Below are 61718 nucleotides of genomic sequence, written 5' to 3'. Positions count from 1 at the left end.
CGAATCTGAAGATACAACATAAGTCTCTGAATGATATAAAAGACTGAAAAATAAAGATAGACTAGTGACGATCCAAATTCTGGGACCTCACCACTAATCTGAAAATACATAATCTGCTAGAATATTAACTGCCACGTGGGGTACCCCGACTAGTATCTGCATCAAAAAGGGACACAGAAGTAGGGGTGAGTACAATTCACATGTACTCAATAGGTTTTAGCTGGCTGAGTATAAGGAATTAATCAAACCTATGAAATAAACTAAGGAACGCTTCCACCTGCATACAGAAAAGTCCCACTTCGGCATCGGTGCCGCCAATTTATATATATAGTGGCACGAGTAAAGTAAACCCATAATAACAACTCATAATCACAATTAATCGAATAATTCAAGCAGCACAAATATCAATGCAATGCAATGCAATATGATGATGCAATGATGTGGTGGTACGGTGGAATCAAGACTGTCGCACAGCCTGTCGTATACACCTGCCGAGCTGTGCTACCAAGCAGGACCCATGGGGGTCTCGCAGACCATATACCTCAATCACAATATCTCATTATCCTTGTCACCTCCTCGTGGTCAAGAGATCACAATGCATCTACTACCCTGCCGGAAAACTACCTCGGTCAGGGACTCAAGATACAAAGGTTAGGATCACAATGCATCCACTACCCTGCCGGAAAACTGCCTCGGTCAGGGACTCAAGATACAAAGGTTTAAAGGTGTTTCATTTTCTTTCTCAAAAAGAATTTCCATATTTCTCAACTTCCCATGTTTCATGATATGATGAATGAGGATGAATGCATCAAAACACCTATGCATGGAAGTAATAATCAACTCACATGTGGTATAAGGTTCAAAGTTCTCAAAACTTAACCTACACATGATATTCACCCTTAATAAATAGTAACGGGAAGAACACACTTTCATTTAAATATTCACTCCTTTCTTAATAATATTTCAATACTCAAGTATGCTCAAAAACCCCAACTCAATCTCTCAGGCGGCATCACAAGTCAAATAATATACTCAAGCCTCTCTCTTAGGCAAATCATAATTCACATGCTCTCAAATCAAATAAGATAACAAATAAGGCCCCCACACGGGCTATGTAATACAAATAAACCCCGTCACGGCAACACATTAATAAATAAGCCTCCACACGGACATCACAATATATATAACATTCTCAACTCATACTACAACCCCATCCCAAAGTCTATAACATATGAATGACTAATTACCCCATCTCAATCTCAAAGAAAGATAGCCAAACCTACCTCAATTGCCGAAACCGCACTCGAATACCTCCACTGGACAAGCAACTCTCGAATTCAGTGCCCGGAATGACAAACACTATCAACAATGAAACATACATATCACAAGGAGTCCAATGACACCCATATTGATAGGTTTCAGAACCGGGGGTAAAATGGTCCAAAAATTAACTATTTTCAAAAATGGTCAAATCTGGAAATTTATTGAACAATCACATTCTATTGGTAATAAGGAACTCATGGTTGAAAAACTCATAAAAATAGAGCTCAAAATGAGTTGGAAATCACAATTTTCCTTAAATTCGGATTAGGGAAGAAATAAAGATTTTTGGGGTTTGAAACTAAAATTTAAGTGTTAAAATCGTCAAAAACTTAATGAAAAAGGAATGTTTTAGGTCAAAAATCACTTACCTAACACTTTTCCTCGAAAATCTTTTCTCAAATCACCTTAAGGAGTTCAAGAACTCAAACAAATGATGAAAATATTGAAATGGGAAGAAAGGGGCATTTTCTGCCCAAAAAGTTACTGTTCACGCATGTTACTGTTCACGCGTGTTTTGTACAAATTTTCAAAAATCACCCTCAAGATCATTACAATATCCACCACTAAAAAGGATGTTCGTCTTCGAACATAAGATAAAATAAAGTACCTGGGGTCTCAAAAAGCTGAGGGTACCGAGCCTGCATATCAGACACTAACTCCCAAGTCGCCTCCTCAACAGGCCGATGCTGCCACTACACCTTGACCGAAGTGACCTCCTTGGTCCTGAGTCTACGAAGCCGCCTATCTAGAATAACTGTCGGCTCCTCCTCATAAGTCAAATCCGGACTCAACTCTACCGCATCATAAGAAATCACATGAGACTCATCCGGTATGTACTTGCGAAGCATGGAAACATGAAACACCGGATGGACAGTTGATAATTTAGAGGGTAAGGCCAACTTATACGCCACTTCACCTACTCTCCTCAGGATTTCAAACGGGCCAACAAACCTTGGGCTAAGCTTGCCCTTCTTTCTGAACCTCATTACACCCTTCATGGCGATATTTTAAGCCACACGCAATCACCCACCATGAACTCTAAGGGATGAACCCTCCTATTAGCATAACTCTTCTGACGACTCTGAGCTGTCAATAGTCGACCCTGAATCAAATGTACCCGCTCCACAGCATCCCTAAGTAAGTCAGTATCCAATGCATCAACCGCAACAGAATCAAACCATCCAATGGGTGATCGACACCTACGACCATACAATGCCTCAAATGGTGTCATTTGAATGCTGGAGTGATAACTGTTATTATAGGCAAACTCTGCTAAGGGCAAGTGTTGGTCCCATCGGGCACCAAAATCAATCACACAGGCCCTAAGCATATCCTCCAACACCTGAATAATCCGCTCGGACTGACCATCGGTTTGGGGATGAAATGCTGAACTCATCTCTAGCCGCGTACCCAAACCACGTTGTAATGCCTTCCAAAAGTGAGAGGTGAACACTGAACCCCGATCTGATATAATAGAGATAGGCACCCCATGCAGCCTAACAATCTCACGAAGATAGATCCTAGCTAACTGATCCGCATTGTAGCTAGTCTTCACCGGAAGGAAATGGGCTAATTTGGTCAATCGATCCACAATCACCCAGACAGAGTCATACTTACCCAATGCCATGGGTAATCCAGACACGAAGTCCATAGTGATACGCTCCCATTTCCACTCAGGAATGGGCATCCTTTGCATAGGACCACCTGGTTTCTGATGCTCATACTTTACTTGTTGGCAATTTAGACACTTAGCCACAAAATCAATAATGTCTCTCTTCATGCCACACCACCAATAGTGTTGTTTCAAGTCATGAAACATCTTTGCCACTCCCGGGTGAATCGAATACTTGGAACAATGAGCCTCCTCTAATATGATACGTACCCATTCACTAACCTTGGGCACACAAATGCGACCATTAATCCTCAAAACTCCTTCCTGATCAAGAGAGGCTGATTTTGCTTCACCACTCAACACTTTGTCTCGAATGGCCCTCAACTTTTCATCTTCAAACTGGTGTGTACGAATCTAGTCCATCAAAGTAGACCTAGCCTCCACAAAGGCCAAAATACCATGATGTGTAGAAATATCAAGTCGGACCAACTGTCTAGCCAATGACTGAACCTCCAACGCCAAAGGCCTCTCCACAGCCTTAAGAAAGGCCAAACTACCCATGCTAGATGCTTTGCGACTCAGGGCATCCACTACCACATTAGCTTTGCCCGGATGATAAAGTATGGTAATGTCATAGTCTTTCAATAACTCTAACCACCTACGCTGCTGCATGTTCAGATTCGGCTGAGAAAAGATATACTTAAGGCTACGGTGGTCAGTATAGACCTCGCAATGCACTCCATAGAGATAATACCTCCACAACTTTAGAACAAACACCACCGCTGCTAACTCTAAGTCGTGGGTAGGATAGTTCTTCTCATGTACCTTCAACTGTCGAGAAGCATAAGCTATAACTCTACCTTTTTGCATCAATACACCACCCAAGCCGACTCTCGAAGCATCACAAAACACAATAAATGCCACACCCTCCTAGGGTAAGGCTAGAATAGGTGCTGAAGTGAGTAACTCCTTGAGCTTTTAAAAGATCGCCTCACACTCATCAGTCCACTGAAATGCCACGGTCTTTTGAGTTAGCCTAGTCAATGGGGCTGCAATAGAAGAGAATCCTTGAACAAACCAACGATAGTAGCCTGCCAACTCAATAAAACTCTGAATCTCGGTAACCGAAGTAGGCCTACCCCAATCATGAACCGCTGAAACTTTGGCTGGATCAACCATAATACCATCCTTGGTCACTATATGACCCAAGAATGTCACGGACTCAAGCCAAAACTCACATTTGGAGAATTTTGCATACAACTTCTCCTCTCTCAATCTCTGAAGGACTGTCCTCAGGTGCCTAACATGATCCGCCTCATTCTTGGAATAAACCAAGATGTCATCAATAAACACGATCACAAACGAGTCCAAATAAGGTCGAAATACCCGGTTCATCAAATCCATAAAAACAGCCGGGGCATTAGTCAACCCGAAGGACATAACCACAAACTCATAATGCCCATAACGAGTCCTGAATGCAGTCTTTGGGATATCAGATTCCCGAACTCTCAATAGATGGTAACCCGACCTCAAATCAATCTTTGAGAACACCGATGCACCTTGAAGCTGGTCAAATAAATCATCAATGCGAGGGAGAGGATACTTGTTCTTGATAGTGACTTTGTTCAACTGTCGATAGTCAATACACATCCTCATAGTACCATCTTTCTTCTTCATAAATAAAACCGGTGCACCCCACGGTGATACACTAAGTCTAATAAACCCTTTCTTCAATAAATCTTCCAATTGTTCTTTCAACTCTTTCAATTCTGCCGGAGCCATCCGATAAGGAGAAATAGAGATGGGTTTAGTGTCATGCTCCAAATCAATCACAAAATCGATATCACGGTCAGGAGGAACTCCCGGCAAGTCTGTAGGAAATACATCCATAAACTCTCTCACCACCCTCGTAGTTTCTATATGAGATGACTCTGTGGTGAGATCACGTACATGAGCCAAATAAGACAAACAACCCTTATCCATCAAGCGACGAGCACGAATATAAGATATCACCCCCTTAGGATACGAACTCGGATTACCCTTCCATACTAAGCTAGGTAAACCGGGATAAGCTAAGGTCACGGTCTTTGCATAACAATCTAATATAGCATGATAAGGAGATAACCAGTCCATACCCAGTATCACATCAAAATCAAGCATGTCTAGTAAAATCAAGTCTGCACGGGTCTCTCTACCCGAAAATATCACCAAACATCCCTTGTATACCCGATCCACTACTAAAGATTCACCTATTGGGGTAGAAATAGTAATAGGCACAATAAGGGACTCACTCACATAATCAATACCCACATTGAAATAAGTCGACACATAAGAATAGGTAGACCCTAGGTCAAATAATACTAAAGCAGAATGATGGCAAACTGGAATAATACCTGTAATAATTGCATCAGAGGCTTCTGCCTCATATCTACCCGGTATAGCATAGCATAACTGACGGTCACCCTTAGCCTGCGAACCACCACGAGCACCACCTCGTACTCTACCCCTAGCACCATGGGTGCCACCTCTAGTATTCTGCGAAGAACCTCGAACAGTTGGAGCATCTATAGAACGAATAACTGGTGCCCCAGGCCGTCTATTAGAAGGAGCACGTTTGGGGCAATCTTGGGCCTTATGCCCAAACTTATCACACACATAACAACCTCGAGGACCTGAACTCCGTGGGGAATAACTAGAAGTGTCAAAATGACCTCCGGAGCTTGAAGAACCCTGAATAGCTGCCTGGACTGGTTTGCCCTGATAACCATGGGTTCCTAAACCCGAATATTCTTTACCCTTGGAGGAATGATCGCTGAATTGACCCTGTCGATGGAGCCTCTTGGCCCCGCCCTGTCTAGCACGTCGGATACTCTCTATCATCCTGGCATGATCAATAATACTCTGAAACGTACCCCTAGACAATACAAGAGAGGTTGTAGCCTCCTGGAGATAACCGGCGAATCCCTTCACTAGTTTGCAAATCCGCTCGAACTCGGTTGGAATACTCGACATAGCATAACGAGATAACTCATGGAAGTGAGTCTCGTACTCAGATACAGATAGGGAGCCCTGCTCCAGTCTGTCAAACTCATCCCTACGCTGATCACGAAGGCTATAAGGCACAAATCTCTCAAGGAACACCTAAGTAAACTGTTCCCAACTCATCATAGGAGAACCAATAGGTCTACGAGCAAGAACTGACCTTCATCATTCTTTGGCCACTCCCGCAAATTGATATGAAGTGTAAGCAACTCCATGTGCCTCTAAAATGCCTAGGTTGAACAACCTGTCTTGACACTCAGTCAAAAAGTCATAGGCTTTTTCTCTGGCTTTACCATCAAACTTTGGAGGTGCCAATCGAACGAACCTCTCGAAACTCTTCTGCTCAGCTACCAACATGGCAGCATTAGCAGAAACTGGCGGAGCTGCAAATCTTGAAGGTGCAATAGAAGGCATTGAAGATGAACCAGGAGTCTGAAATCCTACACTAGGCCCCTGAACTGACGGTGTAGCACCAACAGTGATAGGAGAACCTACAGTACCTGAAACAATACCAGAGGTAGGAGCACCATCTAGTCTAGACAATAATCGAACCAGTAGCTCCTAAAGAATCGGAGCACTATCGGGAACCACAGGAGGCTGGGATGGCCTCTGCTCCTCAGTCTGCTGCTCCAAGTCATCCTCATGCTCATACATGGGCTCAGGTGATAACTCTCTAGCTCGTCCACGAGCAGACGCCGCTTCCCTGGCTCGGCCTCGTCCCCTGACTCCACCACGTCCTCTACCTCGCTCGCGTACTGGGGCTCGAGCAGCAGGTGCAGCCTCACCCTCAGTAATTGTAGCTCTAGTCCTCACCATCTGCGCAGAAGGAATAGATATGAGATATATAACACTTGATATGAATAAATCACACGAAGGGAGTAAAAAGAAAAAAATTCTCCTATTAAGTATCTTGTAGCCTCTCGAAGATAAGTACGGACGTCTACGTACCGATCCGCAAGACTCTACTAGACACCCTGCTCTTTAACTTATAAGATCGGTGAACCTAGTGCTCTGATACCAATTGTCACGAACCAAAAACTGAGGTCATGATGGCACACATCTCAAAACTCAATCTGAGGTGTAACCCTAAAAATAAAACTCATACAAGACTCCCAAAGAGGAAAGTGATGCCACGATTTAAATAAAAAGAAAAAAAACAATGAAGAAATTATCCCAAAACCTGGTGTCATAAGTATAAAGAGCATCTAATACAAGATTCGAATCTGAAGATACAACATAAGTCTCTGAATGATACAAAAGACTGAAAAATAAAGATAGACTAGTGACGATCCAAATTCTGGGACCTCACCACTAATCTGAAAATACACAATCTACTAGAATATTAACTGCCACGTGGGGTACCCCGACTAGTATCTGCATCAAAAAGGGACACAGAAGTAGGGGTGAGTACAATTCACATGTACTCAATAGGTTTTAGCTGGCTGAGTATAAGGAATTAATCAAACCTATGAAATAAACTAAGGAACGCTTCCACCTGCATACAGAAAAGTCCCACTTCGGCATCGGTGCCGCCAATTTATATATATAGTGGCACGAGTAAAGTAAACCCATAATAACAACTCATAATCACAATTAATCGAATAATTCAAGCAGCACAAATATCAATGCAATGCAATGCAATATGATGATGCAATGATGTGGTGGTACGGTGGAATCAAGACTGTCGCACAGCCTGTCGTATACACCTGCCGAGCTGTGCTACCAAGCAGGACCCATGGGGGTCTCGCAGACCATATACCTCAATCACAATATCTCATTATCCTTGCCACCTCCTCGTGGTCAAGAGATCACAATGCATCTACTACCCTACCGGAAAACTGCCTCGGTCAGGGACTCAAGATACAAAGGTTAGGATCACAATGCATCCACTACCCTGCCGGAAAACTGCCTCGGTCAGGGACTCAAGATACAAAGGTTTAAAGGTGTTTCATTTTCTTTCTCAAAAAGAATTTCCATATTTCTCAACTTCCCATGTTTCATGATATGATGAATGAGGATGAATGCATCAAAACACCTATGCATGGAAGTAATAATCAACTCACATGTGGTATAAGGTTCAAAGTTCTCAAAACTTAACCTACACATGATATTCACCCTTAATAAATACTAACGAGAAGAACACACTTTCATTTAAATATTCACTCATTTCTCAATAATATTTCAATACTCAAGTATGCTCAAAAACCCCAACTCAATCTCTCAGGCGGCATCACAAGTCAAATAATATACTCAAGCCTCTCTCTTAGGCAAATCATAATTCACATGCTCTCAAATCAAATAAGATAACAAATAAGGCCCCCACACGGGCTATGTAATACAAATAAACCCCGTCACGGCAACACATTAATAAATAAGCCTCCACACGGACATCACAATATATATAACATTCTCAACTCATACTACAACCCCATCCCAAAGTCTATAACATATGAATGACTAATTACCCCATCTCAATCTCAAAGAAAGATAGCCAAACCTACCTCAATTGCCGAAACCGCACTCGAATACCTTCACCGGACAAGCAACTCTCGAATTCAGTGCCCGGAATGACAAACACTATCAACAATGAAACATACATATCACAAGGAGTCCAATGACACCCATATTGATAGGTTTCAGAACTGGGGGTAAAATGGTCCAAAAATTAACTATTTTCAAAAATGGTCAAATCTGGAAATTTATTGAACAATCTCATTCTATTGGTAATAAGGAACTCATGGTTGAAAAACCCATAAAAATAGAGCTCAAAATGAGTTGGAAATCACAATTTTCCTTAAATTCGGATTAGGGAAGAAACAAAAAATTTTGGGGTTTGAAACTAAAATTTAAGTGTTAAAATCATCAAAAACTTAATGAAAAAGGAAGCTTTAGGTCAAAAATCACTTACCTAACACTTTTCCTCGAAAATCTTTTCTTAAATCACCTCAAGGAGTTCAAGAACTCAAACAAATGATGAAAAATATTGAAATGGGAAGAAAGGGGCATTTTCTGCCCAAAAAGTTACTGTTCACGCGTGTTACTGTTCACGCGTGTTACTGTTCACGCGTGTTTTGTACAAATTTTTGAAAATCACCCTCAAGGTCATTACACGTGTACTCATTTTTCATTTTGTAGCATCTCTGTACTTGTGACTTTCAGATTTTGGGAGGGATCTTTAGTTGTTTACATTATGTTTTTTGTTTACTTTCGCTTATTCTTTCTGCCTATATTTATAATTCGGTACTCTTATTTCGTTTCTGCTCTCAAACTCATTGCTTGAAGTTCCGGATTGATGGATTGGCTTACCTACGGAGGGTTATAGTAGGTGCCATCACGACTTAAGGAATTGGGTCGTGACAATCAAGAACTTACTCAAGATTTAAGAACCCTAGAATCATAAGATCGAACATATGCAAATTAGAGTGAAGAAAGAGAGCTACCCTCAAAAGTTTAAGTTTTTCAGCGAATTGAAAAGACAGACAAATTATAAAACACTAATAGACATAAATAAATCAAATTACAAGAAATTCTACAACGAATTAGACTTGAGAATCATGAATATTTTTAGAAAATTTAAATTACATATTACACTATGAGTATATGTATACTTAATTTAACTCTACTTTTAAATGAATGAATTTTCATTTACAACATATCATACATTATTAAGAAGAAATTATACAAAAACAAGAAACTAAAGAAAAGAAAGAAAAAAACAATTTGAACTTATCTAATGCAATTGGAGAAGCTTACGTTGGACCATAGTTCTCCTTTTCCATAAATTAATTTCCTTCCTTGGCTCCAAACATATAGTTGTTCTACTTCTACCTAATAATATTGGAGCAGAAAAAGAACTACTCGTTTCTTTTTCGTCGTCTTCATCTTCATCTTCATCGTCACTATATCCTCCATCATCGTCCATATAATACTTACGTTGATCTTGAGGTAAAATTTGTATTGACCTCCAGTCAAAATTGGTCAACGTTTCCCTACCACTAGCGAACCGTTGCATTTGACTCAAACAATGGGCTCTATCAGGAAACTTACAAATAATATTTTCAACTGCAACATCTGATTTTCGCTCCCATATCAATTTCGATTTTCCACCAAATATATTTCCAAAATTAGACATCAATTTCTTCGTAACGGTTTTTTGTTGATTTTTACTAGTGCTCATTTTTTCACTACTATTGATGCGATTCAACGTCTTCTTTACCTTTTTATTGTGCTTGATTTGCCCGATACACGAGATTTTTGGCGAACCGGGATCGGATTTTCGTCCGGAGGATTGATGGGCCGGAAATACTGGTATAATTGGGCCGGTAAATCCTTTATGGTGATGATTTTTGTGTTGATGCTCTGCTTCTACTCTTTTTTCTTCTCTTGGACTAAAAGGTGCATGTGCATTTTGTAGTATAAAAGCAACAGTCAGGGTTGTACAGGGCAAACTGATAAACCGCACCAAACCGACAAAACGAACCAAACTGGAAAAAAAACCCGACTAGTGGTTTGGTTTGACTTGATTTGGTGTTTGAAAAAAAACCCGACCATTATAGGGTTGGTTTGGTTTTAACTAAAAAAAGTCAAATCGAACCCAAACCGACCCGATTATAGATATACTATTTTTAAATTATGTTATACATAAAAATATTTATTAAAATGTAATTTATAAATATTTTTTAAAATTTTTTCATAATTTTTGTTTTCTTTCTTACATTTAGATTTGGACTTGAGAAGCTCATCTAAATAATATATAAAAAAAGCTCATCTTATAAAGTTATATTATAAAGTTAAAACTTCAAACAGTGTTCTGCCTCTATCTTATATGTTGATATTTTGTACTAGAACTCTTTTTAAGAAGCACTGTTCTGTGCTTTTTATTAGATACTATGAAAAATCTGAGAAACTCGAAAAAACCAAAAAAATCTAAGAAAAATTGATATCGAAAAACTCAACTTTTATTGATTTGGTTTGGTTTATAGATTTAACAACCCGACACAAATGGTTTGGTTTGGTTTGTAAAAAAACCGAACCAACCCGGTCCATGTACACCCCTAGCTGCAGCTGCTTTTGGTAGTAATTTCAAGATTGTAATTTTCTTCTTTGATGACTTGCATAGTTTCTCCATGAGTACTCGCTTCACGAACGAATTCAAAATATTCAACAAAAAAATTCGATTCTGACTTTGTAGATTGAGTCGATGCTGATCCAAATTCTTCTAGCTAGTTCTCTTTGATTTTCTAAATGAAAGATTCAATTCTGACTTTGTAGAGGTAATCTCTTCACGACCTCGAATTATTATTCACGAATGAATTTGGAAAAGCCGACATAAAGATTTGATTATGACTTTGTAGATCGAGTCGATGCTGATCCAAATTCTGCTAGCTAGTTCTCTTTGATTTTCTGAATGAAAGATTCAATTCTGACTTTGTAGAGCCGGTGCTAATCCAAATTCAGTTAGCTAGTTCTCTTTAATTTTCGAGAGTCGGTGTTGATCCAAATTCAACTAGCTAACTCTCTTTAAGGTTTGAAATGAATAGTTTCTAGTCAATATTGCCAGCACCCCTTTCTGATTCCAAATTATCCATTAATATTGTTACCTAATCTTATTTTGATTGGTTAATAGTATTTTTGGTTCCTCATTTATTGATAAATTTAAATTTAATTTTTTATAATATCTGATTAAGTATATTTATTATTTAAAATGTCCCTGTGTTTTTTCTTATAAATATTCATAATTTTTCAAAATTATTACCCGTGTCATCATTTAATTATCCATATTTTATATTAAACGTGTAATATATTACTCCATATTAGAGGTAATATACTTATAAAAATCGTCCAACTTTAACATGCTTTCTACATAATTAAAGTAATCAAAACACACAGTTTAATTAATTGAAAATTAAATATGTTACGTCGAGTCATATATAACAAGAACCAAAATCAAATTCATCTATACTTGAGCGATCAAAAATATTATTCTCGCTATTTTGATAGTAATAGTATCTGAACCAACCAGCACACACTTTAATTATTCCTTCGAAGACCTATTACTTCCTTCAAAATATAATTTTACTTATTTTATTGATCGTTAGGTCACAGTTACCTAACTACCTTATCAAATACCAATAAAATAATATAGCACAATAATTTGTAACATATACATGTTTAATCGTGAATTCAAAACTCAACCCTTACAACAATTCTTTCAAAAAACGAAAAGAGATGAATCTATCTAAGTAAAAAGCTCCTTTCGAGCTTAAGTCACTTCATTCGAAAAAGAACGAAAAGATAGAAATAAACTTAGCGGAATTCTTTTTTACTACATTATGCAAAAAATATGTAATCGAGAAGAGTCAAAATGAATATAGAGGACCAAGCAAAACAATTAATTAATGGGACCTTGGATTTAAACATTAATTAATGCACATTTTCGTCATGCTTTAACTAAAAGTCCAAAATTGCATACAATTCAGTACGTAAGATTAGTAGGAAATTACGTAGATATGAAGGTGAGTTGACCAACTTTTCCTTTGAATTTTACTATAGTACTCTCGATGTATGATATTTGATTAAACAAAAAATTAAATAGATTAAGAAAAAAATTTAAAATGTGTGATTTAAAATAAAATAAGAAATTTGTGAATCAAACATATATGAGATTAGTTGTTACTACTAAATATTGAAAGATGTTATTTTTCTCGGAACTAACTAAAAATGAAAGAGTGTTGTATAAATTGGGATGGAGGGAGTAATACTTTTTTCAAGTAATAAAAAATTATTCCTAAAATCAACATTACTAATTAAGTAATTATTGCTAACTGCTACTCTATTATACACAAAATATCTTTCTCCGAACCCTGTGCATAGCGGAAGTTTTAGTGCACCGGACTACCCTCTCTTTTATGCTTATTAGAAGAGTATAATTATTACTTATTACTCGATTGTTGACTTTATATTAGAAGTTACTCCTCATAAAGTTTAAATTAAAAGAGATTTCATGATTACTTCAAATTATAAATGAAGTTGAATATTAGAAGAAGAAACAATTTGTTTTATTTTATTATAACATAAATGATAGTAGAGTTATATTTTCTAAAACCCGTAATTTTACAAGTGGTAATACTTTAATTCAACCAAAAAAGTCTTCATCTCTTTTTAACCATTCGGTTTGTCGAGTTTATTAATCCGATTAATCTAAATACGCATCGGTCGGTTCAGTTTGATTTTAAAGTTTATCAATTTGACTTATTGGTTATCAATTTATAGACATGTCAAACCGTTATAAAACATTTAAGATATTGGCTTATCGATTATCGGTTTATCGGTTATTGATCATTATCGGTTCGGTTATCGGTTTAACCGTTAAGATTTGCACAAAAAAAAATTATTGATAGTCACTTAGAAACAAGGTGACAAACCACATAAACCATGCACATGAGTTGATAAATTGTGTCTTGCTCAAAAGCAAAAGTAAAACATTGTTTAATAACCAAGAGTTTGAGACAACAAGAAATAAAAGTATGAAAACTAAACCCTAAGTGAATAACTTTATATACCAAATGGTAATAAATATAAATTATTAAGTTACTATCGGGTTATCAATTAACCCGTTAAGAAAAAACTTTAAACCGTTAAGAGCCGATAACCCGATAATAAAAAAAATTAAACCATTATCGAAATCACTAAACCAATAACTTATTACCGATAAACCAATAACTTTTTCGATTTAGTTTATCAGTTTCGGTTCAATTTTGAACAATCCTCATATGCACGGTAATAAGACCTATTTAATTAGTGCTTCTAACCAGATTTTTTTTTACCCAATTACATTCCTTTATTTATCATATTTTCCATTAGTCTCATCCATTTCAAAAAAATTTTAAAATCCTTTCTTTCCATCCGGATACATTAATTTTGATTAATAAATTATCTCTATGTTCAATGTATCATACTTTAAATGTTACCTGCTGATATATAAAATCCTAATTAATGTATCCGAATTACTGAATTAATGTATTGGAATTACTATATTTTTAAGGGATTTTTGTTGATTGAAAAAGGATAGGAAAAAATGGTAATTACCCTTTACACTATGTGATTTCTGTAAGTTCCCCCCCCCCCCCCAAAAAAAAAGGTCATTCCCAAATTTTGAACATAAATTATATTAGCATGCGCTAACATAGGTAGGAATGATAAATGACCTTGAAAGATTTAGATTCATTCAATCGAGGTCTAGGTCGAATTTTTTTGGATTCTTATTTAATAGCGTCCGTAACGACCTGAGAAAGACTCCAATAGCCCCAGTGAGACATCTACGGTATTTACGAGCATTTTAGGGGTGATGCAATAGGAATTAGACGATTTTGCCAGTTTTTCGTGTGTCTTAACCCACAAATTTTTTAGGTGTCGGAGGTCTGGGTTGAATTTTCTTGGATTCTTTTTCGTAGCATCCACAACGACCTGGAAAATGACTCCAGTAGCCCCACCGGGGATTTTATGGTGTTTAGGAGCATTTTAGAGGCGACGCAACAGGAATTAGGTGATTTTGTCAGTTTTTTGTGTGTGTTATCCCATGTATTTTTTAAGTGTCGGAGCTTCGAGATGAATTTTCATGAATTCTTCTTTAGTAGCGTCTGTAAAAAACTTGAGAACGATTCCAACAGCCCCGACGGGACTTCTACGGCATTTAAGAGCATTTTAGGAGCGACGCAATAAGAATTAAGCGATTTTGCCAGTTTTTCGTGTGTATTAGTCCATTAATTTTTTAGGTGTCGGAGGTATGGTTTGAATTTTCTAGAATTCTTCTTTAGTAGCGTTCTTAACGACTTGGGGAATGACTCTAGTAGTCTCGATGGTGCTTGTACGGTGTTTAGGAGCATTTTAGGGGCGACACAACAGAATTAGAGGATTTTGCAAGATTTTCGTATGTGTTATCCCATGTATTTTTTAGGTGCCGGGGGTTAGTGTCTAATTTTCTTGGATTCTTCTTTAGTAGCATCCGTAACGACATGCGTAACAACTCTATTAGCCCCGACGGGGATTCGACGTTGTTTAGGAGTATATTAGAGGCGACGCCACAGGAATTAGACAATTTTGTTAGTTTTTTGTGTTTGTTAGCCCATGAATTTTTTAGGTGCCGGAGGTTCGGGTCTAATTTTCTTGGATTCTTCTTTAGTAGCATCCGTAAAGATCCGGAGAATGACTCAAGTAGCCCTGGTAGGGATTCTACGGTGTTTAGGAGCATTTTAATGGGAAACCACAGCAGGAATTAGGCGATTTTGTCAATTTTTCGTCTGTGGTAGCCCATGAATTTTTTAGGTGCCTGTGATTCAAGTCGGATTTTGTTGAATTCTTGTTTAATAGCGTCCAAACGACTCTAGTAGCTTCGACGAGGTTTTTACTGTATTTAGTAACCTTTTAGAGGCGACGTAACAAGAATTAGGCGATTTTATTATTTTTTTTTGTGTGTTAGCCCACTAATTTTTAGGTGCCAGAGGTTCGGGTCAAATTTTCTTGGATTGTCACGCCCCGAGAGAGTACCCTAGAAATGGCCGGCACTCGAAGACTATTGCTGGTCTCCAAGTGAACCACTTGATCCAATCACACATCCATTCATATTAATCAATCAGCGGAAAGTTTAAAATAAAGAAATACTTTAGTGGGCAACTCAAATCATCACTCTAACTCAAATAATAAAGGTCATGGGCCAACAAATTGAACTCCAATCTATGTCGTTAAATAGTTTGACAAGAATAATTCAAGAAATAAAATACTCAATTGACCCATCACTATCTAGTCTATGAAGCCTCTATCACTACTATCTAATTGGTGTCAATGACATGTTCATGGCTACCTTAAATCAGAATGAAAAGGACTAAACTCAACGCAAAAATAACATAAGAGGTGTCCTCCGAATGTAGGGGAGGACTCGCTAATAAGCTGAGTGTGAACAGATCCTCAATGGTGCCCTTATTGATGATCTCTTAAACCTGTCTCGGCATCATGAAACGATGCAGGTCCAAATGGACGTCAGTACATGAAATGTACGAGTATGTAATATGGCAGAATGAAACATACCTCAAGGTAGAATAATGTTAGTTCGGATATCTCAAATCAGAAAGATAAGGAAGACTCAATCAAGGTGTCATAATTCTAAAGTAAGAACAGAGTTTAGACAGAGAGCAATCATAAACCATCCAATCCAATCATATACAATCCGATTCAATCCAATCATATACAATCCGATCCAATCCAATCATATATAATCCGATTCAATCCAATCCTATACAATCCGATCCAATCCAATCCAATCCAATCCAATCATATACAATCAACTCAACAATCACGTCAAAGGACCCAATTCAATAGGTATGCAATTTAAAATTTAGCAATGTTATACAATCCAACTCAATCATCACAATCTTAATCAAACCAATCATATCATGCAAATCCACTCAATTTGGGAGATTCTCTAACCGACAACCATCACCATATGAGCAAGTGATAGTATAACAAGCCGACGTTGTTGCCACGTCCATTCATACTTTGCCAGGGTATGAACGAATCAACCAATAATGGTTCCATCAATCAATCAAGTCCTATTATTTTAGGACAATGAAATAGGGAAATATCCGACATAGTACAATTCCTTCCTACGCTGGTTATGTAGTTCATGGGATTCAAGTATGGACTATACTCATACTCAATTCGGTGCTCAATACTCCTCCCAAGACTCAATATGCTCATATTTATCAAGTGAGTAAATTACTCAAAATACTCATTTAGTCTCATTGGACTCTTTCAAATCAACTCATTTAGTCTCATTGAACTCTTTTCAAAACTCAATCAAATCTGGCTTCATTGGACCTTCTTTCAAATCAACTCATCTCAAACCATCAAATTCTTCTTTTAAAAATTTGATACCATCTCAACTCAATGAATGCAGAAAATATTAGATGTCTTTAAAACAAAATTTCAACTCCTCAACTCAAACTCAAAATAGGCATTTTTATGTAAAAATGCTCAACTCGTTTATATTCAAAATACTAATGTTCAAAATAATTAAAAGACTTCTCAAACTCAACTCATGCTTAAACTCTTTTAAATCAAAGATGAAAATAATCATTCCTTAAATTCAAAATAGTGTATACATAGTTTATACAAAAATGTTCACAATTCATTTATTTAAAACTCATTCTCAAATAATAATTTATACTCATATGAATCCAATCAAATCAAATTATACAAATCACATATCATGTAGTCACATTAGACTCCAATCCATTTCACCTCACACATCATCATCAACATACCCCTTCATCAATCATTCTACATATGTTAACTAACCACTATTCACATCATCATTCACACCATTATCAAACATCATCATTCACATCATTATCAATCATCTTGCTCCAAAATCCTTATTTTTACTCAATATTCAATTTCATCAAATTCATATAAAATAATACCTCATTTCACTTTGAAAGCAATAGTGTTTTTATTATACATAAAAACCATCAAACTCAAACTCAAGATAAATTATGACCAAAAAGAAAATTTCATCTTGATTTCATGTAAATGAATACATGAATTCATAATCTCAACAAACTCAACTCAAAAAAATCATTAATACATATGGATTTATATACAAAGATTCAAGAAACATTCATAGAAGGTTCAAATCTTTCACAACTTCCATCCATCACATCTATGGGCATATGAAAGAACTCAATCCATATTTTGGTTAGCCTTACATACCTGGAAATGAAGAACATCCCACCAAAAATCAAAGAAATGACTTGAAGATCTTGGATCCTTGAGCTTTTGAGAGGATTTTGTTGGAGATGATTTGGAAGAGAAGAGAGGATGAATATTAGGGTTCCTTTGGAGAGGCAAAAGTCTAAGAAAATATGGTCCAAAACGTTTCAAGTGAGGGTATATATGTTTATGGAAAATATCCAAGTTGCCCCTCTTCAAAATTTGGAAAACTGGGCAAAAATCCTGCTAGCACTATAGTGGCGCGTTGCGCCACTGCAGCGCCAAGCCAAAATGGTCTTAAAACCCTGTACATCTAATAGTGGCGTGTCGCGCCAAGGACCAAACTACTAAGGTTGTTTTCTGGCGCTATAGTGGCGTCCGGACGCCACTGGAGCGCCAAGCCTAAATTTTCTACAGTTAGAGTCCAAGCCTGAAATTTCTGCAGTACTAGTCTGTAGTAAAAGGGTCATAACTTTTGACTCCGAATTCAAAATTACAATCTTGGTGATGTTGGAAAGAAGACTCAAAGAAATTTAATTTGGTAGGTCGTGGGCCACCTAGTTCGTTATATTCAAAGAGATATGGTCATTTGAAGTTGACCCTTATACTCACTCATTCGAAAACTTAATCGATTGGAATTTTTTGGATTCGACTTGGTGTTAGAGATCCCTAAACACATCTAACACACTTAAAATACTTAGGAATCAATCCTAACTCATATATAAAATTACAATTCCTTCGATTCGATTCTACACACACATGAAGAAATATTCGAGTCTTTGCGAAAAAAATTCCGGGGTGTTATAGGATTCCTCTTTAGTAGCATCTATAATGACCTGGAAACGACTCCAATTGCCTTGGTTGGGATTTTACGGTGTTTAGAAGTATTTTAGAGGTGACACAACTGGAATTAGGCGATTTTGCAAGTTTTTCGTATGTGTTAGCCTACAGATTTTTTAGGTGCCAAGGTCCGGTCAAATTTTCTTGAATTATTCTTTAGTAACATCCGTAACGACATGGAGAATGACTCCAATAGCCTCGGTGGGGATTCTACGATGTTTAGGAGCATTTTAGGAGCGATGCAACAAAATTAAGAGATTTTTCAAGTTTTTTGTGTGTGTTAGCCCACGGATTTTTTAGGAGTCGTGGTTTCGGATCAAATTTTCTTGGATTCTTTTCTAGTAGCGTCCGAAATGACCCAGGGAACTATTCAAGTAATCCAGGTGGGGATTTTACGGCGTTTAGGAGTATTTTAGGGGCGGCGAAAGAGGAATTAAGCGATTTTATCAGTTTTTTGTGTTTGATAGCAAACGGATTTTTTAGGTGTTGGGGGTTTGGGTCGAATTTTCTTGAATTCTTCTTTAGTAGCGTTCGTAATGACCTGAAATAACTTCATTAGAACCTTCGGGGATTTTACGATATTTAGGAGCATTTTAGGGGCGACGCAATAAAAATTATACGATTTTCTCAGTTTTTCGTGTGTGTTAGCCCATAAATTTTTTAGGTAATGGTGTCCTGGGTCAATTTTTCTTTGATTCTTTCTTAATAGTGTACATAACAACCTAGAGAATGACTCTAGTAGCTTCAGTGGGCTTCCACGACATTTGGGAGCATTTTGGGGGTGAAAAAACAGGAATTAAGCGATTTTGCCATTTTTTTCGTGTTTGTTAGCCCAAGGAATTTTTAGGTGCCAGGGCTCCGGATCGAATTTTCATGAATTCTTCTTTAGTAGCGTCTGTAACAATTCGGAGAACGACTCCAGTAACCCCGGCGGTGCTTCTATGGCGTTTAGAAGCATTTTAGAGGCGACGCAACAGGATTTTTATGATTTTGCTAGTTTTTAGTATGTGTTAACCCACGAATTCTTTAGGTGTCGGGGGTCCGATTCAAATTCTCTTGGATTCTTCTTACTGTAAAGACCTGGAAAACAATTGGATTTTTTATTGCTTTTGCTGTCAAATCGCCCAAATAAAAAAAGTATAGGGAAAAGCCGGCTATCGGAATCGAACCGATGACCATCACATTACAAATGCGATGCTCTAACCTCTGAGCTAAGCGGGCCCACATCACAGAAATCTTATATGCATAGTAATTTACTAAACTACTGGAATTGGAATCTTAGTTATTAACTAGTCAATATTATATTGAATATTCTAGAGCCCCGATGAGGCTTCTACAACATTTCGGAGATTTAGGGGCGACGCAACATGAAATAGGTGATTTTGCAAGTTTTTCATGTGTGTTAGCCCATAGATTTTTAGGTGCTGGGGGTTTGAGTCAAATTTTTTTGGATTCTTCTTTAGTAGCATCCGTAACGACTTGGGGAACGACTCTACAAACCCCGATGGGGCTTCTACGACATTTTGAAGCATTTTAGGGCTGACGCAACAAGAATTAGGCAATTTTGCCAGTTTTTCGTGTGTGTTAGCCCACAGAATTTTTAGATGCCGGGGGTCCAAGTCTTTTTTTTCCTGGATTCTTCTATAATAGCATCCGTAATGACCTGAGAACGATTTCAGTAGCCCCGATGGGGCTTCTACGGTAATTTGGAGCATTTTAGGGGCGACGCAATAAGAATTAGGCGATATTTGCCAGTTTATGCTGTGTGTTAGCCCACAAAATTTTTGGTGTTAAGGTTCTTGGTCGAATTTTGTTGGATTCTTTTTTAGTAGCATCCATAACGACATGGTGAACGTATCTAGTAGACCCTATAGAGCTTCTACGGTATTTAGGAGGTCTTTTACAGTGTTTAGCAGCATTTTAGGGGTGACGCAACAAGAAGTAGACGATTTTGCAAGTTTTTCGTATGTGTTAGCCTACAGATTTTTTAAGTATCAGGGGTCCGGGTCAAATTCTCTTGGTTTCTTCTTTAGTAGAGTCTATAATGACCCGGAAAACGACTCCAATAGCCCAGACATGACTTCTACGGCATTTAAGAGCATTTTAGGGGCGACACAACATAAATTAGGCGATTTTGCCAGTTTTTTGTGTGTGTTAGCCCAAAAAATTTTTAGGTGCCAGGGGTTCGATTCAATATTCTAGAATTCTTCTGTACTAGCATCCTTAACTGTTACATTCCGTATTTTTGCATTTTGGATTATTCGTAAGTTAACGATTATAAATTCAAGGACTTTTAATTTTGAATTTTAAAAGGACATGATTTGTTGTAGATGCCAAGTTATATGAATAATTTATGTGTAGTAAAATACATCTCAAGAAGGACCCTTAAGCCAAATCAAAATAGAAGCCATCAAATATGTTTTTTTTTAAAGTCACGTTTCGGGTAAGCTAACTTCGGGAGGCCATAACCTCTTTATAATTTGAGAATTTGGGAAAACTCTCAACATGAAAGTTGTAGATAATTGAAATATGTTTTCAACCATAGGTCGTGGGACAAAATGTGATATCGTAGTAATAAGATATAGATATTTTAAGTATGACAGGCCAAACTAAATAGTGAATTCGGCCCAACCCAATTCTAATTCGGGTCAGGCCCAATACCCACGAAATTAATCTAATTTCTATGTCTTCCTTCATAGTTTAGACTAAGAAAATATCCAGAAAAATTTCCAGAGAGAGAGAGGGGAAGTTCTTGAGAGAAAAACCAAATCCGACCAAAATTCGAGTCCCGAAATCCGAAGCTCATGAAGAGAAAATTGTTGTACGTCGCGTTGGCTTCAATTTGAGCTAGAAATCAGCCAATAAGGAGAAGATTTTATGTGGTGCTGCAAATTTAAGGTAATATTAAAGTCTCATTTTCATTGTTAACAAGTTTAGTTAGTGTTTTAACGGATTAGAACGGAGAAAATAGTGTTATAAACTAGTTTGGTGATTTGTTGAGAGTTATGGGTTAAAGGATTGTTTTAGATAGATTAAATAGATGGAATTATCTTAGTGATGATGTATAATAATGGTTGATATTGTTTTGATGTTGTTGATGAGTTGTTGTTCTTGAATTTGGAGGAAAAAGGTGTATGAAGATTGTGAATGTTCAAACCCGTTTTTGGAATTGAGTAGCTGGTAGTAATTCTGGAATATCTCATTGTGTAGACCTTCGATTTTAGATATTAAACGTGTTTTGGAAATATAATACACGTACCTACAACTCTTATGTTTATGAATTGAGTAGCTGGTAGTAATTCTGGAATATCTCATTGTGTAGACCTTCGATTTTAGATATTAAACATGTTTTGGAAATATAATACACGTACCTACAACTCTTATGTTTATGTCTTAGTCTATATCTGCTGTTATTATGTCGAAAACTGAGCATGAATCATAAGACAAATTCTGTCCAGAAAAATCCTTTATGTATAGTTGTTCGTATTTTGATGATATCTCTTTGTATAAAATGATTTTTGAGTTGATTTCTTTTGCATTGGAAACTTAAGACATAGATCTAAATGTTTCATGAAGGTCATAAAGTCCAGTTTTGCCGTTTTCATTTTCAAAATTTAGATACAACGTGAGGTACTTGACTTTCCGAATTTACTGCTTTGGTAACATGAGTCGGGTGGAAATATTCTAGGCTTATTGTCAATGATAAATCTTATTTTGTGTCAATATTTTGGATTGTTGATGTTGATTGATGATTATATGGCTGGTTTGAAAGTGGGAAAAGTGAGCGGTATAGGGGAGGTGCTGTCCAATTTTTTTTAGAAATAACCTACTAACGATAGACTACGTTTTATTCTTGTCCATAGCTTAACCATAGTGCTTAACGTTTTAATATAGGTTGAGACAATATTGGACAACATATACGTATAAACGCTAAAGGTATGTAAAGTTAACATTTTCTTCTTTTGGCATGATCCATATGAAACGAACGAATGACGTATGCTTAAATTCCAAAGAAACTCTCATTCGTAGATATACTCGGATGGCTACCGTTCTTGATTTTCAAAATTTATATTGTTATGTCTTGACTCATGTGTATGATTCCAGCCATCCTAGTTGGTATAACTCATGTTGTGGTATAATTCATATTTTAGTATAATCCATAATTGGTGTGATTCATAATGACTATTGTCTTGGTTTTCAAATGATGAACTGTTTTGCTTATTCTATTAAGTCTCCGATAATGATCAAATTTCACAAGGTTGCTAATGATACCTTATTCGTGCATATTGTTATGGTATTATTCACCGAGTCCTACGATAGGCCGGGTATGTTATCATGTATAGATTCCACTACATTATTCACCGAGTCCCTTACTAGAGGGCCGGGTACGTGATATGATAATATGATATTATGATGATATGACGATATGATTATGGCACCGAGTCCCATAATGGGCCGGGTACGGTATCAGTGTACACTACTCTATTCACCGAGTTCCTTGCTAAAGGGCCGGGTATGGTATATATATACATATAACGATATATTGATATAATTATGACACCGAGTTCCCTAACGGGCCGGGTATGATATATGATGATGATATGCATGTATTCATTTCATAAGACACAGGTACAGTGATTAGCTCCTGAATCTTTATTGCAGATGTGATCTCCTTTACGGTATTTTATGCTTTATATACTCGGTACATAGTTCGTACTGACCCTCTTTCTTCGGGGGGCTGCATTTCATGCCTGCAGGTACAGATACTCATTTCGGAGAGCCGCCAGCTTAGGATTCTACTCAACGAGTTTGAAGTGCTCCATTGTCTCGGAGCCCAAACTTTGGGTACTAATCCTTATAATGTATATATTTGTGTATTTAGGGGTACGACGGGGCCCTGTCCCGTCATATGCTATTGTTAATCCTCTTAGAGGTCTGTAGACATATGAGTGGGTTGTATATAGATGTTGTCCGGTGTACTAGTATGACTTATGTTTTTAGACGTTTATATTCAGAATGGAAGCCTTGTCGGCTTACATATTATGTTATCTTATTTTTGACAATTAAGACTCCCCAAGAAATAGGTGATTTTGGTATATATATAAGTAACAGTTTGAGACGACGTGCTACCCATATAAATCTTATATCATGTTTAATTACCGATTGACTATAGATAATAGGTGTGTATATGAGGGTCCAATTCGGACACTAGTCACGGAGTTAGGTCGTGACATTAACGACCTGGGAAATGACTCATGTAGCCTTGAATAGGCTTCTACAGCATTTAGGAGCATTTTAAGGGCAACAAAACAAGAATTAGGTGATTTTGTCAGTTTTTCGTACGTGTTAGCCCACGAAATTTTTAGATGATGGGGGTCCGGATCATATTTTCTTGGATTCTTCTTTAGTAGCGTCTGTAATGACCTAGGGAATGAATCTATTAGCCCCAGTGGGGCTTCTATGGTATTTAGAAGCATTTTAGGGGTGACTTAATAGGAATTATGCGATTTTGTCAGTTTTTCGTGTGTGTTAGCCCACGAATTCTTTATGTGCGGGGGCTCATGTCGAGTTTTCTTGGATTTGTTTTTACTAGCATCCATAATAACTTAGGAAATAACTCAAGTAGCCACGGCAGAGCTTCTACTATGTTTAGGAGCATTTTAGGGGTGACACAACCTGATTTTGGTGATTTTGTCAATCTTTCGTGTGTGTTCACTCACGAATTTTTTAAGTGCTGGGGTTCAGGTCAAATTTTCTTGGATTATTCTTTAGTAGCATCTGTAACGACTAGAGGAATGACTCTAGTAACCCCGGTGGGGCTTCTACGGTGTTTAAGAGAATTTTAGGGGCAACGCAACAGGAATTAGGCGATTTTATCAGTTTTTCGTGTGTGTTATCCCACATATTTTTTAGATGTCTGGGTCAAATTTTCTTGGATTATTCTTTAGTAGCGTCCGTAACGACCTAAGGAAAGACTTCAGTAGCCTCGGTGGGGCTTCTATGATGTTTAGGGGTATTTTAGAGGCGACGCAACAGGAATTAGGCGATTTAGCTAGTTTTTCGTATGTGTTAGCTCCCAAATGTTTTTCGTGCCGGGGGTCAAGGTTAAATTTTCTTGGATTCATCTTAAGTACCATTTTTAATGACATGGGAACGACTCCAATAGCCCTGACAGGCCTTCTAAGGTGTTTAGGGGCAGCGCAACAGGAATTAGGCGATTTTGCCAATTTTTCGTGTGTGTTAGCCCACAGATTTTTTAGATACCAGGGTCTAGGTCGAGTCTTCTTGGATTCATCTTTGGTATCATCCGCAATGACCTAGGAAATAACTCCAGTAGCCCCTACAGTGCTTCTATGATGTTTAGGAGTATTTTAGAGGCGACGCAACAGGAATTAGGCGATTTTGCTAGTTTTTCATATGTGTTAGCCCCCGGATTTTTTACGTGCCGGGATCTAGGTCGAATATCTTTGGATTCTTCTTTAGTAGCGTCCGTAACAACCTGGGAAATGACTCCAGTAGCCCCATATAGGCTACTACGACATTTAGGAGCATTTGAGAGGCGACACAACAGGAATTATGTGATTTTGCCAGCTTTTTCATGTGTGTTAAGCCCACGGATTTTTTCAGTATCAGAGGTATGGGTCGAATTTTCTTGGATTCTTCTTTAGTAGCGTCCGTAATGACATGGGAACAATTCCAGTAGCCCCAACGGGGCTTCTACGGTGTTTTGTAGCATTTTAGAGCCGACGCAACAGGAATTAGGCAATTTGACAAATTTTTCGTGTGTGTTAGCCCATGGATTTTTTAGGTGCCGGGGGTTCGGGTTGAATTTTCTTTGATTCTTCTTTAGTAACATCTATAACGACCTGGGAAATGACTCCAGTAGCTCCGGCTAGGCTTCTACGTCGTTTAGGTGCATTTTAGGGGTGACGCAACAAAAATTAAGTGATTTTTCTAGTTTTTGTGTGTTAACCCACAGTGTTTTTAGGTGTCGGGGGTCGAGGTTGATTTTTCCTAGATTCTTCTCTAGTTGCATCCGTAACGACCCGGGGAATATCTCCAGCAGCCCCGACGGGGCCTCTACGGTGTTTAGGAGCATTTTAGGGGTAACGCAACAGTAATTACACGATTTTGTAAGTTTTTCGTATGTATTAGCCCACATATTTTTTTGGTGTTGGGGGTTCAGGTTGAATTTTGTTTGATTCTTCTTTAGTAGAGGGGTAGGTATATGTATCTTGGTACTATGGCATTACTGATTTTTATTGCATTATTCTCATTCATATACAGCAGCTGCAACTACGGATCGGGGGAAGGTTTCACCGCCAGCTCCCGAGGCTCCAGGCCAAGTTTGAGGGGTCGTTTATGTATTATGCCTTTTGAGAAGTATACATGTAGGTCTTGCATCAGTTTGATACTCTAAATAATTTACCACTACTACCTGTTTTAGCACTTCCTTGTACAGAGTGGACACTATGGGGGAGCAAGTCCGCGATGCAGACTTGCCGCGCACTCTCCTGTTTTGTGCAATTCTTGAAAAATTCATCTTTTGGTGCCAGGGATTCAGGTCCAATTTTCTTGGATTCTTTTTTAGTAACGTCCATAACGACCTGGAGAATGACTTATGTAGCCCCGGTAGGGCTTCTTTGGCGTTTATGACCATTTTAGGGGCAATACAATAGAAATTAGGCGATTTTATCAGTTTTACGTGTATGTTAGCCCATAGATTATTTTAGATTTCGATAATCCGGATTAAATTTTCTTGGATTCTTCCTTAATAGCATCAATAACGACTAAGGGAACGACTCTTGTAGCTAGGACTGCTTATCGGGCGGATCGGATGGATTATTGTGCTTAACAATTCGACTTGGTGGAATGAATTTAATTTACTCTCACATAGCATTATTCCAATGTATATACTCTTTTTATTCATAAAATAATTTTATTTAATCATAATTTTTTTTCCAGAAGAAAACAAAATCTATAAGTTTCATTTTAGAGTATCAAAATGTAGACAAGATCCTTAATTAATTCTACTTTTGCATGACGGACGATTCTTCCAACGTTTTTTTTTTAAAACATTTTGTCCATAAATAAAAAGACAAAATAGCATCTTTGGGAATAAGCATTGTAACTCTAATACCAACAATACTATGTATATCTAACTTAGCACTATGAGAAATAATATAATTTTAATTGCAGGCTTTTAAAATTATGTTCAGTACGATTTCATCTATCTTTAATTAAAGTTTATGAATTTGATATTCAAATTTAGACGAATATATTTAATTTTCTTCAAATTCATTGTGTTTATCTTAAAAAATCTATTGAATATGTACAAAAATTTCAAACCCACAAATTTCATATTATGACTCCACCTAAACATGAAAGCAAATTATAACACTGCAATTTGTCAGGTAATGAGTGGAATATCCCTATATGGGATACTTCACATAATGAATGACATGATTAATTAGGCTAAGAGACAAAAAGAACAATAATCATGGCCTAAAAGAGCATTTTCTTATATTAAGTCCAAGCATAAAAACGAACATTCCGATATATGAAGCATGTCGCGTTCAAGTAAAAATCGAAAAAAGTGATGCAAGCTGTTTATTATGATGCAAATATTAATAATTATTCTGAGTTTAACAAATATATATTGTCAATGCAAATAAATTTTTACGTTATTATATTATATTCTTTATATGATTAGCGTCAATATATACAAGTTAAATCAAAAATATTAAAAAGCATAGAGAAAATGACCAAATTTTAAGCACCTTTGTGTATTAAATCCAACAATAAGCTCATAAAACTTTGAGTTTTACAACTTTCTCAAATTTAGAAAACCTGTTTTTTCCGCCGCATTAAAATAAGTGTTGTTTTAGTTTTTTTTTACGTCCATTAAAGGAAATAATAAATATAAGGTATTATTTACTAAGTTTCTCCTTTTAAACAGATGTTTTTTTAGCATTAAGCACTATTAAGAAGAATTAGTTCTTTAATATAAGGGTATAGTCGAAAATAATTACTTCCTCCGTTTAAATTTGTTTGTCTAATTTTAACTTGTCACAAACCGAAGTTTAAGAACATAAAGAAGATTTGACTTGAATTCTCTTTAACCTTACGGTCTTAAATATGTCACGTGTAAACTTTGAATTGAGTTGCCAAAAAGAGAAAGAGACATTCTTTTTCAAACAAATTAAAAAGGGGAAAGTAAAGACAAACAAATTGAAACGAAGCGAGTACTAATTATTGTCTTGAATTCCTAACACGATAAAAAAAAATTGCTAAAATGACACTTATTTTGGGACAGATGGAGTATAGTTTATTATGTAAATTCTTAATAATTGAGAGAATTTTTGTTAGTTCCTTGTATATAAAGTACTATCTCCATAACATTTCTATAGGCAAAGAGACTCTTATTTTTCCACATCTTTTTTGTTGTTGTAATTTGTAAAGATGTGTCCAACAACACTTTGTTATTCATCCAATTCATGCCTTAATGCAAGAAATGAAATTTTTTCATCTAAAAAATGCAGAACAAAATTACCGATAAGAGCTGATCATCAAGTTCTTACAGTTTATCCTAAGAAGAGAGAAAAATCCATTCATGAATTATTATCAGTACAAGGAATTTCTTACACTCATCGATGCGTTCGCGAAGTTGTTTGGAAACAAACACATGTTACAAATGATTTGTGCTGTAGAAATCCAAGTTTTGATCCTATGTTTCTTGATGAAGCTTATGAATTATGCAGGAAAATTTGTTCAGAATATGCTAAAACTTTCTACTTAGGTTCATTTTCTTGATCTCTTTCTTGTACAATTTATGGCTTTTCTGATGTTTATTGTGTTTCAGTTATCAGATTGTTCTGTTGTTGTTACTATTCCTTTCCTAAATGCTCTGCATTGCTTTCCTTATTTTCTTGACTGTCCTTTTTTTCCTTTTCATAACTACTTTGATTTGTTGTACTTGAGTCTAGGGTCCTTCGGAAACAACCTCTTTACCTCGTGGAGGTAAGGGTAAGGTCTGCGTACATTGTATCCTCCTTAGACTCCACTTGTGTGATTTCACTGGGTATGTTGTCGTTGTACAATTTATAGTTTCAAATTTTTGCTATAATTTCTAAATATGCTAGTATGAAGTTTCTGTTTTCAAAGTTTTCATTTTGATGGTTATAAACCATCTTTTATTAAGCCTTTCAATCAAGAGTTATGTTGTTCGGACAATTCAAAAAAGTCGATGGGTGTCTGTGGACAGTGGCGGAGTCAGGATTTTGACTAAGGGGGTTCAAAATCTGAAGAAGTAGACACACGAACTAGTCGAAGGGGGTTCGACATCTACTATATATACATAAAAAATTATTTTAAACATGTATAAATAGTATAATTTTCTGCCGAAGGGGGTTTGGACGAACCCCCTAACCCCAAGGTGGCTCCACCACTGTTTGTGGATCCTCCATAAGCAGTGCATTTTTGGAAGAACTGACATGGGTGCGGCAATATTTTTGGAAAGTCTGAGCAACATCGATCATGAGTACTCTTTCCCCTTTCCCCTTTTAAGTTTTTTCCTACTACCTTCATTGTTTATCTCCTAGTTTAAGTATTGACTGAATGTTCAATTGGATCATGTTGCAGGGACTAAGCTAATGACTGAAGAGAGACAAAAGGCAATATGGGCTATCTATGGTAAGCTATAGTGGTATAATGATCTCAAATTTTTAAATTACTAGACCTTAACTAGTATCAGAGTCAATGGTTCCACGAGACAAGTATGGAGATGGTGAAGTGATATCATGGGGCCTGGTTTAGTGGCTTTGGATTTACTATCTTTAACATAGCTTTGGATATGCATACACACAAAAAAAAAAAAAAACGGTGGGCTTTGGTGGCCAAAAATCCTCATGGTTGACACAGAAATCCAGATAAGTCCATGAGGTGATAAGTCATGTGGAACTTAGTTCGAGGGGTAGATTGTTGCATGTGCGAACAATATCCCACCATGTTAAGAGTATCGCCTTTTGGGGAAAACCGTGCGAGTTTGGTCATAGCAGATAATATCACACCATGTTAAGAGTATCGCCTAATAGAAGCAATTGAAATTTGTTTTTTTCTTTCTTTCAGTATGGTGCAGAAGGACAGATGAACTTGTTGATGGACCTAATGCTGATTACATGAACAACTCAGTTCTTGATAAATGGGAAGAGAGATTAGAAGACATTTTCAACAACAAACCTTATGACATGCTTGATGCTGCTTTAACTGATACCATTTGCAAGTTTCCTTTAGACATCAAGGTACCAAAATTTTCGATATCCCCTGTCGAAAAAAACTAACCTTTTATAGTATGTTGATACAAAGTTTTCGCGTTTATGATTTATAGCCGTTCAAGGACATGATAGACGGAATGAGAATGGACACGAGGAAAAGCCGGTATGCAAATTTCCAGGAGCTGTATATGTACTGCTACTGTGTGGCTGGAACAGTTGGCCTAATGAGTGTACCAATAATGGGAATTGCACCAGAAAGTCCTGTTTCAGCTCAAACAGTATATAATGCAGCACTTCATTTGGGCATAGGGAATCAACTTACTAACATTCTAAGAGATGTTGGAGAAGAGTAAGTTAAACTTTTTAGTCCAATTCTTGATTACTATATTAGATTATTGTCACAATTCGAGCCCATGGCACGTATTGCCCATTTTGGTCCAACAGGCCTCATGGATTTGTCCCTAGCGTGCTTACCATGTGAACTTGTGTTATGCCTTATAAAGCTCGTCATTTTTCTCTTTCATTCTGATGTGGGATTTGTCTAAGGTGTCGTGTGCAGAACTTCTACAGAAGTTTGTCGGCTTAGAAGTCTGTCAGTCCTTTTCTTTGAGCTTCACAACTATCTAACCATTTTGCTACTGATATGTTTTTAGTGCATTGAGAGGAAGGGTTTATCTGCCACAAGATGAACTAGCACAGTTTGGAATACGCGACGAGGACGTGTTCACGAGGAAAGTGACAGATCAATGGAGAGAATTCATGAAGGAGCAGATCAGAAGGGCAAGATTTTACTTCAATCTTGCTGAGGAGGGTGCTTCACATCTCAACAAAGCTAGTCGTTGGCCAGTAAGTTCACTTTGACAAAAAAAATCACATGTCAATTCAAGATTAAACACAAGGATAATCAAGATTCATGTACAACACACACACAAAATTTTGTGAAAATAAAATGGTTCACTATGTTGCTCAGACTCTTTAAAACTGTTAATGCGGCATGTCAAATCCTTCAAAATAGTGAAATTTGTGAAGGATCTGACCCGGGAACAATAACATTTTTGAAATGTCCAACCAACATAGATGGTAGGTGTTACTGTATGATTAAGGATCGATTTTAGAAAAAATGTCGAGCCGACAAGGTCCGGTATCAGCCGTGACGGTAGCAAAAGGAGGTTGGACAATAGTTGTGCTAGTGAAACAACTCAAGTGGACATAAAAAGCCTCATCTTTTTAGGTTCATATATTATCTCACATAACCTTCCTAGACTGTGAACTCAATTATTACTATAGAAACTCGTAATCTTCAAATATTGGATCCGCCTCTTGTTTCAAGATCTTGATAAGTTGTTTGTATGTGTTGTGATTTTGTAGGTTTGGTCATCCTTAATTTTGTACAGGAAGATATTGGATGCAATAGAGGAGAATGATTATGATAACTTGACAAAGAGAGCTTATGTTGGAAGAGCTAAGAAATTTGTCACTTTACCTATTTCATATGCTAGAGCTTTATCCTTGCCAAGTTTGGCCAGTCAATAGACAAAATACAAGAAAGTTGTCTAGTGTAAAAAAGAATCATTGTATCAATATACAGCTCTACATAGCTTGGGAACCGATCGATCAACTCTACACTGAGCTTCTGATGAAAAATCCAACCTTATAGTTGAAAAATTGTAATTATATAACCAACCCTAACTTGTTTGGAACAGAGGCGTAATTGTGGGCAACAAACCCCCATGTGATGATTAAGAGAACTAGCAAGTACAAGAACAAAATGCCAATCAACTTGAATATAACCACTTAAGCAGAATAAAAAAAAGAGTGCAAACTGAGCAAGGTGAAAGATTATAAATTACTGAAGCACCCATTATACGGTAAAAATAATGTCTCGTCTTTACAGAGCTCACACGAAAGTTATTGTCCTTCTACAGGGTGACGAAATAATCGGGGAATGAAATGATGGTCCTTTCTATGAGTAACAAAAAATTACTATAAGAAGAAAGAGAGAAAAAGGTTAAGTCATTGTTTGTAGGAAATGATACATGCATAGTGACTCCACCAGTTTTCGTCGTCTCTTTGCTGCATTTTCATGAAGTTTCAGGAGAACTGTATGTAAGGAAGAATGCATCACCTGCCCGATTTACATGCTTGGTGCGATTTGCAGTATCGCAATACTATAGCTGTAATAACTATAGAATTTCCAAGAAGGTCATAGCATATAGACCAGTTTATCAAGAACTGCTGCGATAAAATCACCAAGTTTGTGCAGCTTGATCATAAGAAGTAATCTGGCGTTCTTCCCGTTACATCTGGCTCCCCTCTCTTAGGAGCTGGTTCAAACTGCAAAACAGAAAGAATAAGAAAAAAAGGGTTATTTCAAACAACATGAATAATAACAATTTCCAAACTACCAATTGTTATTAGCAAGAACTCGCAGATCAGACGAAAAATAGGGTGCAATGGAAGAAGATCTATATAGGCAATAGTAATTACTCCCTCTGTTTCATTTGTCTGGTTTTGACTTAGCACGGAATTTAAGAAAGTAAGAAGACTTTTGAATCTGGTCGTCTTAAACTAAAGATACGTAGAATGTACCAAAATGTCATCTAATATTGTGGTCTTAAGCATGTCACGTGAAAAGTTAGAATTAAAGAGTTGCCAAAAAGGGAAAAAGACATTCTTTTTTAAACGGAGAGAGTAACTAGAATTGAGTTTTAGTCGGATGTTTCTAGGAATCTTTTAGTGTTGACAGAGATATATACACCAATACTAAAAATGAAAAACTTCTAGTACTTTTTATTCTGATTTTCATCTTATATAATATTGGACCGAAATGAACTTACATAGAGCGATAGGGTTGGGCATAAAATACCGAAAACCGAATTACCAAATCGAACCGGCTATTTCGGTATTCGGTTCGGTATTCGGTACTGAAATATAAAATTCGATATTTCGGTTTTGGTATTCGGTATTTTGGTTTCGATATTCGGGAAATACCGAATACCAAATTTATTTATTTATTTATTTTTATTAATACAAAAAAATTGGAAAAAAAAAGAAGAAAAATTACCAAAAAGAGAAGAGTTTAGTAAGAGGAAACTATCCCATTTTTTCATTTCCCTTACCATTTTCATTTCAACTTTCCCACGTTTACAGCATACTATATGCACACTTTCAAACACGTACATTATGGATAACTGCTAAAATTTAAATTCATGTACATGTAAAAATTATAAATTCTAATTTCAAATTTATGCAATTGGTTAAGAATTCTAATTTCACTTTGCATGATTCACCACGTCAATTATCTACATAAATTGTTTGGTAGTTACATTGAAAACGAAAGATTCCAACTCTTTCATATCTTTGCAGGAACTAATTAATAATTAGTGCAGTGATGTAGAGTTTTTGGATAATTCAAAGAAAAACATATGTATAAAAATTATGTGTGATATATTAGAGATTTTTGTTTTCACTCTTTTTCATCATTTTTATTACATGGTAATATTTTTTTTATTCTGTATCTATTCATAAATTATTTTCTCTTTGTTTACGATGTATCATTTCTCCTCCGTAGAATGTGGCTTCAGAGCAATTTCGGTTTCGGTATTCGATAAGTTAAAATGCATATATTACTTAATTATGGTATAGTAATAAAAATGTAAGTTAAGATATGTATTCTTTAGGTTAATGTAAATATTAAATGCGGATAAATTTTTATTGTAAATTAACTATTAAAAAAATATGGTATTACCGAATATCGTACCGAACCGAAGCTTGATTTACCAATTACCGAATTACCGAACCGAAATTTGAAAGTTCGGTATTTGGTATATACTTTGAATTACCGATTACCGAATTACCGAACTCGAACTTTGAAAATACCGAACCGAATACCGAACGCCCAGCCCTATTAAGAGCGATATGGACAGTGATGATTCATGTAGTCGATCCCCCTCTTTTGAGTTATAGTAGTTGTTGGTCATCTTGGAAGATAGCAGTTTCTAACAGGAGGTTTGGGTTATCGAGGCAGACTTAGCTAAAGATAGGACCCAATGGAAGAAAAAGATTCATATAGGTACTAGTTGAGAATAAGTTTTAGACTTGCTAGAGAAGTGCTAATATTATTATTATATATATTTAACTTATTTTCCAATCTTATTGTATTTAATATGATGATGATATGAAATGAGCTTAAATGACAAAGCGGGATTCACATAGACAACGCCGAGGCAAGCATAGACGCATAGTTGTTGTCTATGTTGTTCGGACTCTCCAAGATGTTGTCCCGCCTGTGTTGGATCCTCCAAAAATGCACTACTTTTGAAGGACAACGCACATTTTTGGAGGATATGACGCATGCCTAGTAGCATTTTTGAAGAGCCCGAGCAACACAGGTGATCGTTGTTGTTGTTGTTGTGTGTGCACATGGGTTTTTTTTTTTTTTTTGGGGGGGGGAGAAGGGGGGGGGGAAGAGGGAATGAAACCTGAATAAATGTATGGCCATTGCAATCGTCAACTTCTAAGATGGACGCCATATTCCCACAGCGGTAGCAATAATTAGGGGCACTAAATATGGTAACCACTTTTTGATCCTGCAACAAGAAATTGTTTAAATCAGCCTCTCTTGGATCAAACTTGCACATAAAGTATACCGATAGATAGAACCGATTACATGGGCCCAATTGAATCCCTCCATAACTAATTGGTGCGCTCTCGCAATTAGTTTTAAGCTGTTGGTGTGGTTAAACTGCTCAGATATATCCTGTTGCAACGCAAGTAACACGATATCAAGCTCATACGAACCACTACATAACACATTGAAAAAAAATGAGGTGACAAGGAGTAGGCAAGTTACTTGGCCGAATGTATATCCAGCACCTCTGGGTGAAATACCCCACCCGCAACGATCATCAGGATCAGACCACAAAAGATCACACATGACCCCCTCATGTGGAACTTCTTGGACGCGGTCAAAATTACGAATATTATCAAGAGTTTCAATAGATGGAGACAAACCACCATGGAGGCAAAAGATTTCAGATTCAACCTAGAAAGATTCCAAGATAACCATCATACAAATTTCAAGTTTTAAGGTAGAAACAAGAAACAGACAGGAGGCATATTTTCCCTCCTGAAATTATACAGAAAGAAAATGAACTGCACTTTAAAATAACAAGCAAATATTGCAATAACGGCAACGAAAAGGTGATGTTTGGCATGTCAGTAACAGCACTAATCGGTTTTACAACCTAAAGGCAAAATGCATGGCCAAAATAATAAGTAAGCTTTGTTCTTCCTGCTCCACCATGGGCAATATTAGTATTAGCACCTTCTCTCGAGTTAAGAAATACATAAAAACAAGTTATGGGATGTGTAATGCAACTGAGAACACAATGAATTGGCATTCAAGATCAACGCCATCCCAATACAATTCCATAACAATGCTAAAAGGTCTTTGAATTTCCGTATCACAAGATTCAAGCAGCATCAGCAGCAAAATTCATTTTCTAAAAGGAGAGAACCACGAAGAGACATGAACTACTGTAAAACAAATATTAAAAAATACTCGTGCACAGCATCCACCCCATAGCTAAACTGAGGAAAGCATACTAACCAAAGCTGTGAGAGGAAAGTAGTCAAACAGATCTGTGAAAGTCTTCCACACATTGGCATTACCATATCTGCGAAGTGCAAATGCAGTCAATCAGCACACATTTGCAGGTATAATACTCAAATTGAGATGAAGCTTACAATCACGTCAGAAGAAATAAGGAATATTACAGGACGTTCGGACCTAAGTTAATGAAAAGAGACTAGACTGTTAAAAGATTCTAACAATTACTTTTAGCATTACAAAAAGTTAAGGTAGATTTAAGGAATTCAGAGAGACAGCAGATTAAATGCATCCTTTTTGAACTTACTATAAAGGAGTGCATGAAGATTCTATCAAAGTTGTTAGCATAATTCTATTAATTATTTTAAATACCTTGGTGCCCAGGACAGCCTGCACACCTCGACTAATTCTACTATTAACTTTGTCCACCAAGGAGATGGGAAGAAATTGTCTAGTTCTTTTTGCTTCCGCTGGGATTTGAACATGACCTCATGATTCTCAACCCACTTTTGTAATTTTCTCCTAGTAATGGATGTTGATCTAGCACACTAGCTACAAGCAATCCTTCCCAAATTCGCTGAACACACTTCCCTTTCATGTTGTCCCAAATTACGCACCTCTTGAACAGGAAATCTCCTCTCCAAGAATTCTAACTAGTAAAGCTGCTCCAACTTTCAAATGATTTTATTCTCATGAGACATTTGACCCATCTGTCCCACTTCCTTGAAATTTTACTAATATTTTAAGCACATCGCTAAACAGCTCCTGAATGACAACCTACATCGCTAAACCGCATGCTGAATACATCTTAAAAGTTACTACACTATAACATGCAGGCATGTTATGTCTACTATCTGTACATGTGTAAATGACTCTATCTGTAAATAATGTGTCCATAAACGTCTATAAGAAGGTAATTAAGACAGACATCAAGTCAAATGGTAAAATGAATGCTGGTGATAAAGAAAATAAGATAATTGAGCGGATGTATCATCCAAGTATCGTAACGCAGTTACACCACCCCACCCAAAAAAACAAAAGAGCTATGAGACAATGCAACCCACAAAATGTATAATATGGGAGGACTCACTTTCGTAAACATTCATCATAAAACCCATAAACCTGAGTAATCTGCAAGTTACAAACAGACAATCAGATCTCAAACTATAAACTTGAACCAAAACCAAATCCATAATAAAAGCATAATAAACAAATATTCTTAATGCAACTCACTGAGAAAAGGCATCCATTTGATGCAAGATGTAAAGAACTAAATGTTGAAATCTTAACATAATTATATATACCTGACGACTTTCATGATTTCCCCTCAAAATTGTAATCCGTTGAGGATACCGCACTTTGAGAGCCACCAAAAGCTGCAAACAAGTTAACAGTCAAATGACACTATCATTCGGATGATATTGAGCCAATTGAAGTTAGCACCTATTACAGCAGTAAAGAACTTTTCTTAATATCTCCAATTGTGTCATATTCTAAGACACCATATAAACTACTCATCCAAGAGAAATGCCAATCAAGACCTCATGACATATACCAGTTTCACTCAAAAAGTACAATAATGAAAGCTTCGCACTTTTCAGATTTTAGTGGAAAGCATAGAATGTGTTTCCAAGTCTTGAAGACCAACCCCAAAGGAATAACTCCCTCCAAAGCACCTTCCTCCAAAAACTTTCTCAAACCTTCCCCCAAAAAGGTAAATCCAATAAATAGGGAAGAGTAGTGTCAAGGGTTGCAGAAAGTGATAAGTAAGCATGACACTACTTTGCAAATAAACAACTGATATATCACCGGTCACAGTGAAATCCTCCAATGTTATCCAAAAAAATAACATAAAATAAATCCTTTTGGAGGTATAATACAAAAAAAGAACCTCACCGTTACTGTTTCCACAGAATAGTATCCACGATCTACATAATCTCCCATAAATAAATAGTTAGTGTCTGGACACTGCAAGTAAAACAAAAAAAGGACATGTTAGAAAAAGAATTTTGACTACCATCCCCTTCATTAGAGTAAAAGTTCACAATTTTATCTAAAATAAAAGAGAGAAATTATCAAAAAATTCACCACACTAATATGTAAAAACCAAATTGTTTTTTGCTCTTTGAAACTAGCACTTTGTTGTTCATTAGCCATAAGAGGATAGGTCTAGGGCTTGTTAAGAAAATGATCAACCATCTCATAAAAGTTCTCTGGTTTCATTTAGCCCTCGGCTTATGTGAAGGAGCTATATCAAAGACCTACCCTCAGAGGGAGAAAGAGTGATTGCCGCAACAAGCATATACTTCAATAGTTAGATAACAAAATATGCACCCCTGTTTGTTACTCTACAAATCATATTGAGAATAATTTCACCTTCCTTCCTCGAGAGATAGAAAGTTTTTTCCAACCGATGGACATGTTTTCATATGTTCACTGCTACCAAGAAAGGAAGTGATTTGATTACCGCAACAAGCCTATACTTCAATAGTTAGATAACGATATATGCACCTGCGTTTGTCACTCTACAAATCTATCGAGAACAACTTCACCTTCCTCCCTCAGGAGAGAGAGAAGTTTTTCCAACCAAATGACTAACATGTTTTCAAATGTTCATCGCTACCAAATGACTAACATATTTCCAAATGTTCATTGCAACCAAGCAAGGAAGTAAAAATGAGAAGACAATTCTTCTAACCCAAGCATGAACTGGCTAATCCCATACAGAGAAACAAAATCCAGAAAGAGGCAAATGTACAGGTACCTTCCCACCAATCCGAAAAAGCTCAGCAAGATCATGGAATTGGCCGTGAATATCACCACATATAGTCACAGGACTTTTCACAGGCTGCAACGGGGAAAGTTAAAACAATTCAATCCTACAAGCAAATATTCATGCACATCCAATTCCTTCTGATAAGACAAACATGTTAAACATGAAAGAGATCTCTTAAGCTGATACAAGAATAAGTTATTTATTAAGTTATGTCTCTAATACAATGATTCAATATGATCTTGTATCAGATACTTTCATGCAAACCATCAGCTACTGTATTATGTATATTAAGGTAAGCTCAAGCCTCGGCTATATGCTTGTGAACTAAAGCTTCAACAATCTAGAGGAAATAAGGGGCAGCCCGGTGCACTAAAGCTCCCGCTATGCACTAAAGCTTCAACAATCTAGAGGAAATAACAAAAATTTATAAAATATTAGACCGACTACCTTTACATCAGCCCACCCAGTTTACACCTCGTATGCAATGATGTCGATGAAAATAAGAACATTTTTCTAAAGAAAGAAAATAAACACGACTATCTAAGACAATAGGCATATGGAATTGTTTCAGTGGCATCCGTGCAGAGAGACAGATCAAGACAATAATTGTTACAGTTTGAAACTTGAATACAAAGTGTTAACAAACATAATTCAGTGAAGGAAGTCTTAAGTCAGAAACAGAAAGAAGATATTTTTAAGTCAGGGCTTACCTCCTTCCTCCCGTGCCAAAAAGGAAAAAAAACACAGCAGAAAATAAAAAGAGAAAATTCAGTCATTAAACTATCATACCTGCACGTTGCTTTCATCCATTAAGACCTCCTTCGCTTTCTCACATAATCCTTTTACCTAGTGACATTACAAAATAATAAGAAAACAAAAAAGTTGCAGGTTGATAAATGTAACACCTTTATGACAAACACAGCAAGAACCTTAAAAGAAAGGCATACTGAGAAAGGATAGATGCAAAAAGCCATTGAGAATAGCGGCCAAAGACGTACTCAAATGTTGTAAGCTTAACACGTTGGATTTTGAAGAATGTTCATTGGGCTATCCCAAATGTAAGTTTGAAAACCAAGTTTAGCAGAAGACCCAAATATTGCTACAAACTTCTATTTAGATTACTTTCTTTTGGCACAATTAACCACTGGACACATGAATCCATTAGGATCTTGAATTGTCCGAACAAAAGAGAATTAAGACAATTCAGAAGAGAAAAAGTAATCCGATGAAACGAACCATTGTATGTCAAAAACAAGTTGTAAATTTTAAGGTAAAAAAACAAGTTTTCCATTTGATGTTGTGAATACGAAAAAAAACACATTCAGGCTCTTATTACTTATAAACACAAATACACTGTCTCAAATAAAATTCACTGCTTTAGCGCTATAGTTTGTATCGGAAACCATTATCAGAAGACTGAAATTAATCAATCATTCAGAAAGTTCAATTTCTTAAGCTTAAGTACAAAGTTTTCATTTGCATTGCAGGGAGAAAAATACTTCCTTGAATCTTGATACAATTTACTGTTCATAATCTAGAATCTGCATGGAACATTATCAACAGAATTTCAAGTTTTACTTATTAAGCTAAGAAAACAGAAAATTATTCATTTTTAGATATGGAAATTACAAGAAGGAAATAGCAAAACTGAAACGATTTCAAAATTTGAAAACTACTCATATCAATTCTGAAGAACAAAATGATCTGATTCAAAAAAAAAACAAATGGACATCAACCCCACATAGGCTAAGGAACACAAAAGGCAAAAACCCAAGATTCAAAAAAATGGAAAAAGACAAAACAAATTCTCAGATCAGCTCACCATATCATGAAATGAATCAAGAAAACACACAAGAATAATCAACCCCAGATAAAAAAAAAAATCCAATATACAACAGGAAATGCAAAACCCACAAAATAAAAAACAGCAAAAAAATTGAAAATTCACCTCTTGTTCAGATAAAGGCTTGCACTGCATAAGCTGAGCAATCTGTTCATCAAGATTTCCTTGAGAAGACACCACCGGATCCAAGCTCATTTTTTTGAAGCTTTTCTTCACAAAAATCACAAAAATGCAAAAAAGTTTGAATTTTTACCACAATTACAACATAAGGATTCTTTGTTTACACGTCTACACAAAGATGAAAAGGAGACATGGGGGAGTGGGTTTGATTTGGTTTTGGTGTTCTACGACATCGTTTTGTCAGCTCCACTGAGTGAGAGGAGAGTGAGTGGTGGTGATGGAAACAAAGAAATGGAAAAAGGAGAGGGGGGAAATGAGATAGACAATTTTAACTTTATTTTTGTTCTTTTTCTTTTTTTCTTTCTTTTCCTTTTTTTTTTAATGTCTAGATCAGCTTAAGTGCGCTCGATTTGATTAATTTCAAAAGATACATGTCACCTTCCAGAATAACATGTATCAGATAATTTTGTTCACCAAGGTTAGAACATATTGAAAAAAATCAATAGTATTTTGGGATTGATTCTATGAAATGTATATCACTTTCCACTAACAACAGGTATCGAGCAATAAATTATCTTGTGTTTTTAGATTAATTTCACGGAATACATGTCGCATCCCACCAACGACAATTATCAGGTAACTATGTCCCCCAGGCTAGAAATAATAAAAAAAAATCATCTCGTGTTTTCGTAATTATCTCACGAGATAGTTTTATGATAGTTTAAGTGTCCGTATAGATTATAGATGTCAGCTAAGACAAGTTAAATGACATATTTATGTATTATATCATTTTTTTTGTCTTCACTTATCTCATACTTTAAAATCACAACTCATCATATATTACCAAAGTAATAAGAAACACACATAAAATATCATATTTCAGTTTTATATGTGAACTATCACGTATTTGTATTTTGTATCTAATCTTTCATCAACTAAAACACACCTCAAAATTGTCTACACCTAGTGTTTGAATACAATCGTCAGAAGGAGCATCACAACTTATATTTGCCCATAAAAATGTTGTTCTCACGACTACTAACTCATTAAATTCAAGACATATTTTTAATAAATATTTGATGATAATTCAGACAGAAAATAAAAACACTTGAAATATAAGGTAAAAAAAACTCGTAAAAAAATGATACTTCATATGTGATTTTAACCATTATCTTGAGAAATAACCATATATTGCAATCGATTTTTCTTTCGGAGGAAGTCTTCTGGTTATGCTCCATCATTCTAGTACACAGACACTGAACAACCTAAACGACCAAAAATATCAGATAACCAAAACTTCAGAGCTCAAGGCTCTCAGTCTCATGGTAGTGTGGCTCAAGGTTCTTCATGCAAACCGCCCTTTGTGATAAGAGTGGTAGATTACATTTGGAAGAGTGTCGTAATGGCACTAGTGGCTGCTACAAGTGTGGTCACATAGGTTACTTTGAGATTATCCGTCAGACATGCAAGGTAATGAGGGCAACAAGACCCAATATTCTTCTATAGCACCATCAAGTAGAGGTAACCAGAGAGGCACTAATTCGGAAGTAGGCAGAGGTTCAAACCGTTTGTATGCTATGGTGTAACATTCCCTAAAAACGTTGTATACGATGTTTCAATTTTTGCCTAAACATGATACAGCCTCTGTATTTTGGTCATCACTTTTCATAGGAATATCCAAATTGAGTGATTCAAAATTTTTAGTAACCACAAGATCATTACCTACAACTTTTATGAAGACCATATTTTAATATTCGGAGGTTAAGTAGGTCAAATAAATTAATCTTTGTAAGGTAGGATGCTGTAACGGAAATGAGTGTTTATAGAAGAAAAATCATATCTCACTGTAGGTTTATCCAAATTGGTTTATTCTTGAACTATATGAAACTAGACTTCCATATCTACAATTCTTATGAAGACACCAAATCCTAATAAGGAATTTATCTTATTCAAACGTAGATCCCAAAAAGAGTATTCTGTCAAAGATAACTCATTTCACCTACCATAGAAAGATCTAGATACATTTGACATCACTCATGACATAAATTGTCCTCCATTTAACATCATCCATGACATCAATATATTCCACTAAATTTTCAGATTTTTATTTATAATTATTTTATTTATTGTTAGGTCCTCTTTCCCACCTATAAATACCCACCTTATTTCCTCATTTTATTCATCAAGCTTTCTCAAGCAAATCTTCTCTCTATACACTTCTTTACACATTCTCAAATATAGTTTTAGTTCTTAGTAGTGAAGAAATACTATTTCGGTAATTCATATATTCCGGGTAGTACACAAAACGTTCCGGCAAGGAGAGAAGCTAGGACTCAAGAGTGGTCATTAAGTCTTCCGGTACCAACTAAAGCTTCGGTTTTCAGGTATGTAAGGTTTCAATGAGAGTATTCCTTCCACTCTCATGTCTAAATTATTTTGATTATATGATAAATTATATTTATTTTCTTTAAGCTCTACTCTAAGTTATGTGTGTATTTATCCATGGGTTCTTCCACCCATGTAGTCCAAAAACTCTTTCAATTAAGTCTCTTGATTTCAAGTAATATTTTCTTATGGTAATTCTTATTTTTACTTAATGGTATGAATCATGGTTAAACTAATAATTATTGGTCTATTTTGATGCAACATAATTTTATATGTATGAATTGATGGTTTATAAGTAATTCCTCTATTTATCTATTTAAAGGTTCTTGAAATTCATGGTGGGTTGTTTAAAGCATGATTTTTACTTAATGGATTTCAAAGTATTTATGTATATTTATTTACATACATATTTGCAAGTTGAAGTGATTTGAACCCACCTAGTTTTACTATGTTTTTAATAAAGTTTGACTTGAAAGCTTTGACTCCAAATAAATGTTTATGAAAGCAATATTTATGATCAAAAAGGGAGTCTTATGAAATGAAAGAATGATGAAATGATATGAATGATGGATTCTTTATTCAATAAGGACAATTCTTGCATATTTGAATTATCAAATGTTTTAATGAGCTATTCTATCGAATATAATGTTTGAATTCTCAAGTTATATGCTATGAATATTTTGAAGTATTAAACTATTCCGTGGGATTGACTTAGCACCGAATGAGGCATTGAGGTGGGATTCGGTAAGGGAATCCTAGTAGCAACCCCTTGTCTCATTAACTATGTGCCAACATAGGAGCCCTTGTAGGCTTAGGCTAATGGATCCATAAATAGCCCTTAAAGTTAAAGTTAAAGAAACGAATGAAGTTGACGGAGTTCTACCCGGCAAGTAGTCTCCCCGGCCAACGTAGGGGGTTATGTTGGATTCCATGTAATAGCTCGCATGGTCTTAAATGTCGGTTATGGTTAATTTCCCACAAAATGAATGTTTTAAAAGATATCTATATGATTTATTATGCATACATTAAATTATGTTCCAGATTACATAAATGTTTTAATGTTTCCTCAATGTTCATGCATCCTTACATACTTAGTACATTCAAAGTACTAACGCATACTCTTTTGCCTACATGATATCACCATGTAGGGATCGGTGCTCCTCCCCGTTCTCCTCCACGTGGCTAGTTGATATTCCATTGGAGACTACTTTCGGTGAGTTCCCATGTTCCGGGAACAATACTCCTTTATCTTTCTAGTTTATGATATGTTAAGATATTTTACTATGACATTTCTTCTATTATGATTGAGGGTGAGATAGGGACTTGTCTTAGCCCCATTAAATCTAATAGTTAGAGGTATTGTTGGACATATGTAAGTTGAAGATTTATTATGATTTCCGCTTGTTTATTTATCATCATTACCTATGAAAGGCTAAAAGAATGCTAAGAGGCTTGTTTGAGGTACTTTCGGGTTCCTCATTCGCCATGTCACGTCTAGGCCCTAGGCTTGGGTCGTGACAAACTTGGTATCAGAGCCCGAAGTTTTGAATGATCCTTGGAAGTCCAACATGCCGCATCGAATAGGTTCTTGTTCATGGTTGTGAAGCGCGCCATAATTATGAATAAGAAACTATGAGGCGTTTAGGAAAATTTTCACTTCTTTCAAATTCATGTCGTGCCTTAGAGTGTCCTAAGCTTTCCTTTAACTAACGACCCATTTTGTGTTCTCTAGATAATGACTCGTGGAAGACCACCTCGAAGAGCAAGGGTTGACGATGAGGACCAAACTCCTCCGATTCCTAATGAGGACGGGGTAACCCATGCCGAGTTTCGCAGTGTTATTACTTTGTTAGCCCAAGTCGTAGCTAACCAAGGGAATCTAGGTGTTCCTCCTCCCCAAATGCAAAATGCAGCCTCTAGGATTCGGGATTTCCAAAGGATGAATCCACCCGAGTTCGATGGTTCTAAACTAGATGAGGACCCTATGGAGTTCATTAATGAGGTGTACCGGATTGTGGCTATCATGGGTGTGCCACCAAATGAGAAGGTCGAGCTAGTGGCCTATCAACTCAAAGGTGTGGCTCGAGTGTGGTACGAACAATGAATTGTTGAGAGGGATGAAGAAATAGGGTCGATAGGATGGGAAGAGTTCAAAGGTGCCTTCCTAGACCGCTTCTTCCCATTGGAGCTAAGGGAGGCCAAAATCCAAGAGTTTATCAACCTCCGTCAAGGAAGTATGAGCGTGAGGGGGTATGCTCTCAAATTCACTAAGTTGTCAAAGTATGCTCCCTTCATGGTCTCCGAGCCAAGAGCTAGAATGAGCAAGTTTATTTCCGGTGTCTCAAGCTTGGTGTCTAAGGAGCGCAAAACGGCCATGTTGATCAAGGAGATGGACATTTCTTGGTTAATGACTTACGCAGAACAAATTGAAGAAGAGAAGCTTAGAGAGAGATTAAGGGGGTTCAAAAAGGCTAGAGTGGATGGTGGAGGGTTTAACCCTCAAAGGTCCGATCATGGAAACAATGGCAAAGGCCAAGGTGGGCAAAGATTTGTGGGACAAGGTTCCACCAATACTCCTCCTCCAAAGTTCAACAAGGACAAGAGTGGTAAACCAATGATTCCAAGAGAGAATGTTGCTACTCAAACTTTCCCCACTTGCAAGAAGTGTGGAAGGACTCACAAAGGGGAATGCTTAGCCGGCTCCAATGCATGCTTTAAGTGTGGCAAGCTGGGCCACCATGCTAAGGATTGTAGAGATGGTGGTGGTGGTAAGACTCAAGGACAAATTGCTCATGGTCAACAAGTCCAAGGAGGTGTCCAACGCACCAACCGCTTTTATGCCTTGCATGGAAGACAAGAGGTTGAGGATGCACCCAATGTCATTACCGGTATGTTAAAGGTCTTTTCTTTTGATGTGTATGCACTATTAGATCCGGGTGCAAATTTATCTTTTGTTACTCTATTCCTTGCTAATAGATTTGATGTTTTACCTGAAATGTTATTAGAGCCCTATTTGGTGTCTACCCCCGTTGGTGAGTCAGTTATTGCTGGAAAGGTCTATAGGGGTTGCCTTGTGTCTATCTTGCATAAAGTTATTCCTTGTGATCTCATTGAGCTTGACATGATAGATTTCGATGTCATTCTTGGGATGGATTGGTTACATGCATCTTATGCTTCCATAGATTGTAGGAATCGTCGAGTCCAATTCCAATTTCCAAATGAACCTGTTATTGAATGGCAGGGTCATGATTCGGTGGTGAAGGGTCAGTTTATTTCTTATCTTAAGGCCCGCAAAATGATTTCTAAGGGATGTATTTACCACATTGTGAGAGTTAGGGATGTCAACTCCAAAAGTCCTTCTCTTGAGTCAGTTCCTATAGTCAATGAATTCCCCGATGTCTTTCCCGATGACCTTCCTGGTGTCCCTCCCGAAAGGGAAGTTGATTTTGGTATCGATCTCCTCCCTGATACCCAACCTATCTCTATTCCTCCTTACCGTATGGCCCCGGCAGAATTAAAATAGTTGAAGGAACAGTTAAAGGACTTGTTAGAGAAGGGGTTCATAAGACCAAGTATTTCTCCATGGGGTGCTCCCGTTCTATTTGTAAGAAAGAAGGATGGGTCACTTCGAATGTGCATAGACTACCGACAATTAAATAAGATGACCATTAAGAACAAGTACCCACTTCCTAGAATAGATGACTTGTTTGATCAATTGCAAGGGGCAAGTCACTTCTCCAAGATCGACCTTCGGTCCGGCTATCACCAACTACGGGTAAGGGAGTGTGACATTCCCAAAACAGCCTTCCGAACAAGGTATGGTCACTATAAGTTTGTGGTGATGAGTTTTGGGCTGACGAATGCACCGGCAGTGTTTATGGACTTGATGAATAGTGTGTTCAAACCTTACCTTGATACCTTTGTAGTAGTCTTCATTGATGATATTTTAATTTACTCTCGGGGTGAGGAAGAACATAAAAATCACTTGAGAGTTGTGCTTCAAACACTGAGGGATAGACAATTATTTGCAAAATTTAGTAAGTGTGAATTTTGGTTAAAGATGGTAGCATTTCTTGGTCACGTAGTGTCCGGTGATGGAATCAAGGTTGATCCTAAGAAAATAGAGGCAGTCAAAAATTGGCCTAGACTATTATCTCCTTCAGACATTAGGAGCTTCTTAGGTCTAGCCGGGTACTATAGAAGGTTCGTCAAAGGCTTTTCTTCCATCTCATCTCCTATGACAAAATTGACCCAAAAGAAATCCAAATTCATATAGACAGATGAGTGTGAGAAGAGTTTCCAGACCTTAAAAGATCGACTTACCTCTGCTCCTATTTTAACTCTCCCAGAAGGATTAGATGGGTTTGTAGTTTATTGTGATTCTTCAAAGATTGGTTTAGGTTGTGTCTTAATGCAAAACGGCAAGGTCATAGCCTATGCTTCTAGGCAATTAAAGGTGCATGAGCGTAACTACCCTACCCATGACCTTGAATTGGCGGCCGTTGTTTTTGCTCTGAAGATTTGGAGGCATTACCTTTATGGGGTGCACGTGGATGTGTATACTGATCATAAGAGTATTCAGTATGTGTTCACCCAAAAGGACCTTAACCTAAGGCAAAGGAGGTGGCTAGAACTCCTTAAGGACTATGACATGAGTGTGCACTATCATCCGGGTAAAGCTAATGTGGTTGCTGATGCACTTAGTAGAGTGTCTATGGGGAGTATGGCCCATGTGGATGAAAGTAAGAGGGAGTTGGTGAAAGATGTTCACCGATTGGCTAGATTAGGGGTGAAGTTGTGTGGTACTAATGATGGGGGTATGGTTGTTCAAAATAGGTCTGCATCCTCTTTGGTGGTGGATGTTAAATCCAAGCAAGATCTTGACCCAAAGTTTATCGAGTTGAAGAAGTTGGTAAAGAAAAAGAAGATAGAGGTCTTTTCCCAAGGGGGAGATGGGGTACTGTACTATCAAGGTCGGATATGTGTTCCAAATGTTGATGGCTTAAGGAGTTTGATCATGATGGAGGCTCATAATTCTACATACTCCATTCATCCCGGTTCAACGAAAATGTACCGAGACTTAAAGGAGTTGTATTGGTGGGGTGGCATGAAGAAGGACATAGCAAGGTTTGTGTCCGAATGTACGAATTGCCAACAAGTGAAGGCCGAACATCAAAGGCCGGGTAGCCTAGCCCAAGATATTGAAATCCCAACTTGGAAGTGGGAAGATGTGAATATGGATTTTGTAGTGGGTCTGCCTCATACCCGGAAGCGTCATGACTCAATTTGGGTAATTGTTGATAGAATGACTAAGTCAGCTCACTTCCTACCGGTTACAACTTCCTATAGTGCCGAAGACTATGCCAAGTTGTATATTCGGGAGTTGGTGAGGTTGCATGGTGTGCCATTATCCATTATTTCGGATCGTGGTACCCAATTCACTTCTCACTTCTGGAGATCATTTCAAAAAAGCCTCGGTACTAAGGTAAAGTTGAGCACAGCATTCCATCCTCAAATGGATGGGCAAGCCGAAAGGACGATTCAAACACTAGAGGATATGTTAAGGGCTTGTGTGTTGGAGTTTAAAGGGAATTGGGATGATCATCTACCTCTCATCGAGTTTGCCTATAATAATAGTTACCACTCAAGTATTGAGATGGCACCGTTTGAGGCTTTGTATGGGAGACGATGTAGATCACCGGTTGGTTGGTTCGAAGTAGGTGAGATGACCTTGTTAGGCCCCGATTTGGTACTTGATGCTTTAGAGAAGGTGAAGATCATTAGAGAAAGGTTGAAGACGGCTCAAAGTCGTCAAAAGTCCTATTCTGACACTAGAAGAAGGGATCTTGAGTTTAATGTGGATGATTAGGTGTATCTGAAGGTTTCACCCATGAAAGGTGTGGTTCGATTTGGTAAGAAAGGGAAATTGAGCCCTAGATATGTAGGGCCTTATAGAATCTTGAGACGTGTTGGTAAGGTTGCATATGAGTTGGAATTACCATTGGAAATGGCCATGGTTCATCCGGTGTTTCACGTGTCTATGTTGAAAAAACATGTGGGTGATCCTAGTTCCATTGTACCTATGGGAGTAGTGAATATTGAAGAAAACTTGACCTATGAAGAAGTTCCTGTGGAAATTTTGGACCGGCAAGTTAAGAGATTGAGGAACAAAGAAATTGCATCTGTTAAAGTCCTTTGGAGAAATCAACAAATAGAAAGTGCAACATGGGAAGCGGAAGCGGATATGATTAAGAGATACCCTCATCTTTTCCCCTCTACCCAAACCTAAGGTATTAAGTTGTCCTTGCTCAATTACTTGAAATCCTTACATCTCAACTTTTCTTGTCATATGCTTGCAAAATTATGAAATATATTTTAAACGATATTCTAAATTACACTGTTGCATTAATGATAGGTTGTTTGTTAATATTCTACTCTACTCAAGCTAAGTCTTTTCTCATTCGAGGACGAATGTTCCCAAGGGGGGGATAATGTAACATTCCCTAAAAACGTTGTATACGATGTTTCAATTTTTGCCTAAACATGATACAGCCTCTGTATTTTGGTCATCACTTTTCATAGGAATATCCAAATTGAGTGATTCAAAATTTTTAGTAACCACAAGATCATTACCTACAACTTTTATGAAGACCATATTTTAATATTCGGAGGTTAAGTAGGTCAAATAAATTAATCTTTGTAAGGTAGGATGCTGTAACGGAAATGAGTGTTTATAGAAGAAAAATCATATCTCACTGTAGGTTTATCCAAATTGGTTTATTCTTGAACTATATGAAACTAGACTTCCATATCTACAATTCTTATGAAGACACCAAATCCTAATAAGGAATTTATCTTATTCAAACGTAGATCCCAAAAAGAGTATTCTGTCAAAGATAACTCATTTCACCTACCATAGAAAGATCTAGATACATTTGACATCACTCATGACATAAATTGTCCTCCATTTAACATCATCCATGACATCAATATATTCCACTAAATTTTCAGATTTTTATTTATAATTATTTTATTTATTGTTAGGTCCTCTTTCCCACCTATAAATACCCACCTTATTTCCTCATTTTATTCATCAAGCTTTCTCAAGCAAATCTTCTCTCTATACACTTCTTTACACATTCTCAAATATAGTTTTAGTTCTTAGTAGTGAAGAAATACTATTTCGGTAATTCATATATTCCGGGTAGTACACAAAACGTTCCGGCAAGGAGAGAAGCTAGGACTCAAGAGTGGTCATTAAGTCTTCCGGTACCAACTAAAGCTTCGGTTTTCAGGTATGTAAGGTTTCAATGAGAGTATTCCTTCCACTCTCATGTCTAAATTATTTTGATTATATGATAAATTATATTTATTTTCTTTAAGCTCTACTCTAAGTTATGTGTGTATTTATCCATGGGTTCTTCCACCCATGTAGTCCAAAAACTCTTTCAATTAAGTCTCTTGATTTCAAGTAATATTTTCTTATGGTAATTCTTATTTTTACTTAATGGTATGAATCATGGTTAAACTAATAATTATTGGTCTATTTTGATGCAACATAATTTTATATGTATGAATTGATGGTTTATAAGTAATTCCTCTATTTATCTATTTAAAGGTTCTTGAAATTCATGGTGGGTTGTTTAAAGCATGATTTTTACTTAATGGATTTCAAAGTATTTATGTATATTTATTTACATACATATTTGCAAGTTGAAGTGATTTGAACCCACCTAGTTTTACTATGTTTTTAATAAAGTTTGACTTGAAAGCTTTGACTCCAAATAAATGTTTATGAAAGCAATATTTATGATCAAAAAGGGAGTCTTATGAAATGAAAGAATGATGAAATGATATGAATGATGGATTCTTTATTCAATAAGGACAATTCTTGCATATTTGAATTATCAAATGTTTTAATGAGCTATTCTATCGAATATAATGTTTGAATTCTCAAGTTATATGCTATGAATATTTTGAAGTATTAAACTATTCCGTGGGATTGACTTAGCACCGAATGAGGCATTGAGGTGGGATTCGGTAAGGGAATCCTAGTAGCAACCCCTTGTCTCATTAACTATGTGCCAACATAGGAGCCCTTGTAGGCTTAGGCTAATGGATCCATAAATAGCCCTTAAAGTTAAAGTTAAAGAAACGAATGAAGTTGACGGAGTTCTACCCGGCAAGTAGTCTCCCCGGCCAACGTAGGGGGTTATGTTGGATTCCATGTAATAGCTCGCATGGTCTTAAATGTCGGTTATGGTTAATTTCCCACAAAATGAATGTTTTAAAAGATATCTATATGATTTATTATGCATACATTAAATTATGTTCCAGATTACATAAATGTTTTAATGTTTCCTCAATGTTCATGCATCCTTACATACTTAGTACATTCAAAGTACTAACGCATACTCTTTTGCCTACATGATATCACCATGTAGGGATCGGTGCTCCTCCCCGTTCTCCTCCACGTGGCTAGTTGATATTCCATTGGAGACTACTTTCGGTGAGTTCCCATGTTCCGGGAACAATACTCCTTTATCTTTCTAGTTTATGATATGTTAAGATATTTTACTATGACATTTCTTCTATTATGATTGAGGGTGAGATAGGGACTTGTCTTAGCCCCATTAAATCTAATAGTTAGAGGTATTGTTGGACATATGTAAGTTGAAGATTTATTATGATTTCCGCTTGTTTATTTATCATCATTACCTATGAAAGGCTAAAAGAATGCTAAGAGGCTTGTTTGAGGTACTTTCGGGTTCCTCATTCGCCATGTCACGTCTAGGCCCTAGGCTTGGGTCGTGACAAACTTGGTATCAGAGCCCGAAGTTTTGAATGATCCTTGGAAGTCCAACATGCCGCATCGAATAGGTTCTTGTTCATGGTTGTGAAGCGCGCCATAATTATGAATAAGAAACTATGAGGCGTTTAGGAAAATTTTCACTTCTTTCAAATTCATGTCGTGCCTTAGAGTGTCCTAAGCTTTCCTTTAACTAACGACCCATTTTGTGTTCTCTAGATAATGACTCGTGGAAGACCACCTCGAAGAGCAAGGGTTGACGATGAGGACCAAACTCCTCCGATTCCTAATGAGGACGGGGTAACCCATGCCGAGTTTCGCAGTGTTATTACTTTGTTAGCCCAAGTCGTAGCTAACCAAGGGAATCTAGGTGTTCCTCCTCCCCAAATGCAAAATGCAGCCTCTAGGATTCGGGATTTCCAAAGGATGAATCCACCCGAGTTCGATGGTTCTAAACTAGATGAGGACCCTATGGAGTTCATTAATGAGGTGTACCGGATTGTGGCTATCATGGGTGTGCCACCAAATGAGAAGGTCGAGCTAGTGGCCTATCAACTCAAAGGTGTGGCTCGAGTGTGGTACGAACAATGAATTGTTGAGAGGGATGAAGAAATAGGGTCGATAGGATGGGAAGAGTTCAAAGGTGCCTTCCTAGACCGCTTCTTCCCATTGGAGCTAAGGGAGGCCAAAATCCAAGAGTTTATCAACCTCCGTCAAGGAAGTATGAGCGTGAGGGGGTATGCTCTCAAATTCACTAAGTTGTCAAAGTATGCTCCCTTCATGGTCTCCGAGCCAAGAGCTAGAATGAGCAAGTTTATTTCCGGTGTCTCAAGCTTGGTGTCTAAGGAGCGCAAAACGGCCATGTTGATCAAGGAGATGGACATTTCTTGGTTAATGACTTACGCAGAACAAATTGAAGAAGAGAAGCTTAGAGAGAGATTAAGGGGGTTCAAAAAGGCTAGAGTGGATGGTGGAGGGTTTAACCCTCAAAGGTCCGATCATGGAAACAATGGCAAAGGCCAAGGTGGGCAAAGATTTGTGGGACAAGGTTCCACCAATACTCCTCCTCCAAAGTTCAACAAGGACAAGAGTGGTAAACCAATGATTCCAAGAGAGAATGTTGCTACTCAAACTTTCCCCACTTGCAAGAAGTGTGGAAGGACTCACAAAGGGGAATGCTTAGCCGGCTCCAATGCATGCTTTAAGTGTGGCAAGCTGGGCCACCATGCTAAGGATTGTAGAGATGGTGGTGGTGGTAAGACTCAAGGACAAATTGCTCATGGTCAACAAGTCCAAGGAGGTGTCCAACGCACCAACCGCTTTTATGCCTTGCATGGAAGACAAGAGGTTGAGGATGCACCCAATGTCATTACCGGTATGTTAAAGGTCTTTTCTTTTGATGTGTATGCACTATTAGATCCGGGTGCAAATTTATCTTTTGTTACTCTATTCCTTGCTAATAGATTTGATGTTTTACCTGAAATGTTATTAGAGCCCTATTTGGTGTCTACCCCCGTTGGTGAGTCAGTTATTGCTGGAAAGGTCTATAGGGGTTGCCTTGTGTCTATCTTGCATAAAGTTATTCCTTGTGATCTCATTGAGCTTGACATGATAGATTTCGATGTCATTCTTGGGATGGATTGGTTACATGCATCTTATGCTTCCATAGATTGTAGGAATCGTCGAGTCCAATTCCAATTTCCAAATGAACCTGTTATTGAATGGCAGGGTCATGATTCGGTGGTGAAGGGTCAGTTTATTTCTTATCTTAAGGCCCGCAAAATGATTTCTAAGGGATGTATTTACCACATTGTGAGAGTTAGGGATGTCAACTCCAAAAGTCCTTCTCTTGAGTCAGTTCCTATAGTCAATGAATTCCCCGATGTCTTTCCCGATGACCTTCCTGGTGTCCCTCCCGAAAGGGAAGTTGATTTTGGTATCGATCTCCTCCCTGATACCCAACCTATCTCTATTCCTCCTTACCGTATGGCCCCGGCAGAATTAAAATAGTTGAAGGAACAGTTAAAGGACTTGTTAGAGAAGGGGTTCATAAGACCAAGTATTTCTCCATGGGGTGCTCCCGTTCTATTTGTAAGAAAGAAGGATGGGTCACTTCGAATGTGCATAGACTACCGACAATTAAATAAGATGACCATTAAGAACAAGTACCCACTTCCTAGAATAGATGACTTGTTTGATCAATTGCAAGGGGCAAGTCACTTCTCCAAGATCGACCTTCGGTCCGGCTATCACCAACTACGGGTAAGGGAGTGTGACATTCCCAAAACAGCCTTCCGAACAAGGTATGGTCACTATAAGTTTGTGGTGATGAGTTTTGGGCTGACGAATGCACCGGCAGTGTTTATGGACTTGATGAATAGTGTGTTCAAACCTTACCTTGATACCTTTGTAGTAGTCTTCATTGATGATATTTTAATTTACTCTCGGGGTGAGGAAGAACATAAAAATCACTTGAGAGTTGTGCTTCAAACACTGAGGGATAGACAATTATTTGCAAAATTTAGTAAGTGTGAATTTTGGTTAAAGATGGTAGCATTTCTTGGTCACGTAGTGTCCGGTGATGGAATCAAGGTTGATCCTAAGAAAATAGAGGCAGTCAAAAATTGGCCTAGACTATTATCTCCTTCAGACATTAGGAGCTTCTTAGGTCTAGCCGGGTACTATAGAAGGTTCGTCAAAGGCTTTTCTTCCATCTCATCTCCTATGACAAAATTGACCCAAAAGAAATCCAAATTCATATAGACAGATGAGTGTGAGAAGAGTTTCCAGACCTTAAAAGATCGACTTACCTCTGCTCCTATTTTAACTCTCCCAGAAGGATTAGATGGGTTTGTAGTTTATTGTGATTCTTCAAAGATTGGTTTAGGTTGTGTCTTAATGCAAAACGGCAAGGTCATAGCCTATGCTTCTAGGCAATTAAAGGTGCATGAGCGTAACTACCCTACCCATGACCTTGAATTGGCGGCCGTTGTTTTTGCTCTGAAGATTTGGAGGCATTACCTTTATGGGGTGCACGTGGATGTGTATACTGATCATAAGAGTATTCAGTATGTGTTCACCCAAAAGGACCTTAACCTAAGGCAAAGGAGGTGGCTAGAACTCCTTAAGGACTATGACATGAGTGTGCACTATCATCCGGGTAAAGCTAATGTGGTTGCTGATGCACTTAGTAGAGTGTCTATGGGGAGTATGGCCCATGTGGATGAAAGTAAGAGGGAGTTGGTGAAAGATGTTCACCGATTGGCTAGATTAGGGGTGAAGTTGTGTGGTACTAATGATGGGGGTATGGTTGTTCAAAATAGGTCTGCATCCTCTTTGGTGGTGGATGTTAAATCCAAGCAAGATCTTGACCCAAAGTTTATCGAGTTGAAGAAGTTGGTAAAGAAAAAGAAGATAGAGGTCTTTTCCCAAGGGGGAGATGGGGTACTGTACTATCAAGGTCGGATATGTGTTCCAAATGTTGATGGCTTAAGGAGTTTGATCATGATGGAGGCTCATAATTCTACATACTCCATTCATCCCGGTTCAACGAAAATGTACCGAGACTTAAAGGAGTTGTATTGGTGGGGTGGCATGAAGAAGGACATAGCAAGGTTTGTGTCCGAATGTACGAATTGCCAACAAGTGAAGGCCGAACATCAAAGGCCGGGTAGCCTAGCCCAAGATATTGAAATCCCAACTTGGAAGTGGGAAGATGTGAATATGGATTTTGTAGTGGGTCTGCCTCATACCCGGAAGCGTCATGACTCAATTTGGGTAATTGTTGATAGAATGACTAAGTCAGCTCACTTCCTACCGGTTACAACTTCCTATAGTGCCGAAGACTATGCCAAGTTGTATATTCGGGAGTTGGTGAGGTTGCATGGTGTGCCATTATCCATTATTTCGGATCGTGGTACCCAATTCACTTCTCACTTCTGGAGATCATTTCAAAAAAGCCTCGGTACTAAGGTAAAGTTGAGCACAGCATTCCATCCTCAAATGGATGGGCAAGCCGAAAGGACGATTCAAACACTAGAGGATATGTTAAGGGCTTGTGTGTTGGAGTTTAAAGGGAATTGGGATGATCATCTACCTCTCATCGAGTTTGCCTATAATAATAGTTACCACTCAAGTATTGAGATGGCACCGTTTGAGGCTTTGTATGGGAGACGATGTAGATCACCGGTTGGTTGGTTCGAAGTAGGTGAGATGACCTTGTTAGGCCCCGATTTGGTACTTGATGCTTTAGAGAAGGTGAAGATCATTAGAGAAAGGTTGAAGACGGCTCAAAGTCGTCAAAAGTCCTATTCTGACACTAGAAGAAGGGATCTTGAGTTTAATGTGGATGATTAGGTGTATCTGAAGGTTTCACCCATGAAAGGTGTGGTTCGATTTGGTAAGAAAGGGAAATTGAGCCCTAGATATGTAGGGCCTTATAGAATCTTGAGACGTGTTGGTAAGGTTGCATATGAGTTGGAATTACCATTGGAAATGGCCATGGTTCATCCGGTGTTTCACGTGTCTATGTTGAAAAAACATGTGGGTGATCCTAGTTCCATTGTACCTATGGGAGTAGTGAATATTGAAGAAAACTTGACCTATGAAGAAGTTCCTGTGGAAATTTTGGACCGGCAAGTTAAGAGATTGAGGAACAAAGAAATTGCATCTGTTAAAGTCCTTTGGAGAAATCAACAAATAGAAAGTGCAACATGGGAAGCGGAAGCGGATATGATTAAGAGATACCCTCATCTTTTCCCCTCTACCCAAACCTAAGGTATTAAGTTGTCCTTGCTCAATTACTTGAAATCCTTACATCTCAACTTTTCTTGTCATATGCTTGCAAAATTATGAAATATATTTTAAACGATATTCTAAATTACACTGTTGCATTAATGATAGGTTGTTTGTTAATATTCTACTCTACTCAAGCTAAGTCTTTTCTCATTCGAGGACGAATGTTCCCAAGGGGGGGATAATGTAACATTCCCTAAAAACGTTGTATACGATGTTTCAATTTTTGCCTAAACATGATACAGCCTCTGTATTTTGGTCATCACTTTTCATAGGAATATCCAAATTGAGTGATTCAAAATTTTTAGTAACCACAAGATCATTACCTACAACTTTTATGAAGACCATATTTTAATATTCGGAGGTTAAGTAGGTCAAATAAATTAATCTTTGTAAGGTAGGATGCTGTAACGGAAATGAGTGTTTATAGAAGAAAAATCATATCTCACTGTAGGTTTATCCAAATTGGTTTATTCTTGAACTATATGAAACTAGACTTCCATATCTACAATTCTTATGAAGACACCAAATCCTAATAAGGAATTTATCTTATTCAAACGTAGATCCCAAAAAGAGTATTCTGTCAAAGATAACTCATTTCACCTACCATAGAAAGATCTAGATACATTTGACATCACTCATGACATAAATTGTCCTCCATTTAACATCATCCATGACATCAATATATTCCACTAAATTTTCAGATTTTTATTTATAATTATTTTATTTATTGTTAGGTCCTCTTTCCCACCTATAAATACCCACCTTATTTCCTCATTTTATTCATCAAGCTTTCTCAAGCAAATCTTCTCTCTATACACTTCTTTACACATTCTCAAATATAGTTTTAGTTCTTAGTAGTGAAGAAATACTATTTCGGTAATTCATATATTCCGGGTAGTACACAAAACGTTCCGGCAAGGAGAGAAGCTAGGACTCAAGAGTGGTCATTAAGTCTTCCGGTACCAACTAAAGCTTCGGTTTCCAGGTATGTAAGGTTTCAATGAGAGTATTCCTTCCACTCTCATGTCTAAATTATTTTGATTATATGATAAATTATATTTATTTTCTTTAAGCTCTACTCTAAGTTATGTGTGTATTTATCCATGGGTTCTTCCACCCATGTAGTCCAAAAACTCTTTCAATTAAGTCTCTTGATTTCAAGTAATATTTTCTTATGGTAATTCTTATTTTTACTTAATGGTATGAATCATGGTTAAACTAATAATTATTGGTCTATTTTGATGCAACATAATTTTATATGTATGAATTGATGGTTTATAAGTAATTCCTCTATTTATCTATTTAAAGGTTCTTGAAATTCATGGTGGGTTGTTTAAAGCATGATTTTTACTTAATGGATTTCAAAGTATTTATGTATATTTATTTACATACATATTTGCAAGTTGAAGTGATTTGAACCCACCTAGTTTTACTATGTTTTTAATAAAGTTTGACTTGAAAGCTTTGACTCCAAATAAATGTTTATGAAAGCAATATTTATGATCAAAAAGGGAGTCTTATGAAATGAAAGAATGATGAAATGATATGAATGATGGATTCTTTATTCAATAAGGACAATTCTTGCATATTTGAATTATCAAATGTTTTAATGAGCTATTCTATCGAATATAATGTTTGAATTCTCAAGTTATATGCTATGAATATTTTGAAGTATTAAACTATTCCGTGGGATTGACTTAGCACCGAATGAGGCATTGAGGTGGGATTCGGTAAGGGAATCCTAGTAGCAACCCCTTGTCTCATTAACTATGTGCCAACATAGGAGCCCTTGTAGGCTTAGGCTAATGGATCCATAAATAGCCCTTAAAGTTAAAGTTAAAGAAACGAATGAAGTTGACGGAGTTCTACCCGGCAAGTAGTCTCCCCGGCCAACGTAGGGGGTTATGTTGGATTCCATGTAATAGCTCGCATGGTCTTAAATGTCGGTTATGGTTAATTTCCCACAAAATGAATGTTTTAAAAGATATCTATATGATTTATTATGCATACATTAAATTATGTTCCAGATTACATAAATGTTTTAATGTTTCCTCAATGTTCATGCATCCTTACATACTTAGTACATTCAAAGTACTAACGCATACTCTTTTGCCTACATGATATCACCATGTAGGGATCGGTGCTCCTCCCCGTTCTCCTCCACGTGGCTAGTTGATATTCCATTGGAGACTACTTTCGGTGAGTTCCCATGTTCCGGGAACAATACTCCTTTATCTTTCTAGTTTATGATATGTTAAGATATTTTACTATGACATTTCTTCTATTATGATTGAGGGTGAGATAGGGACTTGTCTTAGCCCCATTAAATCTAATAGTTAGAGGTATTGTTGGACATATGTAAGTTGAAGATTTATTATGATTTCCGCTTGTTTATTTATCATCATTACCTATGAAAGGCTAAAAGAATGCTAAGAGGCTTGTTTGAGGTACTTTCGGGTTCCTCATTCGCCATGTCACGTCTAGGCCCTAGGCTTGGGTCGTGACATATGTCTAGTCGCCAAGACCAAGAGAACACATCAGATGTTGTCACCGGTATGTTTTGAGTCCTTGCTTCTGATGTCTATGCTTTACTCAATCCGGGTACAAACTTTATCTTTTGTGACTCCTTATGGAGTTATGAAGTTTGGGATCCGTTCCGAACTTCTTGTAGAGTCTTTCTGTGTTTCTAATCTTATTGGTGAGTCCATTATAGCTAAGAGAGTCTATAGAAATTGTATAGTTTCTATTTATCGTAAAAATACTTTAGCAGACTTAATTGAGTTAGACATGATAGATTTTGATGTTATTCTAGGCATTTAAGAGACCATGGTTAACAAGTCAGTTGAGGAAGAACAAACTCTCTCAATAATACCGATCCTCCCTAGTTCAATCAAAATCGAGAACTGCGGAGAGGTTTTGATGTCATTCTAGGCATGGACTGACTTTATGCTTGTTATGCCTTAGTTGATTGTAGAACCCGAGTTGTTAAATTTCAGTTTCCGAATGAGTCAGTCATTGAGTGGAAGAGGGCAGTCTAGCAGTGCCTAAGGATATATTCATTTCATACCTTAAAGCCAAAAAGTTAGTTTTCAAGGGGTGTATCTACCACATTATTCGAGTTAGAGATGATAGTTTAAGTGTCCGTATAGATCATAGATGTCCGCTAAGACAAGTTAAATGACATATTTATGTATTATATTTTTCTTTTGTCTTCACTTATTTCGTACTTTGAAATCACAACTCACTCATATGTTACCAAAGTAATAAGAAACACGCATGAAATACCATTTTTTAGTTTCATATGTGAACTATAATGTATTTACATTTTGTATCTGAACTATATATCATCAACTAAAACACACCTCAAAACTGACTAGACCAAGTATTTGAATACAATCTTCAAAAGGCGCATCACAACTTAATTTTTTCCATAAAATGTTGTCCTCACGACTACTAACTCATTAAATTCGAGACATATTTTTAATAAATACTCGATGATAATTCAAAAAACACAAACACCTAATATATCAGATAAAAAAACTCAAAAAAAAAAGATACTTCATATGTATAATTTTGATCACTATCTCGAGAAATAACCATATATTACACCAAACTTCATCCTAAAAAGATACTATTTTTTTAATATCCATAAGTTGATTCGAACGGCACGATCTATTACAAAAAAAATTAAAAATGAAAATTATTAATGATACTAATAGTATTTAGTATAGTTGAAAGAAAAAGAAGAAAAATAGGCAAAAATTTAGGCCAGCCGCAATCAAGAACTGTGCATACATAACGTACGGAGAAGTCTCAATTCTCTCTACTGGTTCTTCTATTTCCCCTTTTTTTTCTTTTTCATTTCAAACCCTTTACGTTTAATCAACGGAGACGCAACAAAGAAGAAGAATTTTTGTGTATATATATATAGAAAAAAATCAAAAAAAATAATAATCAAACCACAAAGAAGATATATTTTTTTGTTTTGGATTTCTTCTTCTGCCTCCGATCGGAAACACTTACCTTTTTTGCTTCTCAAACTAAGAGGTGCAAGTTCATTTCATGTTTTTATCTCACATTGTATGTATTTGCTTCAAGTATTGATATGGGTTTGTGTTGATTTGTGAATTTTTGTGGTTTTTAACTGATTCTTGAAATGGGTATTTGTTTGTTTTTCTTGTTTTTATCTTAATTTTTTGATGTGGGTATTTGTTGATTATAATTTTTTTGGTGTTTTCTTGCTGATTATTGAGATGGGGTTATCCCTTCCCCCCCCCCCCCCCCCCATTTTGGTGTTTTTTTAGCTGATTATTGAGATGGGAATTGTTTTATGTTTCTGGTTACCTCAATTTTGATAAGTTTTTTTTTGCTGATTCCTGAAATGGGATTGTTCTTAACATGTATATATGTGATGGTTTTTTTTTATTTCAAATTTTTATGTGGGGATGTGATCATTTTGGTTATGATTTCTTATTTCAAAGTTTTGGTTTTTGGTTGCATTTTCTGTGTTTTTCATTCGGGTTGGATTGCATATTCTTGATATGAGGTTGTTTATATAGGATATGTGCTTCTTTAAGTGGGTGATAAGTGGCTGACTGGTTTTCCGGGTCGTGGAATTTGCAGGCTGATTTGAGACTTGGTGAATTTGAATTTGATTTGATGATGACTAAAGTTGCTGGGTTTTGATCTGAATTTTGGTTTTCTGGAGGTTAAGTAGCTTTGCATTTGTAAAATTAGCTGAAGTTTTGGTTTTAGGGATATCTTCTTTGTTTTTTTGTTTTGACAACTTGAGGGAAGGTAAAGAGTGTGTGATTTTTGGGCGTTTTGACTATGTCAATGTCGTGGGCTGATTCTGTTTCTGCAGCCGAGAATCCGGCTGGAGCTCCGTCTAAGTCAGCATATGTTCCACCACATCTGCGAAACAGACCTTCAACAGATCCTCCTGCACAGGCTTCGTATGCTTGGGCTACTCCATTTGGTAATGACCATAGTGGTTATGGTGTCCCAAATGTGGTTGGGAGTCGTTGGAGTGGTCAAAGGAATGAATACCAATCTGGTTATGCTGGTGGAGGAGGACGTGGTGGTGGCTGGAATGGCAGAAGTGGTGGTTGGGATCGTGGGAGAGATCGGGAAGTTAACCCCTTTACAAACGATGATAGTGAACCCGTTAGTGAACAAGAGAGTTCTGCGATCAATTTTGATGCATATGAGGATATTCCAGTGGAAACAAGCGGGGATAATGTGCCCCCTCCTGTGAATACTTTTGCAGATATTGATTTAGGTGAAGCTGTCAATGAAAATATTAGGAGATGCAAGTATGTCAAGCCAACCCCTGTGCAACGGCATACTATACCTATTTCACTCGCGGGGAGGGATTTGATGGCTTGTGCTCAGACTGGTTCTGGAAAAACTGCTGCTTTCTGCTTTCCCATCATAAGTGGGATCATGAGGGGCCAATTTCCTAGACCTCCCCGTCCACGTGGGGCATTTCCTCTAGCTCTTATTCTCTCCCCGACGAGGG

At 37.0% G+C, this 61718-nt stretch overlaps 3 protein-coding genes, 1 long non-coding RNA gene and 1 other non-coding gene across 6 annotated transcripts in view; 3 read left to right on the top strand and 2 right to left on the bottom strand.

Annotated features, from left to right (window-relative positions):
* Positions 1–19731: 19731 nt before the first annotated feature.
* TRNAT-UGU (transfer RNA threonine (anticodon UGU)) lies at positions 19732–19804 on the bottom strand. Its single transcript has one exon. It is a non-coding gene; the product is annotated as a tRNA-Thr (tRNA).
* Positions 19805–21325: 1521 nt separating this feature from the next.
* LOC129885178 (uncharacterized) lies at positions 21326–23566 on the top strand. Its single transcript, XR_008766067.1, has 3 exons — positions 21326–21481; positions 22478–22519; positions 23341–23566. It is a non-coding gene; the product is annotated as an uncharacterized LOC129885178 (long non-coding RNA).
* Positions 23567–28014: 4448 nt separating this feature from the next.
* Positions 28015–31417, top strand: LOC129887821 (phytoene synthase 2, chloroplastic-like). The gene is made up of 6 exons (XM_055963052.1): positions 28015–28382; positions 29225–29275; positions 29711–29883; positions 29970–30205; positions 30510–30702; positions 31225–31417. The coding sequence occupies exons 1-6, from the start codon at positions 28046–28048 to the stop codon at positions 31387–31389; spliced, it is 1155 nt and encodes a 384-aa protein (XP_055819027.1). The 5' UTR covers positions 28015–28045; the 3' UTR covers positions 31390–31417.
* Positions 31418–31679: 262 nt separating this feature from the next.
* Positions 31680–40517, bottom strand: LOC129887822 (serine/threonine-protein phosphatase PP2A catalytic subunit-like). Its single transcript, XM_055963053.1, has 11 exons — positions 40192–40517; positions 39033–39089; positions 38232–38315; positions 37364–37435; positions 36772–36843; positions 36558–36598; positions 35468–35534; positions 34709–34900; positions 34526–34615; positions 34338–34445; positions 31680–32190 (listed from the first exon to the last, which is right to left on the bottom strand). Exons 1-11 carry the CDS (start codon positions 40279–40281, stop codon positions 32125–32127), a joined length of 939 nt encoding a protein of 312 aa, XP_055819028.1. The 5' UTR covers positions 40282–40517; the 3' UTR covers positions 31680–32124.
* Positions 40518–59909: 19392 nt separating this feature from the next.
* Positions 59910–61718, top strand: part of LOC129887820 (DEAD-box ATP-dependent RNA helicase 11-like) — a 6735-nt gene continuing 4926 nt past the window's right edge. Inside the window, exons 1-2 of one of the 2 annotated variants that reach the window (XM_055963050.1) lie at positions 59910–59997; positions 60821–61718. The exon at positions 60821–61718 is cut by the window's right edge and continues 14 nt beyond it. In XM_055963050.1, coding sequence (XP_055819025.1) covers positions 61028–61718 — 691 coding nt within the window. In that variant the 5' untranslated portion in view covers positions 59910–59997; positions 60821–61027. Of the gene's footprint in view, positions 60245–60820 lie in introns of both variants that reach the window. The other variant, XM_055963051.1, reaches the window with a different exon arrangement.

The sequence above is a fragment of the Solanum dulcamara genome, chromosome 4 (genome assembly GCF_947179165.1).
Source record: "Solanum dulcamara chromosome 4, daSolDulc1.2, whole genome shotgun sequence".
Classification (NCBI taxonomy): domain Eukaryota; kingdom Viridiplantae; phylum Streptophyta; class Magnoliopsida; order Solanales; family Solanaceae; genus Solanum; species Solanum dulcamara.
This window is presented reverse-complemented; position numbering and strand designations above follow the sequence as displayed.

Coding starts and splice junctions, on each gene's coding strand:
- LOC129887821 (XM_055963052.1), top strand. CDS start 28,046: ATGTGTCCAACAACACTTTGTTATTCATCCAATTCATGCCTTAATGCA. Junction 28,383..29,224: donor TGCTAAAACTTTCTACTTAG/GTTCATTTTCTT, acceptor ATCATGTTGCAG/GGACTAAGCTAATGACTGAA. Junction 30,206..30,509: donor CTAAGAGATGTTGGAGAAGA/GTAAGTTAAACT, acceptor ATATGTTTTTAG/TGCATTGAGAGGAAGGGTTT.
- LOC129887822 (XM_055963053.1), bottom strand. CDS start 40,281: ATGAGCTTGGATCCGGTGGTGTCTTCTCAAGGAAATCTTGATGAACAG. Junction 39,090..40,191: donor AGCCTTTATCTGAACAAGAG/GTGAATTTTCAA, acceptor TAATGTCACTAG/GTAAAAGGATTATGTGAGAA. Junction 38,316..39,032: donor TGGATGAAAGCAACGTGCAG/GTATGATAGTTT, acceptor TCCCCGTTGCAG/CCTGTGAAAAGTCCTGTGAC.